Below are 72,089 nucleotides of genomic sequence, written 5' to 3'. Positions count from 1 at the left end.
TGTCCCCTTCTCATTATCTGAACGTTCCCATGTAGAAAATAGTTTAGGATCGTATACTGCCAATTCTTCCACTTTTTATTCAAGAATTCCAGTACATTACCCAATCCTATGACCTTACCTTTCATGATGTTTATATGATCCTTACCAACAATCTTCTCCCAGAAGAGTGTAGGTGAGTCTGAGATCAGGCTATGGTCCATGCAGATGAGCTCCATCAAACAGATAACATCTACTCAGTAGGGGCTAGGGCAGTCTCCGATCAGGACTCTGGATGGGATTACAATACCCCAGGAGACATCCTAGCTAGGAATAGATTTATAACTTACCTCCTAGCTGGTCTCCACAGGGTTGCCCTTAAGGCAGTAAATTATGAAAAAGTCCAAGAGGTCATCCAGGAAAAAAAAATGAAAACCTGTCTCAATTCCTCAATTGCCTTACAAAGGCCCTCTTACAACATACCAATCTGGATCCTGAGACTCCGGATGGAAAGCAAGTCTTTATGACCTGTTTCTTTTCCCAGATATTAAAGCTAAACTTACATGTCTAGAGAAAGGACCCCTGAGTCCACAAACAAAAGCCTTAGCAGTAGCCTTTAAAACGTGTCATTGAAGAAATGAAAAGGCCTGTAAACAAAATTACCTGAAAATGGCTAAAGCCTCTCAGTGGATAAAAGCAGAAGTCCAAGCTCCCTGACCTCCCAAAACCCAAGAACCTCCATGTCCTTGTTACAGGTGTGTCAGGAGGGTCACTGGGCCTGGGCCTGTCCAAACCCTCATAAACCACCTGGATCATGTCCAAGGTGCCATCAAGAAGGACTGGAGTATTGACTATCCCCATGTTAGGAGGAACACGGGGATATCAAGCCCAGACCACCCTCCAGCCAACCTCCTAGGTCTGCCAATGGATGACTGGCTCCCTTGGCCAGACCACTGCCATTTCTGAGAGGGAGACTCGGGTAGTCATCACAGCATCAGGGAGATCCATCTCCTTCCTCCTAGATACCAGGACCACTTTTTCAGTCCTGACAAAATTTTGGGGGCCCACCTTACCACCTTACCCTTTTATTCCTCTATTGTTGTAGTAGGGGGACAAACTTACCAAGTTCATCAAACCCTACCCCTTAGCTGCATTTTAAAGGTATCCCTCTCACTCATTCTTTCCTAGTGATGCCAACCTATCCTGTCCCCTTGCTAGGAAGAGACCTTCTAACCTAAATGGGAGCCTCTATTTCCTTTGTTCCCTCCATCCAATTAACCCCCAGGCTCACCAGCCATTCCCCTCCTTCTTCTCCTTCAAACCACACATTCTGACACTCCTTTTCCTCTACCAACCTCTCAAGTAGATCTCCAGGTGTAGGACATCCAAAACCATTCTGTAGTCAAACATCAACCCCCTGTCATCATCCAGCTACAAAGTCCAACCAAATATATAACAAGAGCCCAGTACTTACTCTCTCTCCAAAGCCTTAGGGGACTTAACCCTCTTATCTCTGATGTCTTAAGAAAGAATCTTCTGTGTCCCACCTCCTCTCCCTTTAACATTTCTATACTAGCAACTTAAAAAAAAAGTGGAGCCTACCACTTCGTTCAGGACCTCTGACTTATTAACTCAGCAGTAGTTCCCCTTTACCCCATAGTACCCAATCCCTATACACTCCTCTCCACTATCCCCTCAGAAACCTCCTATCTTTCTTAGGAATGGCAGGCTTCCTACTCTCTTGTATTCCTTCTTTCTCTCTTCTTGCTCATCCCCTACATAAAGCAGCCCTTTGCCCCTCACATGAACCTCTTCTAGCCCTTATTACCAAGCCATTTCCTAAGCTTCAACAAGCCCTTCTCCATGCTCCAGCTCTACACCTTTCAGATTTCACTCTCCCCTTCTCTCTCTGTTACTGAAAAGGAGGGATATGCCCTTGAGGTCCTGAGTCACCAACACCTGGGACATTCCTTCGCACCTGTTGTATACTTGTCCAAAAAAAAAACTAGACCAGACTATCCAAGTTGGGCACATTGTCTATGAGCTCTGGCTACAGATGAAATTCTTATATGTGAATCAAGGAAGTCAACTTTTGTGTCACCCATTACTGCCCTTTCTCCTCACCACCTGCCACATCTTTTAACATACAAGGGCCTTCAAATATTACCTCCCTCTTGAGTTCTCTCTCTTCGGGTAACATAGGTAGAGAATACAACACTGGACTTTCAGCCATGTCCACCTCTTTACATTTCAAATCTTCTCCCCCAACCAGTCCTGGAATACTCCCCATCACACTCACGCATCGAGACCCTAGCAGAGTTATTAACTCATCCTATACATATACAGGAAGGAGCACTACCTCAGGCCACTTTTACATGGTACACAGACAGCAGCTCCTTCCTATATGAAGGAGTATGTAAAGCAAGATATGCAATCATCTCAGACACCATAGTGACTGAAGCACAAGCTCTTCCAGCCCACACCACAAATCAGCAGACCAAATTAATAGCTCTAACCTGTGCCTGTAAATTAGGAAAGGGACAATCCCTAAACCTATATACAGAATCCAAGTATACTTTCCATATTCCCTTGTCACATGTAGCTATCTGGAAAGAGTGGGGGGTGATTAACAACAAAAGGAGGATCCATAAACAATTCAGACCAAATCATGGCTCTACTAGGGGCCTCTCATCTTCCCACAGCCACAGAGAGTACCACTGTCCATCACACCAAACGAACAATTCCATTATTTCCAAGGGAAATAACCAAGCTGATGAGACTGATAGCACTGCAGCTCTTGGAAACCTGGATCCCTCTCACACACACACCTGGATGGATTCATGGATTCCTCTTACCCACCATGAGATACCCTCATCTTACAACCCACCTCTTCATTATCATCCCCAGATACTCCACAATTTTTCCCCTATTTACACCAGATCTTTCGCCGCAACAGCCAGGCTTTTGTCTTACTTTATCAAACTTATCTATAGCCTACCTCTGAGGACCTGTCCTTCCTAAAGACTATCACGGCTTCATGTCAAATTTACCAAACCTCTAATTCCACCTCTGGGCACCGGTGTCCCCTTTTCCCCACTCACCAAGCCAGGAGATCCCTCCCTGGATCAAATTGGTGGTTCAGTTTTACTTACATGCCCACAGTTAGATATTTCAGATATCTTTTAGTCTAGTAGACACACTCTCAGAAGCTTTCCCCTACTACTAATAAAAGATCACAGACAATTTCTAATCTCCTTTTCAGGAAAATCATTCCCCATTTTGGAGTTGCAACCTCCCTTCAATCAGGTAATGGCCCTGAATTCACTTCTCAAGTCTCTCAAACTCTAGCCAAAGCCCTTAACATCCCATGATGTTTCCATATTCCCTACCTATCATCCTCAGTCTTCAGGCAAGGTCAAATGACTAATCAGTCCCTCAAAACTCTCCCAAGAACTCCATACTGACTGGATAAAACTCCTACCATTGGCTCTCCTGCGATTAAGAGACTCACCCTCAAAACAAAACAAAACAAAAACACCTCCTTATCTCCCCTTTTGAGTTCATTTATGGATGGATATCATGCCTTCTGGTCTCATCATCTCTCCCTGATCATCTCCTTATCCACTTGTTACACTATCTTCACACTCTTCTTTGGATAATCACTCATCATCATTTGCCTCAGCCCCTCCGAGGTCCTCTTCCCTCTCTAGTTAACACTGGGGACTTAGTTCTCCTCTCTCCTCCAGGAGGACACAATTCCCCTCCTCCTGCTCCAAAATGAACAGGCCACTTCAGGGTAATCCTTACTACCCCAACTGCTGCTAAGCTTAAGGGTATCCCTCACCTGTCATATACTATTACCTCTCCCTTGAAAAATTCTCCCCTCCAATGGACCCTTATTATATTCTTGTGTGGTATTCCAAATGGACTATACACATCTGAAGATTCAAAGCTAACATCCAGAATGAGAGAAAACACATTGATAATTGTCTTTCTGTGTATGTATCACCTCACTCACAATGGCCATTTCCAGCTCCATCCAATTACTGATAATTTAAATTTTTCATTTTTCTTAAGAGCTGAATAATATTTCATTGTGTTAATGTACTACATTTTCATTATATATTCATTAGTTGATGGGCATCTAGGCTGTTTCCATGTCCTGGCTATTATGAATTCATCAACAATGACCAAGAATGGGCAAGTATCTCTGTGATAAGCTATAAAATGTTTTGAGTATATGCCCAAGAATGGTATAGCTTACTCATGTGGTAGGTCTATTTTCAATTTTTTGAGGAACTCCTATATTTAATTCCAAAATGGTAGTACCAGTTTGTACTCCCAACAATAGTACATAAGTGTTCCCTTTTCCACAGATGACACCATCCATTGTCTTTTTTTTAAATCTTGGCCACTACGATTATAATAAGGTGAAAGCAATATAAATTTTCATTTCCCCAATAGCTAAAGATGTACATATTTTAGGACACATCTACAGTTTGCATATGGCTTTTTCAAAAGGCCTTTTGCACTAGCTGAGCAAAAGACCCAAAGTAAGAAAGTATAAGAGCATATTAATAAAGTGTTATATAAAATGCCATGTCATTATATTTTTGCAGACCACAAAGGCTACAGCTCCAAAATAACACAAAAAGTGGTGACTCTAGCTAGGGGCACACCTGTCATCCCATACTCAGGAAGTAGGCCAAAACAGGAGAGTCACAATGTTAAGGCCAGCCTGGGCTACACAGTGAATTCCAAGCCAATTTGGGCCACATACAGGGAATGAAGGAAGAAAGGGAGGCAAGACATGAGGAGATAGGGAAATCAGTCATTTCCAGAAAGATAATCAAATCATAAAGTAATACATTCCCAACTATAGACTTGTGAAGCTTCCTAAGATGTGCAGTAAGTAAAGACAATTTTTTTTTCTAGCCCATGGTTGTTAGTCCCTTAAGGTTGCCTGTCAGTCTGAAACCACACCTACAAACTAGAAACAAGTAACATCACAATACTCTAGTCACAAGCAACAACAAGTAGGATAACTTTTGTCAGTTTCTCAGAAAGGGTATTTGAGGAATCATGGCATAGTTCAGAAGAATCAACCAAGGCACTCCAGTGCCTCAAATGAGCTGGGAGGTCAGTGCAATGCTTCTTAAGCAAAGGAAAGCCCACCCAGTGTGCATCATGGACCAGATTCTCACATTGTCCTCTAATGATATCACTAGGAAAGAATGAGCTAGTAAAGCCCGAGCAATCCACAAACAAGCACCAAAGGTCAAGCTGCTGGTAGATATTTGACTATTTTGGTGTGTGTGTGTGTGTGTGTGTGTGTGTGTGTGTGTGTGTGTGTGTGTGTAGACCAAGGTTAACATTGCATATCTTCTTCAATTACTTCTCCACTTTATTTTTTTGGGTCAAGGTCTCTCGCTGATCTTAGAGTTTATTAACTAGTCATTAAGTCACAAGGATCCTTGTGTCTCTATCTCTCCATGACTGTAATTGGGATTACAGATTCACATCACATAGCCAGATTTTTCATTTTATGTGTGTACTTGGAATAAGACTCAGGTCCCTGTGCTCATTTGGCAAACACTTTATCAGCTGAGCCATGTCTCTAGAACTCTATCAAATGTTTTATGAAAAGAATAGAGCAGAACTCACCCATGGTTGCATATGCAATTCCAGGCCTGAACCCTCCCTGTTCCTCAACGTTAAAATAAAGACAAACACAGTGAGAGAACATTGTTGCGAGAGAAACAGCTTCAAAAGCTGCTTCATCAACACAGTGCTGGAAAAGTAGATGTCACATGAACACAAAATAATACCTAAGTGATGGCTGGTTCAATGAGCAGTTTAAGGATCACTGATATTGTCATCATCAAATGATCAGCCATAGTTAGCCTGAAGATGAACATCTCCAAGTGTGGGGGATGTCAGCCTGCCCCTTCCCCCATTGTGTTCTTCTACTGATAGTATCATTCTAAACAGGAAGCTGACTCAATACCTGGGGATGAGTCTCATAGAGATCCCAGGAAGAAAAGGTCATACAAATAAAATGAAGTGACTTGGCACCATGGATGACTTAAATTACATACGATAGGAGGAAGCTGCAAAGATCTCTGAATATCAGAATTCAGGCTTTATGGAAAATACCAGGATATATTGATGCTGTGGGGTAGGGGGGACTTAGACACAAAGCCAGTGCTCTAAATATTTGCCTTCAGCTGTCACACCAGCTTCTTGGAAGATCGTAACTGTTGAGTTTTAACATCTGATGGGATCCTGAGCTGGGAGGCAGTTTCTAGAGCAGGTAAATGTTTTTTGGTTAAAGAGTAAATCAGAGAGAAGTACATTTGGAGCAGCACATGGGTTAAACATACAGGACAGAAAGTAAAAGCATCCAGGTGGAAGCTTTGGAAGCAAATGTAGGTTTCAAGATATTTGTTAGAATCTGCTGCCAGAAATATATGTTTTCAAATATACTTACCTTAAAATATCAAATTGGGGATGGAGAGATGGCTCATCAGTTAAGAATACTTACTACCCTCCAAAGATAACAAAATTTAAGAGGGAAAATGAAAATCATTAAAAGGGAAAAGGGAAAAATTTTAAAGTCTCATCACGGAAGCTGCAGTGTGACACAGTGAGTCACGCTGTAAACCCCTTTGTCTGATGTGAAGGGACAGGACAATGAACGGGATCAAAACACACAGAATAAATAAATAAATAAATAAATAAATAAATAAATAAATAAATAAATAAATAAGGGAATATTTAGTTACTCTTCTAGAGGACCCAGGTTTCCAGAACCCACATGGTAGCTCACAACCATCTGTAGCTCCAGTTTCTGGGGATCCAGTTCCCTCTTCTGAACTCTGCAGGTACCAAGCACACATGTAATTCATAGACACACATGCAGGCTGAATACACACACACACACACACACACGCACACGCACACGCACACGCACACGCACAATCTAAAAGACAAATGTAATAGCTTTCAGATGTTGATAATCTCTCTATGAGAACATGCCTCTAGCAATGGATGTCCATCATCTCTTTCAAGAAGAGAAGAGGAAGCAGAAGAAAAAAGTGCCTGGTGCAGAATCCCAAGTCTTACTTCATGGTTGTGAAACACCCAAGATGCTATCAGCATAGTCTTTAGCTACACACAAATGCTAATGTTGTATGTTGGCTGCTCCACTGTTCTCCGTCAGCCTACAGTGGGAAAAGCGAGGCTTTGGATGGGAGATTGTTCCTTCAAGAAGCAACGCTAAAAGCACCTGTTTCAAGATGAGTGGGAACCATTTAATGTCCAAAATAAAGACATTTTGAACATTAAAACACAATGACAAGAAAAACCAAACCATATGAACTTTCGCATCCTTTGGTGCGTTTATTTAATGGTAAAACATTGGGCAAAACAGAGTACCTGGAAAGAAAGCACACAAGGACATGAAAACTCCAGTCTTTCTAGTCTCATCATGGAAAAACTCTGCTACATTTCAATGGTTAATACTGACTCAGTCTTAAACCACTGACTTTAGAATTTGATTTTTTAATGTTCTAGTTAGCTTAAAGACACCATCAAAATACTGCTAATTTTATATTGTCCTATAGAGTAGAAAAGCAATGAGAGAGACAAACAATTCACCACATCTTGTGGTGATGTCTGCTGGAATTAATGATCTTACACAGTGCTTGACTGTTTTTAATTAAAGTAGGATGGTGGGCATAGCTCTGCAGTAGAGTGTCTGCCTGACAAGCACAGGACACTGAGTTCAAACCCTAGGAGGGTAACATTAATATGAAGTTCTATGAAATACTTGAGCCATTGAGTTCATTTTTTAAACTTTTGGTGGATTTTATTTTCATCTAATGTGAACTTAAAGATACACAGATTTGAAATTAAAGGACATACTGGCTTCATAAATCAATCTGTTTTTTACATTCTGATTTTGTGATTTAAGTTTTTTGTCTATGAAAATATTTCTTAGACAGCTTTCTTTTTTCCAGTTAAGCAGTTTGTAAGTAAAGTTGTGGTTGTTTTGGTTACCACGCATATCTCTAATCTTAGAATTTGTGTCATATACATCAAAATAATGGTCATTTTCCATTTTTAAATGTATGACTTACATCCCATATTTTATTAGTTGCTTAATAAGAGGAATGCCACTTATTAGAGTCCAGGTGATTCTCTAGAAAACTATGCTGCCTTAACAAAATCAGAATTATTGGGGCTGGACAGATGGCTCAGTGCTTAAGAGCACTGACTGCTCCTCCAAGGGACCTAGGTTCAGTTCCCAGCACCCACATGGTTCTATTTATATGACATTATTGAAATGACAAACTTACAGAAGGATGAATAGGTTAGTGACTGGCTGGGTCAGGGTGAGGAGGTGTCATGACGGAAGTTCATATGATGTAAATTGACAAAATAAAGGGATTCCTGTGATTGTCAACACCATAGTCTGAGGTAACAGTGTTAAGTTTGTAAGATGTTACCATTTCAGAAGAGCTAAGTCATCATTATTTGTACCTCTTTATACTATTTCTTGCAATCATGCAATCCTACCATTATTTCACAACTAATAGTTCATAAAAAATGAAGTGGGTGGATGAGCCTGTTTTCTGGATCAACACCACCTGCAGTGAAATGATTGTGAGGAGATTGCAACCATTTTCTCTCATGCTCTTAGTCATCATGATTGGATTGCCAACATTGCTTTTTACTCCGGGAATCTAGGATTCTTCTTTGGCTCTACTTTCTTCTCTCCAGATTAGCAGAAGAGACAGACACCCTAAGCAGGTGTCTCTTAAGACCCTGAGCTCTTTCTTCCTGCAGCAGCACTGGGGCCATATTCCTGACCACCTTCATGCCCTCACTTAGACAATTTCAATTCTTCTACAAAGAGGGCTGTGGATTTGAGATGGGTCAAGGTCAGGTCACACTTGCACCAGATATGGCCCTTTAAAATGCCACAGTGTCAATAGTATAACAAGAAGCATAGGACAGAACACCATTGTGCTCTGAGGATCACACACCATTTCCTGAGTGCAGGACTTGCCTTCCATAGTAGCTAGGACATTGTAACCATCCATCAATGCTAGATCCTCTACGTTAGTTAGTTCTCTCTTCCCAGATGTCCTGATTTGGCAGTGGATTCTATTATTTCATGTAGAGTTGGCTTTGTATTTTAGTCTGTCAGAGTCCCTAGAATTTATCACAATCTGTTTTCCTTGCTCTTATTTTGTTTTGTTTTGTTTATCTTTCTGCAGCTGGTGTGCCTGGGAGGAATACATCTCTTCTATTTACATAACAAACCCAAGGTATATAAAGGCACAAGAAACAGGTGCTGCCATCCCAGAATATAACTATCACATTCATGAACATACTGACTCTCTTTGGGAAGCATGCTCATGTGCCTCAGTTTACCACAGTACATGGACTTCCCTACGGTAATCACCTCTACTGATCTCTTTGCTTCAAGTTTCAGCCTTACTGCCTTCAATACCTGTGGATCTCGATACTAAAATATGTAGCCAATCACCCTGTGTACCTCACTCTTTATTTTGAATGAATTATGTCATGTATTTTCACAACTTTAAACCTTGGTGCATATTTTACTTTCAGCTGGGACTACCCTTCCTTACTACCTTTTCCAATATTCAAACTATTTACCACTTAAAACTCATTTTGCTTTTCCTTATACTCAAAGCCAGGCACTCTCTTACATATTAGTAGTGGAAGTTCTATTGTACACTGTTTTGTCTCCCTTGTACCTGCTTTTCTGTGTCCTCTAATATTTAGTGAAGTCTTCAGGAAAAAGAAGATGGGAGAAACTTAGAGAATACTGTGATGGACAGAAGTGGTATTTTTGGTTGGATAGACATAAGGAGTAGGACTTTGGTCCTACTATATTCAGGGGTCTAAGCTACTTAAATTAATTTAGTGAGGCTCTCTAATTTATTTTGCTGTTGCACTAAAAATGTAATCCTGTTCTTTCCCATGTTTTAAAGAGAAACAAAATATTTACTTCCTTCTCAGATATATAAAAGAGTTAATTAGAGGATTCTTAAAGATCCCCTCAGAGAAAGGCAAAGCTGCAAATTGATATGAAATAGCAAGCAGGGCTAATCAAGTTGGAAAAAATGAAATATTTAGCATCAGAATAATCTGAGTTTATTGAAAATTGAAGTCTAGCGATCGGGGACTTGGGGCTCAACTGTTTTGAACAGATTTCTAGATACTCCCTCAGATTCATCTCGTTGGTACTGAAAATCCCACCGCGTGTGTATTAACAAGGAAGTGAGGAACCATAGATTTCACTCAGCTCTTACATTTAAAACTTTACATTTAAAATGCAGAAATACTAGCTAACATTCTAGACCCCCTGCTCCAAGAAGTGAAGTGCCCTGCTGAGTTACAGGCATAGAAACTTGGGAAAACAAATGTAGGCATTTAGGGAAATAATGGTTGTAAAGAACATTAAAATACAACAAACCCTGCAGATGATGTCTCAGAATCCTAGCACATCACACTGAAACTCCCAATAACCATAGGAGATGATATGTAGTCCTATAAAATAACAATAACAACTAAACTATTACAGAAGAAAGGCAAGACACAAACTCACTAGAGTCAAGAAACAGACCACATACAAAAAAGAAATCTAACCCAAATTTAACTCCATATCCATTCTCATTTTACAGACCTGCTATTTCAATACAGAAAGGCTATGAGGCTGTTGTTATCATGCAGTCATTTTGCTAAGTTTTTAGCTACATTAGGAATTTGAATGTTTGGAACTAAACACTGTAAATACTGTTCCTTCTCTTAAGAAGTATGGAGGAGGAGCAGGTAGCCTCTGAGGTGCATCAATGTGAGCAATGTCAACAAGATAACACAGGTGTTCATCCCTGAAGCAGACCCCATAGGATCAGTGCCCGCTGCACAGAAACTATGATAGGTTGAATAAAGGACCCAAACAACTCAATATGATGAAAGCACAAAACTCAAACTTTCAACATCAACAGATAGTCTCCAAAAGAAAACAGACTAATGGCCACAGATACATAAAAATATTCTCAATATCATTAATAATCCGGAAATTTTAAATTAGCACACAATTGGATGTTTCCTTGAAGGAAAATTTCAAAAAGCACAGGAAGTGTTAGCTTAAATATTGGTAGGAATTTAAGTTAGTTCAACCATTATAGCAAACATCATGAAGAATCCTCCAAAAAATTTAAAAATGGGACCATCAGATTCAGTAATCCTACTTGTAGGTATATCCAAAAGAAATGCTATCTGTATGTCAATGAGATCAGCACTTCTTATTCTATATCACATTGGTCACAATGACAAAGAAGCCTGGACGAATCCATGAAATTTGTTGTCTGTGTGTGTGCATGCACAACATACTGTTCAGCTTTTCAAAGGAATTGTCATTGACAGAAGAACCAGTAAACCTGGAGAACACAACGATAAGCATAATCCAGGCACAGATGACTAATGATGTGTGACCTTATGTGTGGTGCGGAATCGCAGAAGCAGAGAGAGAGGGATGGCTACTAGAAGCTGTGGGAGCAGGTGGGGACCTGGAAGCTACAAGTTAAATGGCATAAAGCTCTGGTGGACAAGACAAATAAGTTCTAGAAGTCTCTATAATACAGCATTTATAATCAGCAGTAACACATTATGCGCTTGACACTTGCTGAGAAGCCAAATCATACAGGTTGTTCCAACAATTGTAGGTGAGGTTGCAGATGTATTAACATATTAGAGTAGAAATCTGTATCGAAACATCACCATTGACAGTGATACTATAGAAGGAAGGGAGGGAGGAAGGACTCACTACTTCTTTTTATCCTCAAATTGCATCTTCACATTTTCAATTCTAAGAGACAAAGCACATTATCAAAGAAAATGATAAAAAATATACACAGATAAATTCAAGAGTTAAAAATGTCCAGAGGAAATTTACATCACTCTGTAGATACATCACTGGACTGATTTTCTCTGACACATAGTTGTCCAGGCGCTATCTGAATGGTCTCCACTACATCAGCTCACCTCATGACACACTTCTAGAAACACCATTTGTCCTGGTTTGAGCTATACTGCTGTGATAAAACACTCCGAACAAAAATAAATTCGAAGTGGAAAGATTTATTTGGTTTATATTTCCAAGTCCCAGTAGGAACAGGAACTCAAGTAGGAGCTTGAAGCAGCAACCACAGAGGAATACTGATTGCTGGCTCTCTACCAGACTCAAGCATAGCTAGTTTTGTTGTATAGTCCAAGACCCCCTGCCTAGGGATGGTTCTGTCTATTGGTGGTCTAGGCCTTCCTACATCAATTAAAAAGAAAAGGCCCTGCAGACATTCCCATAGTCCAACTGGATGTAGGTAACCTCCTCAAAATAAAAGGCTTTCTTCTCAAATAGCACTAGGCAGTGTCAAGTTAACTAATAAAGCTAAGTATGGCATTGTGGTTGTTTGAATGAGAAATGTCCCCCATGGGCTCATGGATTTGAACATTTGGTCCCTGGTTGGTGGCAGTGTTTGGAGAAGTTATGGAAACTTTAGGAGGCAGAGCCTTGTAAGAGAAATTCTCTCTCTCTCTCTCTCTCTCTCTCTCTCTCTCTCTCTCTCTCTCTCTCTCTCTCCTCTCTTCTCCTGCACTCCCTCTCTCCCTCCCTCCTTCTCTATCTCTCTCTCTGCTCTCTGCCTACAGAGGAAATGTTGTCAGCCAGCCTTCTGCTCCTGCCACCATGCCATGGCTTTCACCACCATAATGGACTCCATCTCTTAGGAACCATAAGCCAAGTAAACTTTCTCTTCGGTAAGTGGCTTCTAATCACAGTACTTTATCACAGCAACAGAGAAACATTCTAGGATAGACATTTTGTTCTTTGAAGGTACACATTCCTGCTTGATTTACATGAAATCTTCCAGGCCTTGATGGAGTTGGGTCTAAAATATCTACTCCAATTCTAAACATGCACTAAACACAAGGGCACCTAAGTTCATAAAACAAACACTACTACAGATAAAATCACATATGACCTTCACACAGTGATAGTAAGTGACTTCAATACCCCACTCTCACCAATAAACAGATCATCCAGACAAAAACTAAGCAGAGAAATGCTGGAGTATAACCATGTCATAAAGCAAATGGACCTAACTGATATTTACAAAACATTTCACCCAAACACACAAGAATATACCTTCTCAGCACTTCATGGAACTGTCTCCCAGGTTGACCATATACTCTGACACAAAGCAAATCTCATCAGACACAAGAAAATTGAAATAACAGCCTACATCCTTTTTTACCACCATGGATTAAAACTGGATATCAACAACAGAAACAACAAAAAGCTTAGAAACTTATGAAAACTGAATGAGTTGCTACTGAATGAAAAACAAATTAGGAAAGAAATTATAAACTTTTTAGAATTGAATGAAAATTAAAATAACACACTCAACTTATGGGACATAATGCAGGTGGTTTATAGCACTAAGTGCCTATGTTACTACATAAAAAAAGAAGAATGGAGGGATCTCATGTTGGGGATTTCACGGTCCACCTGAAAACACTAGGGAAAAAAAGAAGAGATAATGCCCCAAAAGAGTAGACAGCCAGAAATAATCAACCTCAGAGCTGAAATCAATAAAATATAGACACACAAAAAATATAAGAATCAATGAAACAAAGAGTTTATTCTTTGAAAAAACAAATACGACTGACAAAACCTTAGCCAAATTAACTAAAGTTGGTGAGAAAAGACGCAAATTATAAAAAATAGGGACAAAAAGAGGGACATAACAACAGATACCAAGGAAATCCGGAGAATCATAAGGATATAATTAAAATAAAGCTGTACTCATGAATAATAATAAAAAAAAACTGCTGGAGATATCACCATCCCCAACCTCAAATTGTACTACAGAGATCTAGTAACTAAAACATCATGGTTTGGTACAAAACAAACACATTGATCAATGGAATAGAATTAAAGACCCAAGCATAAATCCACACATCCACAAACAGTTGATTTTTGATAAAGATGCCAAAAATACACACCGGGGGGGAAAAACAGCATTTTCAACAAGTGGTCCTGGTCAAATTAAATGGCTGCATATAAAAAGTCCGAATGGTCACCCTGTTGGGGGAGGGGAAGAATTATCATTGAAGAGAAGACTTATGGATATGATGGTGGGAAAATCTTCACTAAATCTACCTTAAAATTTACAAACAAGTGAGAAAATGGAAATATTCTACAATTATAAGAAATGTAGGTTCTGGTCTTCCATTCATAACTATTTGGGTACAAATATGAAGCAAGTCTCTATGATTTAAACAACAATGTGACATATCTTCAATTATTCTTGATATTTTGCTAAGCATTATATATTATACATTTTGTGGATTCATTGGAGAGAAACCATATATAATGGCTAGTTTTAAAAGCCAACTTGCCTGGATTAAGGAATATATAAAGAATTGATAAAACATCACTCCTGGGTATATCTGTGTTTCTGGAAGAAATGAAAAATTTGAACCATTAGTCCGGATAGGGAAGACCCACTCTCACTCAAGGGGAACTCGTACCAGCTGTCTTCTGCATCTGGAACACCAACTTTCTCCTGCCTGTGAATAACAAAACTCCAGTGTTTGGACTCGAGGACTTTCAAAAGCCAGTTCACATAGTCTCAGGCTTTTGGATTAGAACTGAGCTTTACTACTAATTTAACTGGTTTTCTAGATCGCATGTAGCACATTGTGGGGCTTCTCAATGTCCATATATCATGTGAAATAAATAAATCCTCTTTCTTCAAAAAAAAAACCCTCAATTCCAAATGGATCAAAGACTTCAATATAAAGCCAGATACATTGACTCTGATAGAAGAAAAAGTAGGGAATAGTCTTGAACTCATTGGCACAGGAAATGACTTTCTGAACAGAATACCATTAGCACAGGAACTGAAAAAACAATTATGAAACTGAAAGGTTTCTGCATAGCAAAGGACACCATCACTCAAACAAAGTGACAACTTACAGAATAAGAAGAAATTTTAAGCAAAAACACATCTAATAGAGGGCTAACATCTAAAATATATAAAGAACTCAAGAAACTAGATACCAAGTGAACAAACACCCAATTTAAAAATGAGGTAAAGTTCTAAACAGAGAATTCTCAAAAGAGGAAACACAAATGGCTGAAAAGCACTTAAAGAAAAGTTCAACATCCTTGATCATCAGGGAAATGCAAATCAAAACTACTCTGAGATTTCATCTTATGTAAGCCAGAAGGGCTATAATCAATTAAAAACAAATGACAGCTCATGCTGGTGTGAATGTGGGGTAAAGAGAACATTCCTCTATTGTTGGTGGGAGTGCAAACTTGTACAGCCACTGTGGAAATCAGCATGGAGGTTCCTCAAGAATCAGGGAATAGATCTAGCCCAAGATCAAGCTATATCAGTCTTTGGCATATACTCAAAGACTCTAGCTCCCACAACAGAGACATTTGCTCAACCATGTTCGATGCTGCTCTGTTTAATAGTCAGATATTAGAAACAGACTAGATATTCATTAATAGATGAATGGATAAAGAAAAGTGTACATTTACATAATGGAATAGTATTCATTTTTGTTTAAAAGATGAAATTTGCAGATAAATAGATGGAGGTAGAAAAAAAACTAATCCCAAATGAGGAAACCCAGAGCCAAGAAGACAAAGTATGTATTCACTTATATGCTGATGTTAGTTGTCAAATCTTCAATAATCAAGCTATAATCCATATAAACACAGAGGATAAGAACATAGTAAGGGGCTTGGAGAGAGTTGATCACCTTAGAATAGATAGTTATGAATTGATGGGGGCTTGGAATGGGAGAATCAAATGAAGAAGAGAAAGAGGGGGGGATGAAGGAGAGAATATGACAGAGACAGCTAAAACTAAGGACCATTTGAGCAGTTGTATGGAAACCCAATAGAGTAGATGCTTTCTAATATATACACATATATGAAGATGACCTAAACAGAATCACCAACTAACAGGGTAGATGGAGCCCCAGCTGGATGTCTCTCATCACCAAATGAAACTTCCAGTCCCAGGAATGTATTACATGTAAACAAATTATATGTCAAAGGGGCCGCTTGGGAAAACCCAAACAATCCAGACTATTGCCAAGACTATAGGTTGCTCTCCACAGACTGATGGTAAGGCTCTAGTACTGAAAAAAACACCTACATAACTCATTGAACATGGTCAAACTGGTACCTACCAATAGCCTTTGCCCTTACAGACTAGTGCTCATGGTGTTTGAATGTACTCTACATGCTTCCGGGGGAGAAATGTAAACACCAACATAGCCACAAACCCTTTGATCTACAATGGTGACCTGCCTGCGAGATGCACTGGTGGAATATTGGCACAAAGCTCGTGGGAGTAACCAATCTATAGCTGGTTGAATTTTAGGCCCACTCCATGAGGTGGAATCCACTCCCCAACACTGCTCTGGTGACCAATAACCTGAGAATACATAATCTAGGGACCTAGGGGAAAACCAAATACTACTGTTACTCTAAAGGGACATAGCAATAAATGGACAATTGTAGCTAGAGTTTTCCTGCCTTGCCCACAGTCAGGACAAATCTTTGTCACCCACCAGTTCCACAGCCGCTCAGACCCAACCAAGGAAACACAGAGACTTATATTGCTTACAAACTGTATGGCCATGGCAGGCTTCTTGTTATCTACTTCTTCTATCTTGAATTAACCCATTTCTATTAATCTGTAAGTTGCCACGTGGCTCGTGGCTTACTGGCATCTTCACATGCTGTTTGTCATCTTGGCGGCTGGCAGTGTCTCTGACTCAGCCTTCCACTTCCCAGCTTTATTCTCCTCCTTGTCCCGCCTATACTTCCTGCCTGGCCACTGGCCAATCAGTGATTTATTTATTGACCAATCAGCAACACACTTGACATACAGACCATCCCACAGCAGACAATTTATAACATTTTGCTATACCCATGCCTCAATGTCTTGCTCAGACACCATCAGAGAAGCTTCTTCCTACTGTAGACAGAAATGAGTACAAAGAGCCACCGCTGTACAATGTGCAGAGAGGGAAAGACCTGGGAACACTCAGTCCTAAAAGTAATGTCCCCATCAATTCCATCCTCTTAGGGCTCAAAGAGCCCTGTGGAAGAAGAGGTGGAAAAACTATAAGAGCCAGAGGGGATGGAGGACCCAAAGACACAGAGCCTTCTAAACACTCCAGGACTGATGCACATGGGACCTCACAGAGACTGTAGCAGTGTGCTGAGGCCTGCACATATCTGGGCCAGATGGAATCCCAGTACCGAAAGAAAAGATGGACACAAAACCCCCATCCTTGACCCAAAAGCTATCTCCAACTGATAACCATTCACAGATGAGTCTCACTAAGGATGCTAACCACTCTTAAGTCGGCCCCATGCCCAGCAATAGATGACCAACACAGAATGAATTTATTGGCATCTTTGGAGGTTCATTATCTCATAATGCTTTGCCAGCACTGTTTTATTTTATTTATCTTATAATATATATATATATATACTATATTACATATATAATTATATATAGTATATATAATACATAATTATAGTATATTTATATATTATGGTTTCTGGCTTTGTGTTTTTATGGGATTTCTGTGTGTGTAAATGTGTGTGTGTGTGTGTGTGTGTGTGTGTGTAAACGTGTGTTTTTGAGACTTTTCTTCTGTTTGCTTCGTCCTATTCTATTTAATTCTCTCTATTATTATTAATTACTATTACTATTATTACAGGTGCCTGTTTATATCCCAAAGACAGAATGTAAGAGTATGGAATTGTGCCTGGCGGTGGTGACGCACGCCTTTAATCCCAGCACTCGGGAGGCAGAGCCAGGCGGATCTCTGTGAGTTCGAGGCCAGCCTGGGCTACCAAGTGAGTTCCAGGAAAGGCGCAAAGCTACACAGAGAAACCCTGTCTCAAAAAACCAAAAAAAAAGAGTATGGAATTGTGTGGGTGAGGAAGCAGGGAGGTTCTAAGAGGAGCTATGGGAGCTATAATCAGAATGTATAGTATTTTTAAAAAAATCTGTTTTCAATCTAAAAACAAAAAAACTGCTCTATCCCCAAGTAACAACTAGAAATGTGTATAAAGAAGACATTGAGACACCTCTACCTTCCCCAACTGTTTAAATATCCCCCTTCCTAACATTTTTAGTGAAAAAGTCTTCAAAGCCCTGTCATTAGCCACAGTGAATGCACATCAGTCCCTTTTCCCCCAGGAGAGGGGACCTATCCCATTGATGGGCATGGGGCCCAGCCAACCCCCTCCTCACCCCACTTTCCTTGACCCATTTTTTTTTACTATCCCCATCTGTTTTGTTATGGCATGCCATTGACTGCTCTCATGGCCAAACTTCCACAGGTGCCATATGAGCATCTGCTTTCCCACCTTCTCATGCACCTCATTCAAGGACTACAACTAATTTTGGCTAAAGGAATATGAAGTGAAGAAACATGTATCATGTGCCTCTTCCTGGCTTGAGCCATTGAGAACTTCTGGGTCATCCTGTTCTCTTTCCTTCAGTCCTGCATATACTCTACAGGTCTATAGCATGGATAAGGCACCCTAATTTGCTTGAGGAGGCCAATTAGCTTATTCTTAAATTCCTGATACCTGAGGGGGTGACTTATTTACTTTTAAAATTATTCATTGCTTTTTCTGTGGAACCTATTTATCTTGACTCTGATCAGCAAATGTGCATATGATTTTTCAGATGACTTCATTATAAGCTAGGTTTTCCTCCCTTGGTTAAGATCCTATATTACTTTCTGAGACAACAGCTAAGGTGTAAACATTTCCTTTGTAAAGTAAAAATTGGATCTGTTAGAAGCTCTTTGCCAATGTTCATTAAGGTATTGCTATATCCTCTCACTCTGCTAAATTGTGATGGATCAGGAATCAAATCTAAATACTGCATTGACGCTTTCAAAAATTCTGACTCTTGCCAGGTTTTTCGTTGCTGGGAAATTACTGTTTAAGCAAGCAATAATTCTAACTTCTGTATCAACTCTACATTTTTATACCCTGGTTGTACATTAGACAATTTTCACAGACATTCCACAAACTGCTGAGAAAACAATTTATTCCTTGCCTTTCGGTTTTATTTCTACCTCTTTCAATCATAGTATAGTCATACTCCTTATCTACAGAGTCAAATACAGTAAAGGAAAAAACAATTCTAGAAATAAACAATTCATAGGTTCTTAACTGCACATTGTTCTAAGGAGTGTGAAGGAATATTACAATGACTCTAGCCCCACCAAAGAAGAGGAATCATCTATGTGCCCCATATATCCATGCTAAATGCACTACCTGCCTGGAAGTCACTCCATAGCTGGCTTGGATTTCTGATTTTGATGACTGCAGTATCATAGAAATATGTTCAAGTGACATCGACACAGTAGCCTGATGCTATATTCCAATGTCATTTACCTCACTTTAGCTTCTCATTTATGCATTTCATCATCTCACATTGACCCGAGAATGGTGAGTGTGGCAAAAGGAAGTATTTTGAGAGGGCAATACCATGTTCACATGATGTTTTATTATTTTTATGAAATGTTGGTGTCCTGTGTTGCTTCTTGTTGTGGTAAACATAAAGCAACTTGGGGAGGAAAGAGTTTATTTAGCTTACATGTCCCAGGTCACAGTCCATCATGAAGGAAAATCAGGGTAGGAATTTGAGCAGGACTCTGGGGGCAGGAACTGAGCAGAAACCCTGGAATAGCACTACTTACTAGCTTGCTCATAACAGTATGTTCATCTTGCTTTCTTATACAATCCAGTACCACCTGCCCGGGGTGGCACCACCCACAGTGGTCTGGGCCCTCCAACATCAATCATTAATCATGAAAATGATATACAGATATGCCCACAGGGTAGGGTTAGATACTACCCATGATTTCAGTCATCTATTGGGAGTCCTGGATGCATCCCCCACATATGAAGAAAAACTACTTTTTCATAACTGAACAATTCCAGAATGTACACCTACTAAGAAAACAATACTATGCCATATTTTTTCTAGCCTTTTTTGTACCTAGAACAGTGCCATGAAAATCCTTTTTTCTTGGTGATAAAAGCACTGAGGGAGAGAGCTGAGATTTCTATTGGTCTTGATGTTATTACCTGGTGGCCATGTGGCCAACACAAGAATCATAACAAACCTGGGTTCAATTCCTCATCTCTGTGTTTAAGGAGAATATTTCCTGCTTCCTCCCTAGCTCACACCTGCTAAGAGTCAGAATTCATAGGCAATTCTTCATTTGACACCTCACCTCTCATGGTGGCATGTCTAAACTCTCAAAGTTCTTGCTGAGCCAGAAACCTGTCATTGTACAGGTTCATTCCTGCCCACTTGTCCACATTTATTCCATGAGTCCTGTTTATTCTAGCTCTCCAAACAAGACCTCAGCCCCTGTGCATCTTGTTCACACATCATCACCCACCTCACACCCCTCACTAATGGATCTCCCTGTTCTCATGCCCACTTCTTCCTAATCTCTGTTTCATTTTGTTTTTCCAAAGTCACTGCAATAATACCCCAGACTCACAGAGAGTTCAACACTCAGAGCTCAGGTCCTTGCTTTTGAGCTTTGGGAGCTATGCAGTGGGGATGGAAGTAGAGATGATGCTTCTGAGACCATGAGCCATTAGAGCCATTATAAAAAGGAACAAAGACACAATGTGCCCTTAGTCTGAGTATTAGTGTGTGCAATGGGCCAGCACAGCAGCAGGTCAAAGCATTTAGCCTGCCTTCAGCCCAGTGTGGTACTGAGGTTGCATCCTTTGTGATGCTCTGCACCCCAACGATCTCCAATTCCTAGAGGACAGCCTTTGGCTCATACCGGCCCTGCTCCTCTTGTGCTTCTTACTCTATCATTCAAGGACTTTGACCAATCACTAATCACTATTCCCAACCAATTTTCTAACTCTGCTTCTAAGAATGAACAGTTTGTGTGAGTTCTTCCTAAATTCATACTACAAAGAATCTGGCTGAGTGTGTGTTCTTCTTAGACTTCCTGTGACCATGTGATCTATGTTGACTGTCTGAGCATATTCTATTCATTTACCAAAGTAGTCAATAAATGTCATGGATGATGTCAGTTGATTGTATATGTGGGCAGAAGCATGTATGTACACCCAAACAACACAAGTGGCTAGACTTTCAGATGCTCCACACATCAAAGCAAACTCAAAGGGAATGAACTGCTAATATTTTTTAAAATTTGAAGTAAATAAATGTGAATTTTAGGTAATAGATTTTGGAAAAACAGTTGTGATACAGTGTCAGAATGGAAACCAAAAAAGGTAAACTATAGAGAAACACAAAATATGATGCAGGAAAAAAATCATTGTAGAGAATGAAAGATGAAAACTATTGTGCTCTTTGGTATCATAGGCATTGTATTAAATGGTTTTAAATATAGATTCCCGTGCTCTTTCATTTAATGATTTCATCTTTGAGAATCCACTTATAAGGAATCATTAGCCATGAGTTACATGTAGAAATTTTTGTTGGTGCATGGCTTAAGATAGAATAGAAAATAAGCTAAATATCCATCGATATACAGCTTGGTTATTGACATTAGTTAGTAAAAAGCAATAAAATTAGTTTCTAGGAAACATTCTTTAAATTTTCTATGAGAGAATGTAGCACTGTTGCACACTATTCACTTCCACATGCTCTCCTTTGTAATGTTCATAAATGTTTCCTTTCCCAGAGAAAGTGTTTTTCCTTTGAAGCCCTATAACATAGCTTGTCTATAAAACATTTATGAAACCCCAGAAGGGCTGTAAGTTTTGTTACCATCAACATTGTCTTCTGTGTCTACTCATCTTCCCCAGTGGACCATAAGCTTCTAAAATCCCAGAGGGTGGCATCTGCACTTTGTACTCTCTGTAAAGTAGTACACAATATCTTCACATGGGCTTTCTAAAATACTGTATGGAAAATAACCCTGCAAACTCAAGCAAGGAGGTGGTGATATAGCCTTTCTCCCTTGGAGGGAAGGGAATCTGCAGGCACAAAGATGCATCTGGTTTATGTGAGAGGCAGGCAGAACCCAGCTTTGTAAGCCTGTACATCTCACCATCCCCCAGTTTAGCAGCAATAGCAACTGTATTGCTTTCTGTGTGAGTTGTTACTGAAAGGTACTAATAGCCAGATGTCCTGTGCCTTGGTGTAAGCCCCTCCCACACTGACTCTGTGTCAAGATATGTCTTGCTAATCTGATTACAGCAAAGACCTGTAAGTGCTTGTGGGATACACTTGTGAGACGCTGACAACCCTTAAAAATAAGGACCAGACTATTTGGCTGAAGAGGGCACAGGAGGAGAGCCAAACAGCTCCAGCAGACAGCCTTGGTTAACTTCCAGGCACAGGAGCAGAGGCCCTCTTAAATCATATAGCCTCAGGCAAGACACCAATTGAAATCAATTGATCAAGGAATCCCTAAGCCAAGACAGAAGCTGCCCAGCTAACCCCAATTCAAAATACAGAACCACAGCCAATAGGTAGCTGTGCTTGGAAGCTGCTAGCTTCGGAGTGGCCCACTATGGGTAACACAGATACCTATGTGCAGCTTTGCCCACCTGTTGCTCTGCTGTCCTCCAGGATTCCCTGAGTATGCCCAAGGACACCAGCATTGCTCCCCATTGTCTTTGTCCACCTGGACCTGGCCATCCCCTGCCAGTAATAAGAGCCAGCAGATAAATTATTGTGGTGACTACTAATGTGATTCCTTTTCTGATCTGTTGTGCCAAATGGAGATAACCACTTCAATCCTGGGTCTGAGTAAAATTCTGTTTGGGGATTAACGGAGCATGTTGCTGATGGTCGCTCCATTGAATCATAATACACTAGAAGGTAGGAGGCAAGGTGCAGAAATTTTGCCTCCATAGGATGGCTGACCTGGTAAAAGCTGACCAATTCTATGTATTTCTGAAGTAAGGGGAAAAGGTATCAGTCAAGTGAGTCAAGTGACAATGACCATTTACCATGTATTCTGTACATACACCCTCCCACTCAAGCGAAGACTTCAACATCAACGTCATAGACGCCAGCATGGTAGCCCAACTTCTCCGTAGGTAAGGGTGGCCATCTGCACCTCACTTTCTTCATCAGTAAATTGAAGGCTGTTACACCTGTCCCTCACAGCAACATTACAGTAACAGATGAGATAGCAACCACGAAAACATAGTCTTTTGAGGAAAGTAGCTATAATTATCATAATTTAAGAGAACATGGGAATCAACTCGTGTTTACGAAAATGAGACACACATTTCAATTGTTTGTCAATCGAATTCCTCCTAGGTATGTGAATTTAGAGTTTTGTTTACACTGATTTCACTGAAACCCTAATTTAGCTGTGCTAATATGAGTCCAGCTGTTTCAGCATCAGTAAAACTCCAGTTTAGGTAGAGTTCTATTCTGATGTAGTGTATGTATATTGGAAACTACTAGCTCTAGCAAAAATAACTTTATAGGAAGAAAGATCTTTAAAGTATATGCTATCTTTAAGACAAAATATTTATCAATGAAATTTTGTCAGTAAATTTGGCACACTTAAAACCATGGCAGGTGTATTTTTAGCCATTAAAACATTAGCTGGTCTGTTGGGTGAATGCTACAGCTGGGTGTGACTCGAAAGAAACTTCTTCTTAAACAGAACACTCAGTGTAAAATGAATTTCTGTTCATTAACAAGTCTCTTGCTTGTGCTTGCTAATCTTTCCCACAATACCAAGAGCTTTTGAAAGTCCAGAATGTGATCAGTAGAAAATCCTCAAGGCTTTGGTTACAAAAGACCTAACAGTTGTTTTAGATTCTCCGTTTTCAACTCAAATAATAGTAAATAACAACATTTTTAAAAGACCACTTCAATGTCATTTATCATCTTAAATGTCTAGTTTAATTCATAAATGAAACAAAATAGAAACTAATGGAAGTATAATGTAAATAGTTCAGGCCTCTTTTTTCCTTTACTTGTGGCTGGCGACTTGTGTCCATCATGTGCTCATAAACTCTCATGTCAGGTCCTGGGATGAAGCTTAGTGGCTGAGCACTTATCTGGCCTGTGGAAGGCCCTAGATTCCACCCCCAGCAATGGGAAAAAAAAACCCTCATCTTAACTGAACTTGAGCTCTACTTTCTATTTATTTGTGTGTGTGTGTGTGTGTGTGTGTGTGTGTGTAGCTGTTTTTTGTTTGTTTGTTTATTTGTTCATTTACTCTTTTGGGACCTGCCACCCAGCTCCCAAATAAATACATGGATACTTATTTTTATTTATGAATGCCTGGCCTTAGCTTGGCTTGTTTCTAGCCGGCTTTTCTAACTTAAATTATCTTATTGCTCTTTAACTACATTTTGCTTCTGGGCTTTGTATCTTTCTTTATTCTATACATCTTTCTTTCCTTCTGACTCTGGTTGGCTGGCTGGCCCTTGGCATCCTCCTCTCCTTCTCCTTTTCTTGCTCCTCACTCTTCTTCCCTAGATTTCTCCTCCTATTTATTCTCTCTGCCCATCAGCCCTGCCTGTTTCTCTCTCCTGCCTAGCTATTGGCCATTCAGCTCTTTGTTTTAGACCAATCAGGTGTTTTAGGCAGGCAAAGTAACACAGCTGTATAGAGTTAAATAAATGTAACCTACTAGAGTGCAACACATTTTTGCATCATTAAACGAATAGTCCACAGCATAAATGAATGTAACACATCTTAAACTAATATTGCACACTGTGTGTGTGTGTGTGTGTGTGTGTGTGTGTGTGTGTATGCAGGCAAGCACACAGTTGCACATGTGCACGCATACAAGTGGAGGACAGAGGATAGCTTTGGATGTCACTCTGAAATACAATCTACCTCTTATGGAACAGGGTTTCTCATTGACCTGGAACTAACTCACCAATTAGGCTAGTTGGCTGGTCAATGAGCCCAGGGATGACCTGGTCCTGGTCCCTTCTTCCTCAATGCTGGGATTAGAGGTGCTTGCTACCACACCAATAATTTTTACATTCATTTCAAGCTCAGGTCTCCATGCTTGTGAGGCAAGCATTTTAATAGATAAGCCAATTGTGCAGCCCCTTCTGCCTTTTTCTTTTGTACAAATATAGATTCTAGAACACAGCTTTCAAAATATGACTGAGTGGTTTTTTTAATACTTTATTTATTTATTTTTACTTATCTGTGTGTGTACACTTTCATGAGTTTATGTGCACTGTGTGTGTTCAGATTGAGGAGGCCAGAGAGTATGTATACCTTGGCACTGCAGGTAAAGGCAGGTGCTTATGAATCACCTGATGTAGGTGCTGGGAATGGAACCTGGGTCCTCTGCAAGACCAGTAAACCCTCTTACTGCTGAGCCATCTCTCCTGCAGCCTGAGAGCAGTTTCCTTGCAGCCTTGTACAATAACACATTCAATCCCCCTCCCCTTGTATTCTTTAGTTCTGCCCCCAGACCAAGGAGAGCAGGTGGACTGGTTATCAGTGTTGTCCACAGTGTAAGAATGAAGCATTCTGAGCCTGTAGAGATTACTGAGTTTCCATGAAAATCAACACAAAACCATCTGTTTGGGCTTCTACCTAGACACGGTCTACCATTTTAAGCCTTCAGAAACAGTAGAGGTAATAGAAACATGCAGAGACTTCTTTGCAGAAAGAAGTGATTAGCCTGTGACTAGTAGACCTGGCTGGCATGGTAGTGGGCAGTATTAGTCTAGTCACAAACCAGCTCTCTCATGGACCCATCAACAGCCTGCCCCAGGAACCATTGCCCACATGAAATCTCTTTCCCCAGACATATTGTTTCAAAACTTTCAGATCACCCACCTATTTTTATTTCTTAGGAGTTATTGCCAAGACTGCTCTTGCCTCCACACTCCTATCTGACTTGCACATCAGAACTGCTGAGGCATTTGCTAGACTTGTGTGTTCCTATCCCCAATTCCAGAAGCTCTCTGGTGATAGTTCATGGTCATATGGGACATAGTTCTTGATGAACTAAGTCTAACACCTGCCCTGGGGATAGGTGGTGTTTCTACCCTTTCTAAGGTAAGAGGTACTTTCCTGAGCAATAGACTATCTTGGAGCAACTAAAGCCTTGGCAGGGAAGTAGAAATCATTTTGTACTGGACTGGATGCTGCATATGGCCCTAGATTTGGAATGACACAATGACAGGTCCTAACTGAAGGAAGGAAGATGAAGCAAGAGAAAGGAAATTCCATCTTGGAAGCAAATTTAACAGTGTGTTTTAACGAAGATGTGGGTAGGACAATGAACAGGAGGCCTGTCCTGTACCCTGTGTCCCATGTAATGAAGACAGAAGGCACAATTCTGTTGGCCACACCATGGCTTGGCCACATCCTCCTGCTGCTCCTGATCAGAGTTATGGTGATCAAGGTCTTCTGAGACTCTGAACACCAGCTGATAGTTTCCAAAAACTATGCCTGGTGCCTGAGCCCTTTTTATATTATTTCCTCCCATTGGAGGATGATTCATTTCCAAGTAAAACCAGGTTATGAGCTTTGAGTCAGGGAGAGTGGTTCTCACTGCATTTCAACCCTGGAACAGGGCTGGAGTCCCACTGTGAGTAGAAAGCAGTGCTGTCAAATGAAGGAGTGTGTTCTTGGAAATCTATTGATCAACAAAGCATGCTGAGTGGGGCTCTGAGCTCATTGCTTAGTCCCCAGTGCTCTGTTGAAAGCATACAGGGAACCAGGAGAAAGGAACCATATAATTACCAATTATCATACCCAAAATACAATGGTTCTTTTCTTACGTGGAAATTATTCTGTGGGTGAGGTAGGAGGAGATGAATACAGAAGAGTTAGTCAACCAAAACGAGTAACTGAGATAATAGGGTTTTTAATGGAAAATAATTACAGTTAAGTACAAATTTTCACCCCAAAATAGGTCATTCTCTAAGGTCTTGATTGTAACAATCACCATGGCACAAGCCAGTGCTGAAAATGAAATTTTCTGATGCAGTTCTTATCTTCCTGGACATTGGTCTGAGCATGATGAGTGGGATGGGGCAGGACATTAATGGTGAGGAGCCTGGCGCTAGGGTGGGAGGACACCTAGGGGACCTGATCAATAGACCAGAATTCAGTGCATGAAGTTCATTGCAAACTCAATATCAAACTTGAGCCTTATTTTCTTTTTCCTCTAAATATTTTTTTCATTTTAATTGTGTGCATGTGGGGGAAGGATATGTGTGAGTATATGCACATGTGTGCAGATGCCCAGTGAGGTCAGAGACACCAGATCACCTGGAGCAGGAGTTACAGGAAGTTGTGAGCTTCTAGGAATCCATCTTGAGTCTTCTGGGAGCATAGCAATATCTGCTCTTACCAACTTAGCCATCTCACCACCACCTCAGTACATAATTTCTAATATCAATCACTGTTGTGGAGAAAATATGAGAAAGTGTAGTCCAAAATGTAATTCTGCATCAAGAACTACCCTGGGTGGCCCAAGTTCAACAAAGAGTTCCTCTGCTCTTTGATAAGGAGAACTCTGACTTCTTTCATCTTAGAAAAAGTGACTACTCTAATAAACTCTCATCATATCAAAGCTTCAGAGAGATGTCAGAGGGAACTGGAAATCATGTCATTTTGATTCATTTTCATCAGGAAAAGACCAATAAATCAAATCGGAGGATTGCTCAACCCTTAGCTCAACTTTATACTCTCTTGTGTATTAATAGAACCTATCACGGGTTTTCTGCTCTTTCAACCTTCCTGTATAATCCCATCTACAAGAACGATCAATATTCTCCAGAGAGAGACAATACTTCTCAACTCCACCAATTGCCCCAAGTGTTGAGAATCCCAGATTCTAGGGCTAAAAGCCACCAGTTGCCTCTAAGTGTTACCACCTTAGCCTAAGCTCACCACACAGAAATTTAGCATCCTGTGGTTTCCCCTGAGTACACAGCAGGCAAGTTGGCAGGCAAGTACACAGCAAGCACAGTTGGCAGAAATATGCAGAATGTATTATGGTTCTTTCAGAGTCTCAATTCATTGGGTCAGAAACAATAAATGATTGTGTGATTGTCAACTGCTTCAGAAGTATTCTCCCAAGCTTGTGCCTTCTTGTTTTATAACTTGCTTCTCTTTAAATATCAGACTCTTGTTCCAATCCAGCACAGCTCTAAAATCTGAATAAATATGCCATGGAGTTCACAGCATTCTGTTCCCATGTCCTTAGAAGTCTAGGCTTAAAGTTCTAGGATTATGAAATTGATATGGGAGCAGTCCCTCTCCTCTTTCTACATCTGAATATATCCTTCTCCTGCATTGGCCTTGAAAGACAATGAGGAAAGTCTTCTTGGCCAATCTGAGTATCTAGGGAAATAAAGTCATAAAGACTCAAATGCAAGAAATGTCACTTTGATGGACCCACACCACACCTTGCTTCATGTGTAAGAACACTGTGCTTGTATGGCCATGACCCTGTCATCAAGGAGCAAGACAACTGCCAGCTTCCCAGGGGATAGGAAGAAGTAAGTGGAAGATAAAAAAAGGTAAAGACTGGATTCTTATAATTTTTATTTTCCAGTGCTATAAGAAGCATATTTCTCTCATAAAATACAAAGTGAGGGAAAAAAGGAGAATTATAAGCATGTGATGGTTGTTCTTGATGGTCAATTTGACTACATCTGGAAATAACTAAAAACACAAAATGGCAGGGCATACCTGTGAGGGATTTTTGCTTAACTTGAAATGGAAAGATCCACTTCTAATCTAGATCTTTGAGGTGAGAAGATACACCTTTAATCCAGATCTTTTAAGGTGGAAAGACCCACTGGTCCAACATTCTCCCAGAATCCTCTATAAGGACAGGAAAAAAGGAAATTTTTGCTCTTAGCCTGTTTGCTCTCACCTCACTAGCAGGTCCATTCCTTCACTGACATCAGATCCTACTTCTTTGGGAATCCAGTATACTGATGACCAGGTGAGATACCCAGGCTCACGGACTGAACAATTACTGGATTCTTGGATCTTCTATTCATAGGCAGCTATTTTTGGATTAGCTGAACCACAGCCTATAAGTCCTCTCTCTCTCTCTCTCTCTCTCTCTCTCTCTCTCTCTCTCTCTCTCTCTCTCTCTCTCTCTCTCTCTCTCTCTCTGTGTGTGTGTGTGTGTGTATGGATATGTGTATATGGATATGGATATGGATATGGATAGATTCACTCTGTAAGTTCTCTTACTCTAGAGAACCCTGACTAATACAGAGCACTCAGATAAAATCAAGTGTGTACCCTGCAGTCTCACCAATACTTCCATACTGACTTAGATCTCACCATGCTTACATGCTTTTGTTTCTGTGATACTTTCAAAATTCTTCGCAGCCTGATGCACATAACTCTGTACTCCCCTCAACCTTGATGAGTGTCTTAGCCCTGACTGTCGGAAGCTCATTTTTTCTACTTTTAGTGTTCATAACTTTTTTCTCCAACAAAAGTAAATGCTGACATAGTTATCCATAAAAATGTCTAACGGTTCAAGAGGAAAATCAAAGTTTGGCCCTAATCAAAGTAATATATAAAGCACAGAATATTTTTATCATATTAACAGATGGGACGTATAAAAGAATTAAAGAAGGAAGCATGTACAAACCAAAGGTTTGTGTGTGACTGGAATTGTGATAATACTCATCAATTTTCTTAAAAAGCCGAGGAAATTGAACTTTGAAGCAAAAATATAAAGTAAGGTGAGTCCAAGATTTCAAAGGATATCTGACTTTTGAAGATTGGTTTGCAGTGTTATAAAGATTCCGAGAGCTAGCTCCATGTAAACTACCCATCTAACAGAACCACACCTGGAGAGAAGAGCTGCCTACAGTATGAGGACTTTCCAACTATAAAACAGCTCAGAAGTTTTCAGAAAGCATTGGAAGTAAAATATACTTGAAAAAAATATTTGGGGACTGGTGCTAATTTTTTTACAATGTAATTATAGCTGACAAATTTTTATCTGTTAGATTAAGTTAAATTCAGATAAGCAGACTTTCCTTTAAATTGATCATTGAGATGTTTCATTTCATAGAAGACAGAATGTATTATTTAGAAGCTTTGGTGAGATATTTTGTCTGGGTTGAAAGGAAGGTTTGTCCATTGCCAAAAATCTCTCTGTGAAAATTGAAGAAGAAAAAGTATGTGTAAGTTCCCCATCAATTTCATATAAAAAGTGTAAAAGCTCACTTTTATTTATTTGGGCTTATTTGGACAATAGCAGTTTTTAAATCTCAGGATGTTATGAATGAGTTCAGCTTGGGCAATATACTGTCTGAGAGGACTAAAAGACCATCAAAGACTGCTTTAATTAAAGACTAACAAGTTGTAGAATGCTGAAGGTGTAACTGTCAGTATCTTGTACAGCATAGTAAACAGTACGCAGCTTAGGTACTGAAATCAAGATTAGTAGCAATAACATTGTGGCCAGGTGTATGTTAGCATAGACTGAGTAGAAACTTCAACAGGTTCTAATAAGTAATAAACACAAAGTACCAAAGCATCAATACTTGCTTAATTTTCATTACTATAATGAAACCCCCAAGGCAGGTTGATTTTATAAGTAAAAATGTCTGGCTCATAATTCTGGAGATTCAGGTGCATGACACAGGCTTCAGTTCAGCTCTGATGAGGATTTCATGACATATGATGGTGTCATAACAGAGAGAGAACACTCAGGAGGGAGATCTCACATCAGCTGGGTCAGAATGACTGAAGGGCCAGGCTGCCTCTCTTAGTCAACCCTTTCGTCAGGCTGGGGAGAAGTCTCAGATATTTGTTTGCCACACACCTGATATCAGATCTGCAGCATCCACATAAAAAGTAGGGCATGAAGGGACATATCCACAATCCCATAACTGGGGAGTCTGATCCTTGGACCTCACTGACCAACCAAATTCACAGAATCCATGAGCTGTACATCACATCAGAGTGTCTATCTGAAAATTCAATCTGGAAAGTGCATCATCTATTTTATGTTAACCTCTGTGTCCTCCACACTTCAAAACACACACACACACACACACACACACACACACACACACACACACACACACTTTCCCAAGAGTTCAGGGGCTACTTTATCCCTCTGTAGAAATGCTCATGCCTTTATCTAATGATTTCCCACTATGCCCAACCCCTTAAAGATTCCCACCATCTCCATACCGAGGACCAAGGGGGGTACTCTCAAACTCACTATAGGTGACTTAGTGGTGTTCATTGCTTTCAGTACATACTTTACATTTAACAGTAGAGACAGCTTCCAAAGGGGAAGCACACTCAAACACTCTCTGTTCTAGATTGGTTGAGCTATCATGTGTATGTGTACCGGGGAGGCAATGGTGAATGTTTTCAAGGAAAAGATTGTTGCTCTCTATTTCTCCACACACCACAGCAGGCAGCCCATCATTAGGAGTCATTAGCCTTATTAATTTAATTAACATAGCAGATTGCCATGCATCCTAACTATTCCACACTCTGTGGACAGGCATTTTGTTTCTTTTCCTTTTTTTTTAATTCAAAATGAGAAAACAATATACCTTTGTCTGTCATCCAACAAGAATAATCAAGATGACAAAATTGTTTTAAGTAGAATTTTTAAAAAAAAAATATATAATGCCTGAACTTATAAACAGTTACCTTTGAGAGTTTAGAGGTGAAATGATCCCACCAGAAGAAAAAATTTCAACACAAAACTGCATCATGGTCATTAGGTAATGTGAATATTTCTTCTTATGGTAGGTATTAGGAAAGTAGCAACAGATAGAAAAACTTTTACCAAACACCAGTGAATAATTACTAAATTGTAATATATGTGTTTTGGAAAATAAAACAAAGAAACAAAGCTTATGATTACATTTTTTAGAAAATAGAGTAAAACAAATTGAGCAATGACCAACTCAACCAAGAACTATAAAATTTAATACAAATTTCAGAACTCTGATTGTTTCTGTGCTGATGAAAAGTACACTCTCTGTAATTGCTGGTTTGATTGGTTATGGCCATTTGTTTATTATACTCTCTCTTCACTTACATGTACATATACTCCCCCAGCAGACATTGCTTTGGATTGCCCAACTAAAATAAACCATTTTCTATGTCATATGTCTCAAAAAATTTTCTTAGTAAGTCACAGAAGTGAGGCGGCAGAGTTGTTTGCACAAGTGTTCAAGTACACACACACACACACACACACACACACACACACACACACACACGTTAAATCTATGAGAACCCTCAAGACTGTGAAGGAATTGCCAGTGTCCCTTGCAGAACTGTGGAAGGGAAAGACACAGCTTCACAGACTATACCTTGCCCAGAGTGCTATTGTGTTTTAAATTTCAAACTTTTAAATTTCAAGGCTTCAAAATAGTTAGAGCTGACCATGAGATTTGCAATTTTGTTGGCAGGACTAGATGAGTAATCACATGACATTTGTGACAGTGTCCTTGTATTGTTCCTGAAGAGCTGCCATGTACAATGTGTCAGCTGACTCTAGTTATAAAACCCACTTGCTTAATAAATTTGTTCAGATAGAAATCCCAGTGCCCATGGCTGGCTAATTATGTATGCTTCTCACAACCTTGGTTGTACTCTGCTTAGGAATGTGGTAAGATGGGGAAAAAAATGCAAAGCTGGCATGTGAACCAGGATACAGTCTTGAGTTTCTGTTTTTATAAAAATAGGGAAGTGCTGTGGCCATGCAAAATTCATATATATATATATATATATATATATATATATATATATATATATATATAATCATAAGGTGAAGCTGAGTTGAAGATGCAAAGGGCAAGATCAGTAACTAGTAGACATGAAAGCACCAAAGTTTATCTAAGACCAGCTCCTTTATCTAACCATCCATCATAGGCAGAGTACATGGTATATTTACATGACATGTCCCAAGTACATGGTGAATAAGTAACTGGATTCCCATATCATTTCAACTTGGCAATGACCTTATTTCCCCTCTCCATTACATTCCTAGCAGCCAGAGTATGATGTGTCACATTTAAGGTCTCATTGCCTTCATGCTGAATGACTGCCTGGAACAGATAACTAATCAGTGAAATGGTTAAACTGAACACAATTAGTTCACTGTAAACTGATTTGTTTTTCCAGGACAAGGTGACACTTCAGCAGTCAGGGTGAAGTTTGACTGGCAAGAAAGGAAGTTGAGAAAGGTTAGAAATTATAAATGTGAACAGAGAAGTGGTTGCCTAGGGATGAAAAATCTTATGAATAAACTAGAAAAACAGAGACCACTTGGGAAGATTAGAGAATGGTGGGGCTAGTGAGACCCAAGGTACAAGAAAGCAATTTCAATTTGACTTCAAAGCAACCCAAATGTGTGAACTCAAGAAAAGGCACAAACTTGGTTGAATTTGCATTGCGAAAGTGAGTTCCTTTGGCATAGAACTAGTTTGGGAAATGAATGTCTAGATCAGGTATTGAAGATGGCTTTACGAGTCCAAGAGTGGAGACGCTCGAGGAGTGGACAGGAGATTCATTCTGAAGAGTTTATGCAGAAAGAAAGTCAGCTACGGTCATTGTTTGGATGGATTTGAAAGGCACGAGGGACAGCTGAAGGATGCCCACTCTGCCTGCTCCAGAACTCACTAGATGCCTGCGGTGGAGTGCAGCAGAGGTAAAATGGAAAAGTGGCTCTTTATTTCTTTATTCTTTATGTTCTTTAGAATAGAAAGAAAAAGTAATAAATAAAGAGCACTAAGTTGCCTCTGTGGATAAAGATACATGATGCCAAGCAAGAGACACCCTGAGTTCAGTCTCCTCCCAGGGACCTCATGGTGGAAGGACTCCTGAAAGCTGCACTCTGGTTTTCACACATGCAGCATCACATGCAATGCCCCACCCCCAGCAAATAAAATAAATATAAGTTTTTAATAAAATAAAATTCATAATGCAGAAAGAGGTATGTGGAGTTATAGGCAGATCTAACCTGCAACCCACAGTCTGCCTGAAGCCAAGGACTGCTGTAAACCATGGCCCAACACAAACCATACATTTATTTAAAATATTCTGAGATTTTCCTTTTAACTTGATCGCATGATTCTCAGGGGTGAACACTGAAAATGACCATGACATTGTAATACAGTATCAGAAAGTTGGACATAACTGGTAGAGAGTTATGTGCATGGAAAGAAAGAAATGAAGTACGATGCTAGGGTTATATTCAGTGGTGAAGCACAAGGCTGGCATGCACAGGCCCTGGAGTTCAATCTGGAGAAACACACAGAAAAGAAGGAGAAGGAGGAGGAGGAGGAGGAGGAGGAGGAGGAGGAGGAGGAGATGAAGAAGAAAAAGAAGAAGAAGAAGAAGAAGAAGAAGAAGAAGAAGAAGAAGAAGAAGAAGAAGAAGAAGAAGAAGAGGGAGAGACAGATGGTGGAGAGATGTGGAAGAAAGGAGAAGAGAGGAGAGGGGAGAAGAAGGGACAGGAAGGGAGGGAAGGGTTGGATAGGAGAAGAGAGGGAGCATAGAGAAGGAAGGGTCAAGGGGAGGGGTGCAGGAGAAGAAAAGAAAATAGAGAAGTGAAGGGAGTGGGAAAGCGAAGAAAAGGAGAAACAAGGAAAAAGCACAAAGTATGGATAGGGTGGAAGGAGCTCAGTGGATGAGGGTGTTGTGTTTTCTCACAGGAGGACAGGTTTGTTTTGTTTTGTTTTTTGTTTTCAAGATCTCACTTAAAGCTAAAGGAGGCTGTGAAATTAATTACATTCTAGAAGGGAAGAGATACTATCATATGAACAGAGAAAGCAAAGGGCATGAAGGCTCAGGGACAAGGCAGGCAGTTGGGATGCACGCCTCTAACCCCTGTCCCTGAAAGGTAGAAGCCCAGGATCAAGTGTTTAAGGCCATTGTCTGATACAGAGGGAGATTCAGGCCAGCCAGGGTGTAGATATGACTCTGTTTCAAAAACCAAAACAAATGTCACTAGGAACAAATGCATTTCATGATGTTTCTTTTAAAACGTGAGCTTTTCTTCATAAAATTCAGTAACTCATTAAAAAATGTCTGGTGCATGCCTTTAATCCCAGCACTAGGGAGGCAGAGCCAGGTGGATCTCTGTGAGGTCAAGGCCAGCCTGGGCTACCGAGCAAGATCCAGGACAGGCACCAAAACTACACAGAGAAACCCTGTCTCGGGAAAAAAAAAAATTACTGGGAAGTTTGTTTTGTCATTTTTCTTTTTCATTTATTTTTTTATTAAGGAATTTTTTATTCATTTTACATACCAACCATGAGTTCCCTACAATGTTTTGGGAAGACTATTTCTTATTGCAAAAGTAGAATTGTAAGAAGTAGTCTTCCAAAAACATTGTAGGGAATTCCAGAGGCCAAGACAGGATTCTACCATTGGCTTGTGTGTTGCTTGTTTTGACACAAGCTCTTGCTACATGCCCTGGGCTAGCTTAGGCCTCCCTATACTCCCTGTCTTGGCCTCTGGAGTTCCCTACAATGTTTTTGGAAGACTGCTTCTTACAATATATTGATTCAATTAATCAATGGGCCACTGAGTGACTATTGTGCCTTCTGAGAGTTATAATTGTGAGTGAATTTCAAACCCTGAGCCTCCAGAAGAAGGACCCATAGAACAGAGAAAGGATTGAACAATTTGAATGGAATATTAATGCAAAATTCTCAAACAGCAAGTCACAGACCTAGGACTCCCACACTGTCTCCCACACTTAGAATCCAGGAGGGCTGAGATAGCGTCCTTCAGAGAAAGAAGGAATAAAGAAAGCTAAGGAAAGTCCAAGTTTATGTGGGATCTACTATGGCTAGACCCTGAAGAACACTGCCAAAGGAAACATACAGAACCTATCTCTATCCCTTACTAATAAATAAAGGCCATCAGTTTGTTCTTCAGCTAGGCTTCCTCATCCACTTCTACCACTCCCTACATCCAGTTCTACCCCTAGTAACTCTGGGACCAAACAACCTCCAGTTCCTTCACTGCATAGCTTGAGGCCTGGGGTTTGGTGAAGCCCCTTAGCTGCCCACATTCTGTAGTGACCCTGTCTCTGGCAACACATGTTGTACAGTTTTATAAATGACACATCATCATTACTCCAATCACTCCCTTACAATCTGCTATTTTATACTTTCTGAGACCTGGTTTATTGTCTTCCTACTTTACACTGGCCACAGCTTGAACTTCCTACAGTGCTTTTGTGGGTATCCCTGGCTATGTACAGAAGGTCCTCTGTGTTCTTATAGAATCCATTCTTCCATCCTTCTCTTGAGTGGATTTCATTTTTATGATTACTTGAGAATTGCATGTATGTATGTAATGAAATACCATACTCAATAAAAGTTTGTGATTTCACTTTTCTTTGCAGCTGAATAGTATTCCAACTTTACTATCCATTTGTCAGTTGAAAGACATTTAGATTGTTTTTATTTCACAGTTATTATAGAGCAACAATAAATATGGCTGATCAAGTATTTATAGCACAAATCTTGAAAAGTCTTATTAATAAAAACAAACCTGGAGCCAGGTACTGGGGTGAACGCTGGAAGATTAGAGAAGCAGAACAAGCCACAGTTTCCTCACCTCGCCAATTCCTCAGCTGATCCTGCTTCCTCAGACTTGAAGCCTCTGAGTTCTCATCCAAATGGATCTCAGCTGAACTGCTGCTAAAAGCCTAAAAGATTAACCAGGCTCTAATTCCTTGTCCTCATGCCTTAAATACCTTTCTGCTTCCTGCCATCACTTCCTGAGATTAAGGGCTCTTGTTACTATGCCTAGCTGTTTCCAGTGTGGCTTTGAACTCACAGAGATCCAGATGGATCTCTTTCTCTGGAATCCTAGGATTAAAGGTATATGTGCCACCATTTTCTGCCCTCTATATCTAGTGGCTGTTCTGTTCTCTGACCCCAGATAAGTTTACTAGGGTGCACAATATTTTGGGGAACACAATATCACCACAAGTATCTGTGGAGTCCTTTGGGCACATACTAGTATAGCTGGTATAGCCATATACCAGCTGGTTATATAGCTGGGTGATGTAGCTGGGTCATGTGGTTGATCTATTTTTAGTTTTTTAAGAATTCTCCACACTGATTTCCAGAGTGGCTATAGCAGTTTTCAATCCCAGCAATAGTGAACAGGGGATAACTTTTTGGCCACATCCCCTGTGGCATTTGTTCTCAGTAGTTTTTGGTGATCTTTGCCATTCTGAAAGTTGTTTTGATTTGCACTTCTCTAATTGCTAGAGACAATGAAATATATATATACACCTTAGCCATGTGGGGGTTTTTTGCTTGTTTTCTTGCTTGTTTATTTCTCTCTTCAGGGACCAGACCCATTTTTTGAATAGGTTGTTGGCTTCTGCTTGTTTGTTTATGAATCTTTCAGATTCATTTTTAGTTTTTTATATATTCTAGATCTCTCATTCTGGGGGCTTCCTCTTCAGGTGATCGAGTCTTTCTTTAGGAGTGCAGAAGCTTTTTAGTTTCATGAACCCCAGTTGTCAGTTTGGGCCTTAATTCTTGGCAAATAGGATCTTACTCAGAAAGTCCTGTTCTACATCCATATCCTGTGGAGTGTTGCCTGTGTTTGCTTCTAGCAGTTTCAGTGTTTCAGGTTTCATATTTAGACCTCTGCTCTACTTGAGGTCAGTGATCTACTTGTGCAAGATGATAGATATAAGTCTAATTTCATTCTTCCATATGTGGACATTCAGTTTTCTCAACACCATTTTTTGAAAAATGCCATCTTTTCTGCAGTGTATGCTTTTGGCATCATTGTCAAATATTAAATGGTTGTAGCTATTGGAACTTATGTTTGGGTCCTGTTTTGTTCCATTGGTCTATATGTCTGTTGTGAGGCCTATACTATATTGTGTTTATTATTATGGCTCTGTAATATATCTTAACATCTGGAATAGTAATTCCTCCAGCGCTGTGCTTTTTGCTCAGGATTGTTTTGGCTATCTGGTGCCTTTGTGGTTCCATATGAATTTTAGCATAGTTTTTCTATTTCTGTAAAGAATGAGATGGGAATTTTGATTGGTTTTGTACTGCATGTGTAAATGGCTTTTGGCAAAATGGTCATTTCTACAATATTAATTCTACCTATCCATGGACATATAATGTCTTTCCATTTTCTTTCCTTGGAGGTTGGAAATTTTCATTGTGAAGATCTTCAGCTCCCTGGTTAGATTTATTTATACATATATTTTATTTTTCTTTGAGGCTATTGTAGATGGCAGTGTGTCCATTACCTCTTTCTCTGTAGGCTTGTTGGTGGTACAGCTTTATTTATCTGTCAATCAGAGCAACACATATACAGAGTGTACACATATACAGAGTGTACAGAAAGACATCCCACAGCACTTCCCCTTTTCTGTCTAATCAAATAGGAAAGTTTTAACTTTAACATAGTAAAATTACATATAATAGAACAGTTATCAAGCAAGAATTACAGTTAGAATATCTAGTCTATTTGTATTTGGCAACTCTAAAAAATATTCTATCATCTATCCTATATTTGTAAGTCTGAAGTTTCATATTTAATTTATCTTTTATCATAACCAATGAAAATTATAACTATCTAGTCTTCAATTACATCAAAGACCCCCCCAGTAGGATACAATATTACCTGAGTAAAGAGGAAGAATATTACAAGCAACATCCATAATTTTAGAAATGACAGAAACAGCTGGCTGCCTGGACTGTCACCCAAAGTTCCTCTGCAATGTTGGGGCATCCATCTTCAGCCTATAGGCATAGAGTCTCTCAGTTGCTTCCCCCTGTATCCTATAGAACGTCTGGCAGTCTCCTCTGTGAAGCACAAAATTGAAGGACCATTTTGCCTTGTTTTGGCAAAATTCAGTGGTCACTTTTCTATGGGTCCTGTATGTCCAGTTTATACAACACATTATCAAGCAGTCCAGGGAAGAGCAGTTTCTTGCCCAAATGGCTATTTTTGCCATTAAAGAAAGGAAACTCCATATGGAGTTTCTTTAATGCCCATCATCCTCTTTGAAGTTGGTGCTTCCAGGAGCGGACATGTCTCATTGTCCAGAAAAGTCTAAGTTTATAAACATTTTAAATGCCATATTCTGTAGGTCTTTGAAGTGTTTGAAGATTATCTACCTAATTAAAATATATCTATGTATATTTAGAAAACTAAACTAACATGACCATAAGTTTGATTATCATAAATGACTAATTAGTCTGTATTTTCTAATTATATATTACAATTTTAAATGAGTTACATAAATACAATATCTTAAACAAGAGGAGAAATATATATATATAGTATAACAAATTAACTTTAAATTTGTATCAATAAATCAAAATTCATAACAATGTAAAACATTTCAAATAAGTTGTTGCTCTTTAAAAATAGATTGAATAATCTACTCTTTCATCCTATCATATCTATATCCCCTTTAATTCTTCCAAAAGAGATTGCATCTATAATTTAACCCCCTTTAAATAAAAATAAACATTCATAAACAATATTTTGGTTATTTGGGCATAGCTTTTCATACTACTTCCTGCTTATTGGGGGCACTGGCAATCTTATGGGGATCCTGAGAAAATTAAGAATTATAGTTAAATCTTGGCTGTAGTAGTCTGTGAGGCTGTATTATCTCAGCCAGTTGCCTTGAAATTGTTTTGGATGTTGGATCATCTGGGCCATGGCTGTCACTGGAAACCTTTCAGGGGGTCTTGGTTGATCAAACCATATTAACCTGGAAGCAATCCATAGGTTCTCATCTTCTGTGGAAACAAAACCACAACCTCTTTCCAAAGCAATATATCCTTAAAGTTTGAAGTCAAGATACCTTTAAAATACGCATATTGGTTTAACTTAGTAACCTCTACAATTAAATGTCTCTCTGCAGTTAAAAAATCTCAAAGACAACATAATTCAGACTCTCTGTGTAATTTCCATCTTTATGTGGTTTATTATATTTTTGTATATTATTTTTAAGACTTCATTTTATTTTTATGACTATATCTTTTTTTCTCTATCTCAAGCCTATTTATATTTTATAGACATTGTAAACCATTTAGAGTTTTATTCCATCTGAATCTGTCTTAATGTGCATTTATAATCCTTTTTTGGCCAGGAGAGATTTTAAGCTGCTAAGCTGTGCAGTGACTTTGGCTGTTGACTCCACCCCATTTGGCTTTTCAATATGGCGCAGGTACCATGAGTCATGCTTACCTCCCCAATTCTAGGAAGCAGTATTAAGTAGTGTGCCTGTGTTTTTAAGCTCATGGCCATGCTCCCAAGCCTGCCATTAGGCCAATGCAGCTTTATTCATCAACCAATCAGAGCAACAAATATCACAGCATACAGAAAGACATCCCACAGCAGTGTATAGAAAAGTTATTGATTTGTACATGTTGATGATTCTGTATCCTGCTGCATTCTGAAATTTGTTGATCATTTCTAATTTTTCTGGTACAATTTTTGGGATTTTGTCAGAATTTCTGCTAGGATATTATCTAATGTATACATACTATCATGTCCTTTGCAAATAGGGATAATTTGACTTCTTTTCCTATTTGTTTTCCTTTAATTTCCTTTTCTTGACTTGTTGCTCCAGCTAGTGTTTTGAGAATAACATTGAAAAACAGTAGGGAAAGTAGATATCCTGCTTCAGTCCTGACTTCAATGGGATTACTTAAAGCTTTTCGTCATTAGGATGATGTTAGCTACTAGTTTCTCATATGTAGCATTTTTTTTTTTTTATGTTGAGGTATGTTCCCTCTAGTCCTACTTTCTCTAGGACTTTTACCATGCAGGCATGTTGGTATCAAAGGGTTTTCTTGCATCTATTGAGATGGTCATGTAGTTTTTGTCTTCAAGTACACTGATGTTATTCATTACATTTACTGGCGTGTGTATTTTGAACCAGTCCTGCATCTCTGTGATAAATCCAACATGGTCATTGTGGTTAATATTTTTGATGTATGCCTGTATTCTTTTTTGCAAGTATTTTGTTGAGCGTTATTGGTTCTATGTTCATATGGCTATTGGACCAGTGCATATGTTGTGTCTTTACCTTGTTTGGGTGTTATAGTGACCCTGACTCTGAGTGCTCTATTTCCTTCCTTTCCTTTTTCTTTTTCTAAAATAGTTTATGAAGAATTGTCTACAGATATTCTTTGAAATTCTGGTAGATTCCTGCTGTGAATACATCTGGTCCTGGACTTTCCTTAGCTGGAATGCTTTTCATTGCTATTTGAGTCTCATTGTTTGCTAGGGTCTGTTTAGTTTTTTTTTACCTTCTTTGTATAATCTTGGTGGTTTGGAATCTGTTCACTATCCTCACTCCTTTTCAATCTAGATTGAATCTATAAATTTATCTGTTTCTTTTGGTATTCCAGATTAATGTAATACAGGGTTTTTAAATATTCCGTTCTAATATTCTGAATTTAATTTGTGTCTGTGATAATGTTTCCCTGTTCAATTCTGTTTCTTGTTAATTTGTGTCCTTTCTTTCTTTTGGTTAGTTAGGTCAAGTGTATCTCAATCTTGTCTTCTAAAAGAACTAACTCTTAGATTTGTTAATTTTTTGTATTCTTTGTTTCCATTTCATTAATTTCTGCTCTGAGTTTTATTACTTATTACTATCAAGCAGTTTTGGATTTGGTTTGCTCTTGTTTTTCTTTTTCAAGTTGTTTAGTTATATCATTAAATCATTTATTTGTGCTCTTTCTAGTGTTTCCTTTATATTTGATTTTTGTTTTGTCTCTTGCAGCTTTTCATAAACTTTTTTTTTGTTCTGTACTTAGTGTTTAAACGATGCTATGACCTAAGGATTTTCTTGTCTTGTCTTGTCTTGTCTATGTGTTGATCTGTGTGTTTTTTGTGTCTGTATGAATATGTCTTTCTTTAGTTTGGAGAAGTTTTCATCTATGATCTTGGTGTGAATCTGGTCCATTCCATTGATATGGTATTTCTTTCCCTCATCGATGCCTGTACTCTGAAGGTTTGGCTGTTTCATGATGTTCCTACATAACTTGTGTGTGTGTGTGTGTGTGTGTGTGTGTGTGTGTGTGTGTGTTTTGTTGTTGTTGTTTTTAACACATTCCTTGCTTATTTACTCTAGATCCTCTACTGTATCTTCAAGATGGAATGTATTATTCCATCTTCCGCTTGGTTCATTCTACTTGTAAGGATTTCCTTTGAATTGTCTATATGGGTTACTGGGTTTTTCAATTCCATCTTCATTTCAGCTTGAGTTCTCCTCTATCTCCTCATTAAATTTCATTTTCAAGTCCTAGATTTCCTTCATCATTCATATCAGTCTTATGTTTCTGCTTTCTTAGGCATCAGTTGGATGTTTATTGTCTTTAAGTTCTTTCTCCCTAATTTCATTGAGCTGTTTCTATAACTTCCTTGAATTCTTTGATAAAGTTTATGAGTATCTTTTAAATTCTATGTTCTGGAATTCATATAGATACTTACCATTGGCAAAGGTTTCTATAGGACTGGCAGGTTTTAGAGAAAATATATTGGTTTCTTCTTTCATATTGTTCTTATTTTTAATGAGATCTAAGCATGGGAACTTCTTTTGTTAGTTCTGTGTCTGACATGGAGAAAGCAGGGTGAGGCAGAAGAAGATAAACATGTAGATTAGTCCTAAGAAATTAGCCCACCTCACTGGGCTGTGTGTGCAGGATGTGAATCCTGGTCCAAGTCTGGAGTGTGGGAATAGATCTGAGTGTTAAGAAGGGTGAGTGAAGGGAAAGATCAGGCTAGACTCAGAGGAAGATATGAAGGATCTGACTGGGAGGAGAGGTGGGATGTGCTGTGGGAGGGTCCTATGGATCAGGGGCAGGCAGAGTGGGCCTTAGTGGAAGCCTAGATGTTGGTTTTAGCACAGGGAATGGTTGAGAGACTAAGCTAGATCACTGGATATGGGACTCATCCTAGATATGGGGTAGTATCAGATTGACTCATAGGGCTATACTATGGAAAAAGATCTACTGTAATTAAAACACACACACACACACACACACACACACACACACACACACACACACATCTTGTGAAAAACTAAAACAGAATAACATTCAACAATTCCATTTGTGAGCCTGGATTCAAAAAAAAATTGAAGACAATGTCTTGAAGAGCCAAGAGTTGTGCCTATGTCCATGTCAATGATAGCATCATTCATAATTGACAAAAGTTAGAAGTTTACTTGTAATGTGGATAGACATGCATACAACACAGTGCCTTGGACTTCAATTTGGCAGGACATTTTGACATGAGCTACAACATGCAAGAAATTTGAGGACACTGTGTTAACTGAAGTAAATCAGCCAGAAAGAACAACTGCTGAGTGATTCCACTTATGTGAGGCACCTGAAAAGTCCAGTTTACAGAACAGAAGATAGATCGCTAATCACCAGCGACCAGGGCAGGAGGAGTGGGGAGTTGGTATTTAACAGAGTTTTAGTTTTACAAGATAAAAATGTTCTAGAAAGAGATTGGTGGTAAGCACTGTATCCATGAGGATACAACAAAAGCTTCAAAGTATACGCTTAAAAATGGCTACAACTGCAAATTCATGTTGTACATACTTTCACAGTATAAAACGTCAGAATAAACATGCTACACATCTTCCGAAAAGATAGAGCTTGTGACCTGCCAAACCCTTCCCTTCCTATGCCATAGTGTAGTTGCTCCACGGTGGAAAATACAGAGACCAGGTAACTATTTGCTGGATAGCAGTAAGACACATGTCAGGTGAAGCACTCCACTCCCATGTCTGGCTGCTGAGAAGCCTATCAGGATGTTTTGACTTATTACCCTAAGCCTTCATCAGCTGATGAAACTAATTTTTTTTCATCAGCTGATTAAGATTCAAGATAATGAGTCAAAACATGCCAGTAGTAATTCCCAACAGCACTGAAGACAGGATGTTATCTTTTCCAGGCACATGCAGGAAGACAGGAAGTGAACCATCTCTGCCTCCTTTCAGAAAGCAAAGTTCTTGTTGCTAAAGCAAGGGACAATTACTACATGTGTATAAGGAAGACTTATATAAAGTTAGTTGGCCCAGTGAATGGAATTGATGGCTAATAATTATTTTTAAAAAAGCAAAGGGCTGAAATTAATTCATGAACAAATACAAGCAGATGCAAGAAGGTTAAAAAAAATCACACGGGGAATTGCCATGCACAAATCTGAGCAGATTCTAGGAAAATAAAAGTTCCAAATACTCTGTGAGCTTCCTCTTAAATCAACAATGTGCCTCAGAATGTTTTTGATGGCAGCTGTAGCTAAGCTGAAAGTTCCAGAAATTTTCCACAACTATTCTGCATTCTCTAGGCTTCTTGTCTGATGGTGGAATATTGAGTTTTACCAACAAAACCATTTGATTGAATACTCTACCCCTTAAAATCAGATATATATGTATTTTAAATTCCATCAGGCCTCCATCGGGAAAGTACCTAATATTTGGAATGTATTGCTTAATGTGCTAACTGATCTTATTTGGGTGTGGGGCTCACTGTCAGGGAGACCAAAAGCAGAGTGACAGTTATTGCTACTGAAAGCATTCTGTGGTGTGTGAGCAGAATGGCTGATGCACCTGGAGACAGGGGAGTTAAATATTTCCTCAATCAGCACTCCAAAGCCTGAGGAAGATTGGACATAAAATCGTCTACATATCTGCCTCCGTTTATCTCCTTCCGTAGTTTGAAGTAAATCAACTTATAAGATCTGCTATGAAAAGTGTCCCTCTAAAAATACAATCGATGCTAAAACATGGCAAGAGATGGTCTCCGTGGCAGATGGGAAGCTTAGAGTTTGCACCCCCACAAACAATAGCTGTGATCTTATTGTCTTTGAATTGCCACAACTGATCATGCAATGCTTTTGAATACAAGAAGACAATAGAAAAGATTCCTCCCATCTACCTATAGCCCTGTTGATCACCAAGGGCTGTGAAAGCTGAAGCAGTGGTGGAGCCTTTGTCTGAAGTTTTAGGAAAGGGGAAAAGCTGGTACTAAAGAAATGAAAATAGTCTCTTCTCATCCTTGCTAGATTTTCCTTTCTTCCCCTGACTGCTGTGTCTCCACCATTCAGTGCCTGCCCGTCACTCTTGGAAATTACCGTCACCAACTAATTAGAAAAACATCACCACTAAGATTCCATTTGTAACATGCTACTTAGAGATACTACTTCTTAGAGAGCAACACACGTGCATGCACACACACATACACGCATGCACAAACTCACATGCATGTGCACACACATGTACACTGGTAGAGAGGGTCTTAATTGATGCAAGGTTTACTGTGTAAAGCAAAATTTCCTTTGGATGCGCTGCCATCCTATGCTAAGGAGGAGGCCTTTAGAGTTTTATGGGCTCTTCTACTCATTGGGAGCATACATTTACTAACTGTATAATTGGTGGCACAGTTCTTCCATCCTAAGTATTGTTATCAGTTAATTAAACTTGAAATGCAGCTTTGTTCCATGACATGTTTTGTCAGATTGTTTGCCTTATTTATTTATCATCATAAAATTCTACTTGGTGAGTGGCAGCTTCTCAGCCCTCCAATAATAATATAAATCAAAACATAAGATTTTAGTCTTCATGCAATTTCCTTTTGGTCTGAAAATATGAAACCAGATGTTTTTGGCATGCTAAAGATGCTTTTCATCTTTTTTTAGATTCTTTCAGTGCAGTCAAAGTAAATGCATTTTTAAAACCAACTTATGAAAGTTAAATTCCCTTTGTTCATCTGCGTGTAGTCTGGTTTGCATTGAGGCAGTGGCGTTGAGAGACCTTTCAGATAACATATTGAATATTCTGGAGGAATTACACATGCGGGGCTAAAAGCTCAAAGGGCAACAGAAATTATATTAATAGCAGATCAGCAGCCCATGAACCGTGATTCACTAGAGGGTCTTCCCAAGCAGCATTCCTGAAAGTGGAGATTCAAGTTAGACAGCAGCCAACATGATCTTGACTATCTAGCCATTATCTGGGTGGTGTGCCTAATTTGTTCACATAGTTATCACATACTTGAACCAGTTTGAAGACCAGGGGCCCAGGAAAACACAGCCATTGGAATTTCCTGCGACAGTGAATCTCATTTCGGTAGATATTACCATCTATCTCAGCCTAAGGCTATCGCTAAAACGTCTAAACACTCCCAGATGGAACCTTCTCCACTGATATTAAAGGGATTTGATGTTACTGGAGAGACCTGGGGTCAGTGAATAGAGTGGCACAGGGGATAATCTCATTTGTATACAGCCTCAGATGGCCATGACGTCCTTGGGCTATTTTGTGGTTTGGGTATGGAACTCTTTGGACAGCCTGAAATACTTTGGGATCTTGGTGGGGTGGTGGATGGAATTATTTATAATGAAGTTCGCTATCTCAGCTTTGATGTGGTTGCCCCATCCTTAGCCTTCAACTTCACTGCATAAATTCCACAGCCAGCACACGAGACACATCTACCTGCTCACCACTAACAGACCTGACAGTCTCTGCTCAGCAAGAGTGGACTTCCCTCAGCTCTTGCTCTGATTCCAAGCAAGCGATCCCAGAGGCGTCTTCCAAATACGCAGTCTTCATGAATTTCCTTGTCACTGATTTTCAATTGACTTTGTGTCCCTGCCATTCCACCAAACATTCTGCATGTAAATCTCCAGTGGCCCCTCCCAGACAAAAACAATACATTCTTCAGTCTTTATCACGGCTGATGATTTGGCCTCTTCCTCCCTCTGCTCTCAGTAAAATGACTGGTTTTTTTGTTTGTTTGTTTGTTTTTACTCCTATTAAGTAGTTGTGCTTTTCTCTTTTCTTTTCTTTTTTTTAAATTTTTCTGTCACCTTGCCCTTCTTTCCCAGTTTTTCCTGTCCCCAAACCTCTTCTTCTGCCTGATGGTAAATGTTGTACTCTGCAAGCCTTCACTTTTGAGAGCTCCCATTTTCATTGTCCATAATTTTCTAGGTGTGACCGAGACTGTCCATCTTTTGATGTTATACATAATTCTACTTTACTCCTCTGCAGAAGAATCCAGCACCTATCAACCTAGTAGGAACCGCCACTGAAAAGTCCGAGACACCTCAAAGCATGTGAAAATAAACAGACTTCCCCCCCCCCATTATCATTTTCCTAAAGAGTCAAAACTAATTAATATCACTCAGATGTCTAAGCCGGCAATCTTTCGGCTGTCTATGATTGCATCAAAGATTACTCCCACATGCATCTGCCCCGAGCCCTCCAATTCTACCTTTGAACTACATTTAATATCCTAAAAAGAAAATTCAGTGTCTGAAGATATAGAGAATATTTGCTTCCCTGGATTTGATTGCCAATTACATTTGGATGGAGATCCTCATCATCCCAGTCACATAACACAAACCACCAGTGTCTCCCATGTCTGATTTTGAGGGATGTGAGAAAATAGGAGAGACGAGGTGGAAAAAAAAAATGGAGGAGGGGAAATTACAAAGGGAAAAAACGCTGGGCACAAAGAAAAGTGGCCTTCCTCCAAGCCAACTTCCTGTCTTCTTACATAAATGGATGGTGCTAAAATTCATCTGGTGTCTCGAGTTCGAAATTCAGTTTGGGGTTTTTAAGGGGTTTTTTTTGTTTTGTTTTGTTTTAATTTTAGCTCCATTTCTAGGTTCTCAGATCCAATAAGATCAAATAAATAAATAAATAAATAAATAAATAAATAAATAAGTAAATATGCTGTGGTTTCCACTCCTGTAGACATCCACATCACAATCAACCCCCTGCAGGGTCTTCTTTATCACAGCCACTGCTTGTCCTTCCAGTGCTCCTGGTTCCTGCACCGCTCCTTACTGTAACAATAATGTCTGCTTCTCGCCAAGATGGGCAGAGTCCCAGCATGCCTTGCTACTTACCCCACCTGTGTTCCCAAAGCACTGCCTACTGTCCCTTCTTCCCTCCGCAGACACTTCTTCCTCCCTCCCTCCTTCCATTCCTTTCCTTCTTCCATCTTCCTGTCTTCTTTTCCTTATTCTCTCCCTTTTCTCCTCCTTTCTCCCTCCTTCCCTTCTTCCCTTCCTCTTCCATTTTTCTCTCCTTCCCTCCTTCCCTTTCCTCTTTCTTTCTCTCTCCCCTTCCTTTCCCTCTTGTTTCTTTTTCTCTTCTTTCTTTGTTCTTTTTCTTCTATCTTTCCTTGCTTCCTTCTTTCTCTTTCTTTCTGTGCTCAGGACTGAACTCAGAGGCCCTAACCCTCAGCTGTACTCCTACACAGCTAATGCTTTCCTGATGCCCTCCTTCCTGTCACACTCCACCACCTGCTGGTGAGCAAAGCTTGGGAACTCAGCTACAGCACGTATCTCCCACTTCCCAGGTAGGACTGGTCAACTCTTGCCATCCTTTTTTACCCCTTCGGTGATTTAGCCATCTTCTTGCCTCATGTGGCTATGTATAATGTATTTGTATACAATCTCAAAAACTAGACTTGAACTTCTAAAATTCCAGAATTGTTTCTGGCTGTGCTCCCTGCTCTTACTTTTGGTACAACTTTAAGACAACTTAGGAGGTTGATGTATACAGTTGAGGTTCTGCTCCTGAGCCTGGCACTCTGAATGGCAGGCCCATAAAGCACGGTCACCGGGCATCTATTAGCAATTGCAGGGAAGGACCCCTACTGCAGAGTAGATGACAAGGCTCTCATCTGTCCAACCACTAGGTGCTGTGGGATGTTCTGTATGGCAAATGTGTTGCTAATTAGTCAATAAATAAAACACTGATTGGCCATTGGCTAGGCAGGAAGTGTAGGCGGGACAAGGAGGAGAATAAAGCTGGGAAATGGAAGGCTGAGTCAGAGAGACACTGCCAGCCGCCATGATGAGAAACAGCATGTGAAGATGCCGGTAAGCCATGAGCCACGTGGCAAGGTATAGATTTATAGAAATGGATTAATTTAAGCTGTAAGAACAGTTAGCAAGAAGCCTGCCACGGCCATATAGTTTGTAACCAATATAAGTCTCTGTGTTTACTTGGTTGGGTCTGAGTGGCTATGGGACTGGCGGGTGTCAGAAATTTGTCCTGACTGTGGGCCAGGCAGGAAAACTCTAGCTACAACTAGGAAAGAAGTTCAAAGGCTTTGACCCACTTCATCTTCAGATTCAACTTCTACAATTTTCTTGAGTCAGGTGAGACTGGATGCTCTCATAGCAAAGCAACTGAATCAATTTTATTCATCACAGATAGAAGTAAAAAAAAAAAAAACAGCAGAAACCTGGGGTTCCTGTCAAGCCACACACCCAGAATTCAGGAAGCTACTTGGAGCTAGTAAATTCTTGTCTGTGCATGTCCATGATACACATTAGCTGAGGGTCCTCCAATGCACTCCACTTTGGGTTTCTCACTCCGGAGTAAGTGATAATGCTGGACAAAAGTGTAACATATTGATCCAGGAGGAACGGGAACAGAACTTAGATAATTATACAGTCCCTTCATTTATCGGGGCTTTGCCATGCCCAGCACACTTTCCAGAAGTTCTAAGGACCATACATAAGTGCATGCACCTACTATCCCAGATACCCACCAGGCTAAGGTCAGAGGATGGTGAGTTAGGGATCAGCCTAGGTGGCATAGTGAGGGGAAGAAAGAAAGAAAGAAAGAAAGAAAGAAAGAAAGAAAGAAAGAAAGAAAGAAAGAGGAAGCAGAAAAAATTGTTACAGAGAGACAAAGGGAAAAAGAGGGAAAGAGAGAAGAGAAGGGAAGGGAGGAGAGGAAAGGAGACAAGAGGGGAGGGGAGAGGAGAGGAAAGGAGACAAGAGGGGAGGCGAGAGAGGAGGGGAGGGGAGAGAAGAGGAGGGGAGGGGAGGGGAGGGGAGGGAGGGGAGGGGAAGAAGAGATAGAGGTCAAGATGGAATCTACACTGTGGAGTATTTCCATCCACCACTATTAACCAGTAGACCTTTGTTTCTATTGTACATTTTGCAAAATGATAAAGAAATACGGCATCTCTAGAAGCAATGGTGAAAAGAAAAATGGAGAACAGTAGCATTGCATGTTTAGTAGTGCCTAATATAGGCTGGGGGGTGGCTCAGGAGGTTTTAGATTGCAGAAGACCCAAGTTCAATTCACAGCACCACCAATATTAGGTGGCTCACAACTGCCAGTAACTGAGGTCAAGGGGATCCAGCACCTCCAGTGTCTGTAGGTACCTGCACTTATAAGCACATACCCCCAGAGAGAAGCACACGCATGCACACACGTACAATTAAAAGTAACATAAAACACTGCCTTATGTACAACAAGTACTTAAATATGGGTGTCTTACACTCAACTCATCAATAAAATGCTTATTAAATGGATACATGATTAGAAAAGTTCAGGAAGATATCAAGATTGACCAGCTCCATGAAGGTGAGGACACTTCCAGATTATTTGCAATTTTTGCTTTCTCCATTCACTAGGCCTAGCGTCAAACTCAAAAGAATTCCACATACACAGTGGAACATTAAATCAGAAAGATAAGATACCTACAGACTCACATCCAAAGAGGGAAGAACATAAATAAACATGAAGGGAAAGAATCATTCAAGGTAGAGAGAACCAGGGACCAGTCGGGGAAGAAGTAGACCGGGGAAGAGCTGGAGGGTTGGAAAGTAGATGTGAGCTTGAAAGGCCGATGACGGGGCTGCCGAGCCACTAATCATGGTTTTTGTGAAGTATAAGATAGAGGCAGTGGACTAATGCAAGAGCTAAAGTGAGACAGCCATGTTCTCCCCATCATTTTGTTTGCCCCTTTCCTTGTCTGCCATTGTTTGGGTCATGCCGCCTCTCTGAAGGTTCCACTGTGCATCAATGATCCTAACACAGAACTCAGGGATGATCGTACCTCTTGGTAGATATACTCAGTTTTCTGCTTCCTTGAATCCCCCCTAAGCTCCCACTCCTCCAAGACTGAATCTTTCCCCAGTGATGAGGTCAACTCTGAGAGCAGCAAAGGCAGTTTAAGAACTAATTTAAAAAAGTAACTAAAGGAACTTTTCCTTCCAGTAAAACTTCACTGTCCACCTACTATGTGTGGGCAAACAGAAGTGTAGTTCCTATTGAATGAACTATGTAGTATGTTTTGAGCTGAATTTATAAATTTGTATCATGATAGTGGGCACTCAGGAAATCTTTGGTCCTCATCTTACCTCTATGGGATGTCATGTTTTCTTTTCTTGGGAAGCAGATGAATGAGCAGGCTTGGGAGCTCTTTGTTAACCTGAGGAAACAGGAGCCCAAGACCAGTCTTTCCTTTGGGCTCCTATTCCTCCCTCAAGAGGCCTTGCTCTGATCTGTAGAAAGCTTGACTGACAACCGAAATTAGGCTTCCCAGAGTTCCTTGCTTGTCACTTTCTGGTAGGCTCAGCCAGTATCATCACTGGTGGTTGGTTTAAGGGAGTGGAAAAGGGGAGAATCGACATAATTTCCACCACGTTGTGTTTTCACATTGATGGCCGTGGGGTTGTTTGTTTATTTGTTTGTTTAAGTCTATTCCAACAAAGCAGACCTTTCCCAAAGACTCCAGCTCTGGAGACCTAATACATATGTATCCCTGCACTTTCCCCTCCAGACTCTAGACAGCTGCAGTTAATATGTGGGTCACTTCAATACCCATTTCCCCATGACTTGCCGCTGTATTGACTTGATAAACCATGAAGCTGTGAGCTCCTTTCCTGCCTGACCCCTGCTGACACAGTCAGACCATCTATACACAGTCATGGAGATAGGTAACCATCTGATGACCTTGTTGGTACTGTAAAGGGTCACCAGTTTTGCTACAAGCTTCTCAGAAGCTGTTTTTATTCTGGGTAGGCTAAAGCTTAAAGTTGGCTTCACTCTTCAGCCTCCTCTCTGCTTGATGATCTCTTTGCCAGAGTTCTGCTGGGGTGTGCCACAAAGTGAGGCTGAGCAAGAGCCCAGTGTAAGCAGCCTTCCTAGAGCCTTGACTGGTGAGGGCCCCTTCTGGAAGTAGTTTCTTTGTGACAACATACAATGTTGGATCTGATCATCTTTTGACAAAACAATGCCATCTGCTGATCACGCAGTGTTTCCCTAGAGGGTTGGTGAGGGCAGGCTCGTGTTCTGTCATACGCCACACAACTTCCAGCAAAAACACAAACATCCAAAAAGACGTTGGGCCTGTGGAACCCCTAGATATCAAAATCCAGATTCCTGAAGGAAGCAGGTCTGTGTTGGTTATTATTTATGAATCATACAGTCTTTTCAAGTAGTTCAATGACTGGTGTTCAGTTTTTCCTAAACCCCATCAATTTTCAGTTCAGCTCAGACTTAATTTCTCTAAATCTAAATTTGACCGTTTCCCATCTTTAAAATCCTTATTGGATTTTGATTGCTTTAAGGATGAAGACTAAATATTTTAGTATGATGTCATACCTGGTATGTGATTCAGATGCGTCCCTCTCTCCATTCCCATAGTCTCTTGCCTGCCACTTGGGCCTACCACAATTCTACCTGGCTGCTTGCCATTCCCTAAATCTACAGCACTCTCTTAAGTGCTATCATTTTGCATTTGTATATAATAATCTCCTCTCTTCTCTTTTTCCCTGATTCATTCTTTTCAATCTTCTGGGACTCAACAGAAATCTCATGTGAAATCTGTTCTACTATCTTCTGTCCTTTGCTTTGTCTGATTTCTCAGTACCTGCTGGGTACCCTTCACTTTACATAGCCATGTAATCTGTCAGTATTACTTCAGCTCACTGGCTTCCCCAGCACATCAGCCTCTCACATACTGGAATATCCTTCCCTCTAATGTTTCTTCACCCATATCAGCATCTCATACTGAGCTCCAAATAGATCAGATACTCAATAGCTTCTCTCACCATGGCTGAGTAAGTGTGCCATAAGCACTCTACATTCTTATCAACTCCCAGTGTTTTCAGCCATTTTAAATTGTAACTATATGAATGCTACATTATATTTATCATGGTTTTGACCCTCACTTTTCTGGAAACTAAGATGTTAAATATCTTTCACATATAGTTTCCACTTACATAGCCTGTTTGGTTGAGAGTTTATTCAGATCTTATGTCTATTTTAATTTTTAAATTATCATTGATTTGTAAGAGTTTAATTAGCTTAACTTGGATAATCTGCTGAGATGGTTACTGGTGTATGGTGAGCTGACTTAAACAACTCTGGGCACATTGTCTCTGGAAATGGCTTTTACTCTCTTTACACTGAGAAAATAAATCACTATTTTGAGTTATATAAACCATTGACTTTCCTATATTGTATAGAAGAGAAATTTCAAATAATAACTGACCAGAAATATCATTTGCATGTGGTGCACATTTATAATATGCCTTTGATAAACACGTGGGTTTGTTCTTCAAGAAGGATCAAAGTGTAAAGAACACAGAATAGCACAACTTCATAAAAAGGAATTCATTTTAACAAGAAATGTTTCTCTCCCATTTTAGTAAAATACACAGTGGGAACAGACTTGACTGACACTAACCATTTTCAGCTAAAGAAATTTGGATCTAAGTTATTTTTTATAGGAAATAGGTTTGTTTATCACAGGTCCTGAACATCCCATCCAGATAACAGAATTGCTTCTTAATGTTTGATCATTGCCAGAACAAGCACATTTCCGGATTTATTTATTTTTTTCCCAAAAGGTTGAGTAAGACATAACAAACACTTCCTGCCACAGGCAGGGCTTAGTGGTAGGTCGGATACCTGGCTTATATAAATCTTAGTGCTGAGTGTTTATGACATTTCAACTTAGAGGTTCACTCAGTTTGATGATTGAGGCAGCAGGCAATTATGACATTAAACAGCTCACAGACCTTCACCCAGGCCCCAAATGGTTTAATTTTTTTTCCCCATGGCTAACTCTGCCTCTCCCAATGTGCACAGACTAGCATAGAATTTAAAGCCCTCACCCATACTAATTGCCCCTGCTCTGTGGCAAGCACCACTGACCATCTTGTAGAGTGCCAAATGTCTTCAGTTATTAAAAATTACCAATATAAAGTAATGGAAAGTATTCCAGATTTAAGCTGGTGGTACATTCAGCCACACATGCCCTAGTGGAGCATAAAATAAGGAATATCACTACTGTTAGTACTGAACTATTGTATGGAAGGCTACACTTGGAAAGAAATCACATTGTACCATTCACTCAGTTATTTCTACTTGTAAAGACAAGGCTTTCCCCAAAGACACCTTTCCTCTTTCAGATGTAGACACTACCTTGTATTTCAATATGTACCACTCATTAGAATGATTAAAAGAGAAAAAGTAAATATAATAGAAGCCACATAGAATTTTACTTAGTGATACATGTATTTGTATTCAACCAGTTTCTGAAGCCTTGACTCCCTTACAATAGAATCATTTTTTAAGACATCGAATACTTACATTGAGTATGGTAGCACACAGTTATAATCCCAGAACTAAGAAAGCTGAGCTGAGGCAGGAGGATCTTGAATGAGAGACTAGCATGTGCTACACAGCAGGTTTTAAGTCAACTTAAACTACGTAGTGATGGATACCTGTTTCCTAGAAAGGAATAGGAAAGAGAAAGAAAAGAAGAGGGAGAAAGAAGGAGTGATGGAGGGGACTAGGAAAAGGAGGGAGAGAAAACATATTGCTCTTTCTATAGGTGTGCTTTCTTTAAAGAATTCGATGGTTGGTCTGCCAGTGCACTAACGTACAACTAGGTTGGCCTTTTTCCAGGTCCTATTCAGTTTTATCCCTGCTAAGAAAAAGTGATCTACCTATAACAATGTAGCACGAATCTTAACAGGTCTTATTAATAAAATCAAACCCAGGAGCCAGGTATTGGGATGAATGCTGGAAGATCAGAGACAGAACAAGCCACAGCTACCTCACCTTGCCAATTCCTCAGCTGATCCTATTTCCTCAGACTGGAAGCCTCTGAGTCCTCATCCAGAATAGATCTCAGCTGAACTGTGCTCAAAAGCCTAAAAGCTTAACTAGGTTCTAGTTCCTCGTCCTCATGCCTTAAATACCTTTCTGCTTTCTGACATCACTTCCTGGGATTAAAAACTCATATTGCCATGCCTGACTGTTTCCAGTGTGGCTTTAAACTCACAGAGATCCAGATGGATTTCTGCCTCTGGAATGCTAGGATTGAAGGCCTGTGTGCCACCATTTTCTGGCCTCTATAGCTAGTGCTGTTCTGTTCTCTGACCCCAAATAAGTTTATTAGGGTGCACAATTTTTTGGTGAAGACAATACCACAACATAACTCATTTTGCACTGCTATCTTTGTTTAATCCTTTGAGTAAAACATAGCAGTCCATGTGACTCTGCTAGCAGAAGCCACTTTATCTTCTTGGAAAGTGTCTTAACACCACCATATCTTTCTCATCACTCAGGATAGGTATTTCTTCCATCTGTCATAATGATGGCCAGTGGTAATTCAGTGATGCTTGAAAATATCCTCTCCCAACTCCCCTTCTACACCCTTCCTTGATGTTGGTTATTTCTTGAGCCTGTATTATGTACTGGGCCCACAATGACAGAACCATAATCAAGCAAGGTAAAAATTCACAATTGCCAGTCTTACATAGAGATTAAATATCTAGTAATTTGCTCATTTTATTCCAAACTTTATGATAGCTATTTTCCATTTAAGAATTTAATCAGGCTAGGGCTGATGCTTGTGTCTATAACCCTGGCACTTGGAGACTGAAGCAAGAAATCTGCTAAGAATTTGAGATCACCCTGGTCTACATAGTGAGTTCTAGGCCAGTCTTGAGTACACTGAGGTCCTGTCCCAAGTAACTTCATCTGCTGTGACCCGAAGCCTATTCAGTGTTCCCTGGGCACTCACAGAGTGTGTGGTGCCCTAGCACCCAAGTGTAAGATGGTATCATCTGATAACAGAATAGCTGGGGTATGAGTCAGATCAATGCCACTGGTCAAACAAGGACCTCTACCGGGTTCCTAACCCAGTGACCTCAGTCTCATCTCTCATCCATGTTCCCGTGAAAGTTCGCTCTTCTCCTTTCTCATTAAATGCCCCCACTGTCTTGGTCTGATTCTTTCCTTTCTGTTTATCTGAGTGCCTCTGTGTACTCCAACGATACTTCTCAATTTGTAGAAGAAAGAAAAGGGACAATAAATGCCCAAGAAGTGAATGAGTAAGTGGCCAGGTGGCTGGGTGTCTGGGAGTCAGGAGTTGAGATGACACAGACAGCTCACGTTTCATGATGATCAGAAACTGGAATTTAAGCCAATGACAAAAGGAAAAGAAATACAAGGTTAAACTTGAAAGCCATGTGTTTCATGGAAGGGTGGGTGTAGGGATCAATATGATTATGGAAGCTGATCCATTACTCTATTTGGGCTTCTAATTTACTCAAAGTGCCACATTTCCTGCACAGCTGTATCCTCCTTTGATGTCATGAAGCACAGACCTGCCATTTTTGACTTGGCCCTCCACTGTCACTGTACCTACCATATCTCAGCAATCCCTGTTCTCACAGAAGTTTGTCAATGCCATCCTCCATCAGGAACCACGCTATTTCATCTGCTCAGGCCTTCTCCCTTCGTAGACATCCTTGGTTCTGCTGGTCACTGGCTACATAATATGGTAGTAATGGCACCACCAAAGGGGGACATGGTGGAGCTCCGTTGCTGAATCTCCCAGTCAACAAGCTAAGGGCTTTCACCAACCACTGCACTTAATTTTAAAATTTGAAATTTCTAAAGGTTCATAGTTGTGCATTTCTTTCCCTATTCTTGATTGAACTGTGCTGACACTTCCTATAGGAAGATTCTTCTGACTTGGGAGGCCCTGAGAAGTGTGTGTTTCACTGTCTGACTTGCTTCTGTCTATCTTGGGATTTCCAACAACACTCTAGGCTCCATGAGAATGGGACTCTGTGTTACTAACTATTATAATCCTACACTCAAGAGCAGTGTGTGAGGTGTCATAGAGATTTGATAGATGAAAGTTTTGTTTTGGTATGTGTATTGGGATGGCAACTGTTTCTTTACATTACAACTCTTGGCTCTTCACTCACTGTCTCCTTCTCTACGTGGAATCTATCTGGACAAAATACCTAGCACAAAGGTCTCACCCTGGAGGTGCCTCTCACTTGTTTCCATGCAACCTACTCAAAGCCAGAGTTAAACCACCAACTCAATGTTTCTGCTTGTGCTTCCAGATGACAGATGGCGCTGATGAAATGCCCTCCTTAAGCCACCTTCTTGATCCAGACCTTCACACAGCAGCTGCATGGCAGAGTGACTAACTGCAAAGCTTGAGAGCCACACTGTTCCAGCACATACCCCAGCCCTGCAACTTAGGCTCTGTGGGACTGGGAAACTCATTCACCCCTCAGAACTTCCAAATCATCGATACAGTGGGTATCCCAAAAGAACCCTCCACTCATGGAAGATAGGAAGACTAGTTGAGCTGTTGCATGCCAAATATACATAGGCCCTCTATAATAACATGTAGTGTACTCATGGCAATAATATATCTCATTATATGCACTATCAGTGTCCCAAAATGTCACTAAATATACTGAATCAGTAAATACTGAAGCATTGTCCATGAGCAAACACATGGTTATGTATCTGCCACATCTTTACATAGCTCCAGGGATTGATTTAACTGGGGAGGCAAAGGGCTGAAGGAAGGACAGATACATGGATACAAGTACAGAAAAGCTGGGGTCGGGTGAGCTAAGCCCTCAGATGGAGAAGCCTCAACACCCCAGAAGTTCAGCATGTTTATTATATAGAGTAGAACAGGAAGTGGGGTTATTGCATACAGCTGAACAAGGAGGCAGGTTTGGCTAATTTTATTTGGAACAGTCTCTGTAGGGAAGCAGTCTTGGGGCCTTAAACAAAGCAGGAAGCTTCAGTGGACATTTTCTGTGTACACTGTCAACATTCACACTTGTACCTAGGGAGGCTTTGCCATCCCTCTGAGCCTTGCCCAGGCATGGTTTTGCCACTCCTGTGGAAGTGAGGCATTAGTCCATGTCAAGAAGCAATGCACAGTCATTCAGGACATCAGTTACCTGAGAGACTCTGGTTGCATTTTCATGAATCAATCAGTGCTAACTTGGTTTTGTGTGACTCTGAAGAGACAGCATATTTAGTATATATTGTTGGCTCCTTTACTTTGAACTCATAGCCAACATCATGACCTATGCTAAAAAGTCTCACTTATGCATGCATTTACCACATCACAGCCTCTTGTGCCTGGGGACACCAGCCAGTACTTTAGCCTAGCTCTTGAGGATCACTGTAAACAATGATACCACCAACTAAATTCTACCAAATTAGAAAAACTTGTCACTGAACAGACTATGGGAAGAGCACTTGTTGACAGTCTGAAAGCTGAAACAAGAAGTGTGCCCAGCCTCAACTGAGCACTAACACATTATTTGAATGGTTCAAAATTTTTGCCACTCTGTGTATGTCTAACAAGTGGCCACAGATGCTCGGGGAGTATTGACTTAGGAGTTACAAATCAATTTTAGCAAATAAAACAATTCACAAATATGGAATTTCCAAATAATGATTGTTGGTTCATTCACTTGCACAGATACATATATACTCTTGCACACAGCAGGCATACATACACACACACACACACACACACACACACACACACACAGTGGCATCCACTGCCCCCAGAAAAGGAGTCTTGTGTATGAGTCATTTCCTCCATTATTGCCTTCATCACTTCTTGTAGCAATGGTTCTACCAAATAGTCTTTTTTCTCAATCACCACACACTTCCATTGGTGAGCATTCTCAATCCTTTAACATGTAATGAAACAAAAATGAGAGAGAGAAACTATGCTTGTGAAAGCTCTTGACCCTGTATCACTCCCAGCAGAGAGCTGGTCACTCTCTTCCCCTAGGTACTGAAATTCACCATCAGACCACTGTCCTCTCACTAACCCTGACCCTTCACCTCCCATAGTGCTCCAAACCATCACCGAATGGATTGTATGGCCACCACACTACCAACACTTCTCTTCTTAACACCACTTCCTCACTGCCAATTTCACTTGACACCTCCTCAGAGTGACCTTTCTTGCCACATCCTCCATTTGACTGCACCAAATTAGAGCCCTGTGGCTTCCCTCAGATTTCACCCAGGTTTCTACTTTTCCCCTTGCCTTTTAGAAGTCCTAAATTGATGTTGGCCCATTACCTCATGGCATAAACATTCCCCATTGCCTCTGAGAACAGGTGATGCCCCCTGTGGTGCAATCCCAGTTCAGTCCCACACTGATAGCTCACCACAACCTCATTTGGAGTCTTCTTCTTGCCTGCATAATTTTTTTCCCTTCTCCAATCCCTCACCACTGGCCCAATATCTAAGTATGATTCGGTTCAGTGCCTTATATAATGCAAAGTCTATTTTGATGGTGAGACAGCACATTTCAGTAGATGATATTAATAATTCTGCTACTTATACCTTTAGTCCAAATCAAGCAGGAAGACACAGATCATAGAACACAAGGACAGGGTATCAGTGATATGGGGGTCATCAAGAACAGTGTGGCAAAAGGGGTGCAGCTGGCATTCTAGGTTGCTGGTGGACTCTGAATATTCAATGTCCCAGTATATGCTGGCTTCATACCCACAGAGTCAATCAGTCAAGGACTAGAATACTTTTAAATGCATCTGTGATGAAAATATACAAACTTTTTTTTAATCTCATTATTCCAGAAATAATACAACCTGAGAATGACTTACAAAGCATTAATGCAGTCTTGGGTATTGTAAGTGATGTGAAGATAATTGAGGCAGATGAGACAATGTTCACTGTGGTACAACACAGACAAGGATATCCTTGGATTTAGAAACAGTCTTCTAGTGGTCATAATAAGGGACAAGCGCATTTTCTCAGCCTCCTGGGATTGGCATTGTCTCTAGCTGATTGGAACTGTGAGTTTGAGAGATTAAAGAGGCTGCATAATGGTTAAGGAGAATGAGAGACCAACAGGCTATTACCATGAATGGTGGACTTTGTCAGCTGCCCAAGAACACAAAGTAACCTGCCTCCATTAGCCTGCCCTCAAAACTGGTGAAGTGGCATTTCAAAAACTATTAGCTATTAGCACCACCAGCTTCATCAGTGAAACCAAGAACTACCTAAGATTCACCATCCTCTACTTAGACAGTCTTGACACTTACCCCCTTAGGTGCTTAGGAGTTGTTTGGTTGACAGATGAAATGGCAAGGACGATGTTAGGTTCTTTGTAAGATGAAACCCAGCACACAAAAAAAAGTGCTTAAGAAAGGTTTTGTTCTTTTATCAAATTCAGAAAAAAAAATGAGAATTTATAGTTTATCACCTGGATTTCAAAAAAGCAGCACCTATGTTTGAAATCATGCTCCTTTAAAAAAAAAAAGTCAAAGTACAGAAAATATAAAAAGTGAGCCATCTCAAGCAAAATGGAGCTCCTAAATGAAGGGAGTATTAAGTTACTATGGGAAAAAATTAATTCATTTGAGGAAAAATGAGATGAGTATAACAGAGATTAATTAAAATTTAGTTTATCAGATTTTTCTCGGGAGATCGACAATTTAGTCAAAGGGAAATCTTATTTAAGTGCATAAGTACATTTCAGCTTATACGTGTGGTGCACAATAAAGTGGAAACAGAGAATACCAGTGTTTCCTGAGTAATTAACCACATCCAAATTTGATGTGCTTGAAAATTCTAAACTGAGTCAACAGCTTTCTCCAGATGATGCGTTTTTTCAGAAACCACAGACAGGAGGCCATTGTTGGCTTTCCTCTCCACAAAACTGACAGACACTCCCTGGTAGTCATCTGTCAAGGCACATAGGAGTACCCATCTGGGACCTTTCCCCTTCTTTTGGCTTCCACAGATCTTTCTCCCCTGTGCTTCCTCCTGTTCTATGGAGAGCCCTTTCCTGGTTCCCTTTTGGCTCCTCTTCTACTGCCCATTCCTCAGAACTCACCCAGGTCCTCCTGGTCTCCTCAGTCCATAGCCACCCTCAGATAGCTCACCCTGCCCTGGCTTTAATACAAATGCCTGCATTAGCATCTCTTTGTTTCACCCCTGTGTTTCCAGTTCAAAGGATGCCAAAGGCGGTGAATAGAAGTCCACTATCTCAGCTGATTGCCAACTTTCAACCTCTTCCTTTCTCTTTTGCCTCAATGTGCACATCTGTTATATGGAGGTAATCAACACAGAGCTCTTGTGAGTGACAACACTTCATTAAAGTCAACCATAAGGTCAACACCCTTATTGCTTCATGCCTGTGGCCAGCATCGCATCATGGTGTAAGCACAGGGCAGAAGAAAACCATTTATACCATGGCCATGAATCAGAAAGGAGGAAGATAAAAGATTATAGGGTCCCAGACTCCCCTCTAAAAGTCCTCCCCTGACCATCTCCACATCTCTCATAGTCCTCCCAATAGCACCTAAGACTAAGCCTTTAGTATGTGGGCTTTTGAGGGACAGTCCAAATCCAACTTAGGACATTCCAAAAATCCAAATCCAAACTTGAAGATGTCTTTTCCTGTGGAGATTAATGCAGTCTTTCCCACAGCTACATCCTCTTCTCTCCCCTCTACCCTCCTTCTGTCCTCAGTTTCCCTTCCTTTCTCTTCCCTGGGTGTATTTTGTACAAGCACGGGTTGGGGTTCACATGCACTAGAGTCCCCAGGGGCCATTCCCATCTCTATGACCTAACCCATCTCTATGACAGCCTCCACTCAGCTGACCTCCTCCCTCTCCACCCCCACCCCAGATCCCCTGCCGTTTTTGCAACTTTGTGAACAACAGTCAGCCCACTCCTCACGTCTATGGAAATCTTCACATGGCTGCTTTCTGTGTCTGGTCCCTCAGATCTCAGCTAGCTTGTCCCCACCTCACAGAGCTATTCAGACATCTCATATGAAGCTAGTTCCTCCTGTACTTGTGTTTCACTCCAACAATGTTCCATGGACTGGCAGTCAGTAGGGAGGGTAACAACTCTATCACTCATAGCCCTACAGCTCCTAGGAGAAATGAAGAAATCACTTTTAAACACATATCCACCAATACATCCATAGTCAAGCAGTAATAAATTAAAGATGTTTTATGTGATTAACTTGTGTATCCTAGTTTAGTTTATATTTGGACTAAGGAAGATTCCACGAGGAAGATGACTTGGTCAATTTCTGGTTGCTGTGACAAAATACGCACATCTACAAACTTTATAAACAAAAGAGGTTTGTTTAGATCATAATTGTGAAAGATGTAACTCTAGGAATAGCCAGTCTCATACATTTGAATTCTTATAAGAGCCCTTTGCAAAGAACATCACACTGTCACTATGATAGAATCACACAGGGAAAGAGGTCGGTCATATTATGACACAAAAAGCCAAAATGATTTGGAAGCCAAGATCACTTCTCATAGAAATCCTCTATGAATCCCATTTAACTAATCAGAATCTCATTCAAAGGTGATCACCTCCTGCTAGCTCCCATTTCTTTAAAGCCCCACCACCTTCCTGCATTGCCACACTGAAGGGCAACCTTCCACACACAAACCTGGATGACAGGGCCAAGGGATAGCAGGGAATATTTGGAGTTGAGACCTGAGAGGTAGGCTGGAGTTGGCCAGGGAATCCTGGCAGTTTTCAGAGCTTCCGGCTTGGGCTGGATATAGACTTTGCCTCTAGAGATGAAACTGGATTGTTGTGGAAAAAAGGTGATAAAATTTGGGCAGAAGAAGAAAAACAACTCAGGAATCAGCAAGGGGAACAACCGCACTAAAGCCCTGCTCCTGTCATCCTAACAACCCAGATCAAATGTGGACTTGTTAGTGTGCTTCTAAAATCAAAGCTCAAAACACGCAACAGAGCAGAACCAAATCATCAGATGAAGTAGCTTCTGCTCATCACAAACAACAGTCAACATCGTGAAAAACAACAGAGAATGGGGGAAACAATGGAAAACCAAAATCTGAGAAGGGATTAATATCCAAAATATATGAGGAATTTAAACAACTCAAAAGGTAGAAAACATCCCAGTTGTGGCACACGCATCTGAATAGGCATTGATTTTTTGGGTTTTTTTTTTTAATGTACCTTTTTTTAAAATTAAAATAGAATTACATCATCTCTCTCTTTTTCCTTCCCATCTCCCCCTCCCACTCTCTCAAATTCATGGCTTCTATGCCTTTGACTGTTGGTGGATGTGTGTGTAATATATATTTCCAAATTCCTAAATGTATACATATAACATACTACTCAGACAGTCTAATGTTACTTGTACATATGATCTTCAGGCTGGGCATTTGGTGTAGGATAACCAATTTGTGTGCTCTTCCCTGGGGAAGACCATTTCTCCTGCTCACAGCATCCCTTGGATGACTTCAGATCTTTATCTAGGATTGAGAAATTGTAAGCTTTTCCCCTCCCATGTTAGCATAGCTATGGTGTCAATCTTCTTTAGGTCATGTGTAGGTAGTCGTGTCAGTGAGACTTCAGAGATATAGCTTCTCTGACATTTCTAGGAGACACAGTCTCACAGGAAACTTTCTGTCCCTCCAGCTCTTACAATCTTTCTGCCTCTTCTTCCATGGTGGCACCCAAGCCTCAGGTGCAGGAGTTATGTTGGAGATGTATCCTTTTGGACTGAGCACCACACACTCATTTATTCTCTGCATTTTGAATGGTTGTTGTTTTCTGTAATGATCTTCATCTGTTTCAAGGAGATAATTATTTGATAAGGGATGAGACCTATACTTATCTGTGGGAATAAGGATAAATAATTAGAATGTAGTTAGGAACTATACTGGATTAGTAAAATGGTGACTATTGGTTTTCCTTTTAGATCTAAGATTTCAGTAGCCCTAGGGAGTTTGTGAGTTTCCAGTCCCAGGTATGGTTTCCCTCTTGTCAAGCAATAGGTAAATGGAAAATAATAAATGTTACGATTTGTCTGTGAAAAGCAAATCAAAACTACCAAGAGAGAAGAGGTGGTGAGTGCTGGCACAGATGTGGGGACCAGAAAACCCTAACACATTGGGAAAATGTAAATTGGTGCAGCCGTTAGGGAAACAGTAGAGAGTTTCCTCAAAAAGTCCCAATATAGCCATCACATATCAAACTAACTACAGATGGACATACAGATCAGAGAAAGTGAAGTCAGGATGTGACAGAGCACTCCCCCACAGCACTCTTCTTGGTTGCCAAGATGTGGAAGCGCCCTCAGTGCCGCACTGAAGGAATGGTACAGAACAGTGAAAGGAGACAGCCACAGTGATATGCTGTTTCTTGCCTTCAAAACAGGCCATGTCCAGAATTTCCAACAAGGCACTGTGCTAAGCAAAGTATACCAGGCACAAAATGCTCTGACTTACCCTAAATCTAAAATGTTAAATACATAGAGGATGAAAATGGAACAGTGTTCATAAAGGGTGGAAGTGGAGAGAGCTACAGAAAGGCTGGTCGAGGATGGAGATTTAAAGATAGAAGGAGGAATAAAATCGTATGATCTGGTACACAGTATGGCTACCTGTCATTAATAACAATGCCTATTCTTAAAACTGTAATTAAAAATAACATATGTAAAGTTCTATGTTCAAAATATTGTCATACACCATAAATCTCTCTCTCTCTCTCTCTCTCTCTCTCTCTCTCTCTCTCTCTCTCTCTCTCTCTCTCTCTCTCTCTCTCTCTCTGTGTATGTGTGTGTGTGTGTGTGTGTGTGTGTGTGTGTGTGTGTGTTAAAAATAAATGAAATTTTTTTTTAATCTCTGGTGAAATAAGAATAAAGAGACAGTATATTATGGAAGGAATGATGTGGGCAATTCCTCATGACCTGGGATCCCTGTCTCACCATAAAACAAGATCACAAACACCTCATAAAATTTTGAAGTTTAGTATTAGGTGTCAATAAATAGTACAAAGGTATGAATTAGCTAACTGCTTCCCCTGATAACCCTTCTTTCTCTGTTCTCTCGTAGGCATTACCAGTGTCGAACCTTGGCAGAAATTTGAAGCTCACTTTTGATGAAGGAAGAGTGTGTTTGTTCAGTGATGTAATTAAGACATGTTTGACAACGTCAGCTTTTGACGTGGTGATACTAAGTGCTGCATCCTAAACTGGCAACCATGAGGCACCAATTCTAGTGTCTTGAGGGAAAAAAAGACACGAAGCTGGTGGTAACGCAAAAGGTCTTAAGTCTTAAATAGTCATTGGGCACTGCTGGGTTGACCAGCGTGGCTAGTTGTTAACCATGTGCCTTTGCTGTATTCATCAAACCATATTCAGTTCAAACCACTGTGTCACCTGTACCTCCATCCGCATACTGACTGTGAAGCCTGCTAGAAAGTAGGGCAACCTGACAGCAAATATTTCATTCTAACTGTCCTCAGGTCTCTGTGATGCTGAGTGGAAACGTCATACCTTCTTTTACCTCCAGTATTCATTGTATCAAAGACTGAACAATGACAAGCTTCCTGAAGAAATAACTTGAAAATGTCAGGGCACATTAACACGCCTGAACCCTAAAGGGGCATAGGATACCCTCTAGTAGCAGGGTAAGTGGCTAGAGTCTCCTGTGGTTTTAAGCTGAATTCTTGATTCCTCTGAAGAGTCTTTGAAACAAAAAAAATTGCGTTGTTACATTAGAAATTCAATTTTTTGAGCCATTGTCACCCAATGTTTTTGATACAAGTTCCCAAATGCTAAAAGCACATGCTTAGTCCTATGTGAAAGTCCACTCAGCAGTGTGAGGTTTTTGTATGTCTTCACCATCTACAATCACCCAGACAATCACACATGAATGGCTGCACTGCTGACTTCTTTTGCTGGTCCATCTTCTAGTCAGGAAGCATTTATTGAGTATAAAACATTACATCTGACATAAACAATCTCCAGCAATCCTAGGCTCCCAAGCATTTGACTGGCTGGATATTCAAGAGTGAATTATTTGCTTTAGCTTGAAGCTAAAGAGGAGATCCCAGTTGGAATTTTATAGTTCCCTTAGGACCTCTAAAATAATATTATGAACACCACGTGTAAAGGACCACAAACTTATTAATGCAATGGTGGATGACTTTTCTTCCACATTAATTTACACTACAAATGCCCTATCTTATGACCATCAAGCATATTTGAAAGTTAATAACAATGTCCACTTCTTACTAATTAAAAGCCAAGTAGAGATGAATTATGTTTGATTCTATACTATGTTTTAAAATAATTCCATCTACTGTATTCTCTTCAATTTTAATGGAAAGATAGGAGTTTTGTTTACATTCACATTTTTATAGACTCAGAAGATCTTTATTGAGTGACTGTTTTGTGGAAAGCCCGGAGCTGGACATCAGAGGAGCAATAAAGACCTGCCACTCAATGGCACTCCTCGCACAGAGGGTGTGGAAACAGTTGCTTGTTTAACTGTCTGATCTATTTATTCTGTGAGAAGATGGTTCTACACAGTAACTTTTAATACAATGTGTGGCAGGATAAAAAGCAGCATGCAATTATCCAATTTTCATCTACTTAGATTTTAATGACCATACTTACTTGCCCATTCAATTTGGTAACTTTTAGCCCAGAGGCACTTAAGTAGCAGTTTGAAACCTGAGATTCCCCAGATTTATTTCCATGTGGCCATTGCTTGTTAGATCACTATGTTATAATAGGTTAGTTTTTGCTCAAAATAATGTTTCTTTTAAACTGCTAGTATTCTGAATAGGTAGCAAGCCTGTGCTCTGTTGTTCTGTTTTTAGAGAGTAGCACCCATGTAAAGGTGATAAATAGAAGCATCACCATCCTCAGTTCATTAAGAAAAAGCAAAACAGTCTTGCTTCCTCTGTTTTGATCATGGCCTCCCAAGTGAGCACTGCCTCCCCTCCATCTACATTAGAAGACTGTGCAGTGCAGAAGGGTAGAGGAACTGAAGGAGGTCAGCCTATATGTTGGAAGTGCTAAAAGGGGAGAGATGTGTGCCTCTTATCTGAAGTCAACTAAATGAACTGTGAGAGGCAATGTTTGGTTAGGAGTGTCTGCAAGGGCATTATTGTCCTTAATTTGCCTTCTGAAATTGTGAGATTTTTGGATGTATGCCGAAATTGCAGTCAAAGTATAGGGGTAAGATCAGGGCTGGAGGCTAAACAGCCATAAGTCTGGCAGCTTCTGAGGTAAGAGACATAGAATTGCCTTTGGTAGTGTAATAGGTTTCTAATGTAGCCTTACCTCATTTCCCAATCCCTTAAAATCAAGAAAGGGGGAATTTAGCAATGATTATGACTATTGAAAGAGTACAGAAACATTAGAAAATGATGAAGCATGGTCCCAAGGAACTGCATCCCTTGAAACAAGCCCTCAGATTCCTAAAGAAAATTCCACACTGAATACGGAGGGCTGTGCATAGAAAGAAGATGATTAACATCAAAAAGACCAGAGCCATGTTCCTAGTGCCAAGAGACAATCACACATAGAAGAGTGTCTATGACATTCTTGTCCTCATCTGTACTTTGGGCTTGACCCACCCTCAGAGGGCCTAGGCCTACCCAGAAAATTAATGGAAACAGAAACAGGGCAGCATGGAGCTAATCTCTTGGAACTAGAGTGTCCAGAGAAGATGATCAATGCCACAATTACCTTCTGTTTGTCTGGAGATTTAAAGGTGTATTATACCTGCATGTATGCCCGCACACCAGAAGAGGGCATCAGAAAACATTTAGATGGTTGTGAGCTGCCATGTGGTTGCTGGGAATTGAACTCAGAACCTCTAGAAGAACAGCCAGTGCTCTTAACCTCTGAGCCATCTCTCGAGCCCCCTGTCTGGAGATTTAAAAAGAAAAAAACAAACAAAACAAACATGAGAGCATTAAACACTAGGACGAATCCTCAACATCATCCACACCCTGCTCCAGGTTCTCAACACCAGCCATGGCACCAAAATGTCCACCCATGTATCTCATTACTGTACACATAGCTAAATTTTGTCTTAGTCGAATTAATTCCTATCACATTGCATGAGCTCAAAGTTACAGTAGTATTCTCAAAATGATTGTAAACACAGACTTTGATTAATCTTCAAAGGGGCAAGTTCAACTATCTTACATAGAACAAAGAGGTGAAGAAGAAAAAGCACTGTAGTGTTCCTATTCGTTAAAATGAATGCTTCTCCAGAATGCCACCCTGCTTCCCCTGCCCCCCCACACCCCAGTAATAGAGCTCAACACAGCACTTATTCACACCACACAATGTGTATCAGTCATATCCAGGTTTTCTCCACATTTCTATAAAATTTGGAAAAGGTATTCGATTTTGGATCTCAGTTGCAGACCTTGAAGATTTATTTGGGAATCGTACAATCATACACATGTCATATTAGATTATTTTTCTCAGAAAATTCAGTAGCTAAGCCAATGCTGAAACTCTCCAAACGTTTTAGCAAATGTCCAGGTGCTGGCATCCCATTCGGGATTCTACATAATTGGTTTTTGTTTGTTTGTTTGTTTGTTTTTTGTTTCTTCATTGAAGACATCTTGCTGTGTCAGGATGGGAAATGGGTCCAGATGTGAATTGTTGACCAGGTTAAAGCTTTACAATATTCACAGTACCGTTGAAATCTCCCTGTGGATTGAATTCTGTTCTCATCATTCCTTGTCTCCTAGCTCCTATATCATCATGTTAGATCTTCATTCATACATTCAGTAAGTCAAACACATTGTCTGTGTGTGCACATGTATGTCTCTGTGTGTAGTAGGAAGCTGTTCCAGCTTTGACCTGGAAGTACTACCCCTAATGAGGCTTCTGGTAACTGCCACATCTACCTATGATATGCTCCTGGGGCGGGGCCGAGATGGGAGCCCTTAAGACCCGAGATCCAGATGTGCCAGCCCTCTTGGTTCCTGGTGATCCAGGATGCTGGAAACAGATCAAGTCAGAGTTCTCCAGAGAACCCTGCTGGACTGCACCTCACCTCTCCCGGATCCTGTAACCAACCCCTTTATTGGCTGTAAGTTACCCCAAATTAAGCCTCCTTTTTAACTACATGGAGTTGCCTTGATAAATCCCCACATTATCTCTGTACATGTGTGTGCATGCTTATATATTGGCACATGTATGTGTATGTGTGTGTCTCTGTGTGTGTGTTTGTAGAATCAAAATAGATTTCTTTAAAACACATGAAAAATGAAAAGAAACAAAAGGTTTGTAGAGTTAAATTTTAGTTTGGGCCTGTGGCCTGAGCTCTCTAGGGCAATGTTCTCCAATAGATACAAAGGTCAAGAAGTTGAGCCTAATAACACAGGCCTGTCTTCCCAGCTGCTCAAGAGTCTGAGGCAGGAGATTACAAGGTCTGCCTGAGTCACAAAGAAAATTTAAGGCAAAACCTGGGCAAATTAGCCAGAACTTGTATAAAAGATATAAAACATAAAAATAGGATTGAGGGTATAACTCAGTGGTAGATCACCTGTCTGAGCCAGGTCTTACCTTTCACATACACACACACACACACACACACACACACACACACACACATACACACACACACACACACATACACACACACATACACACACACACACACATACACACACACACACACACACACACACAAACACGAGGGGATACAAAACAGGCCATAAGCATGAGTCACATGTAATCTTTATTTCTAATAATCCCTTCAAAAGAAACATAAATAATTTCAAAAATAAGTGAGCAAAATTTTCAAATTCACATAACTTAGCATGCCATTTAAATTCTAATTTCAACACTCATAATTCAAATTCCAGAGTGTTCATTCTATATACTCAGCAAGAAATGTTGCAAGCGCCAACTAAGTTCAGAGGCTATCCACTGCCTGTGGCCACATAGCCCTCAAGAGTGTCATGAAACACAAAGATGTAGGTCATCACACAATCACCTCTGTATCTGTGGTGATGAAATACCAGTGTCTGGATTAATGACAGACCTAGAATCATCTCCCTTGTTCTGCTACAACTAGAGTTCTGTGGCTTCTTCTCACTCTAACCGGGATTCTAAGGGACCGCTCTCATAATGAGAGGACTAGTAGGTGTCATCTTTCTGTTCCAATTACGAATCCTTGAACCAAAGCTTCATTTCGGCTCACAGTTTCATGGCCCATACATAGGCCTCTTTGCTGTGGGCAGGCAGTGACGCACCACGGCAGAAGTAGATCCTGAGGCAGACCTGCTTGCTGCATGGCCAGGAAGCTACAGAGATGAAGAGGTGGAGGCAAAGTGACCAAAAGACGACTCAAAAGGCCCTATTCCTTAATGGTCCAATACTTCCTCATAGCATCATACTGGGGACCACACCTTTAACTGTAGAAATTTTTGGGTAGCATTTAAAAGTGAGGTGTGGAGTTTGCCATATGTTGCTGAGCTGAGAAAACTACTTATATTCAACTCAGGTCCAACCTGTAGCCCTGTGCTTCCCAATATATCCCAGTGATCTCCACCCAAGGACATGACCCTGAACAATGCTAAGAGGTGGCTAGCGTCAGCCACCAGAACACATAAACACATTGAGTTAGGCTTTGAGCAAACCTAGGGTGGCTTGTGTTTTCTGTGAACATTCAAATTAGGGTTGCCTGATTTAGCAAACACAAATAACACATACCCAGGTACAGGTAAATTTCAGACAAACAATGAAGAGTGTTAGTGTAAATACAGCCCACACAACTTGCTACTGGATACACTACTCACAAAATTTTAAATTCAACCAAGCGGTGTATATGGTATATATTTTATCTATAAAGTGTAATCTGACCAAACACTATTGTGTACACAAAATATGAGTTTCCTATGGTTCATTGTGATGATCAGATGGCAAGAGATCACAGCAGTTGCAAGGTCAGACCAGAGGCAAAACCCAAGTCTGAAAGCAGCTCTGCCTCTTCCTGGACATGAGCCTTCTTCATAGGCCCCGCATCTGGAGATTCAAAGCACAGACCATAGCACTTCTTAATCTGTATCTATACTGAACATGTACAGACATCTATTACTTTGTTATTTTTTAATTGACATTTGTGTGTGTGTGTGTGTGTGTGTGTGTACTGTTACCATAGCACCTGCACTGCCATCTGCAGATGGTTTCAGGAAGGCTGGCTCAGATAGATGTAAAAACTTAAGGGGCTTGGGCAGCTTCAGATTTGGTGATCCTTGTGTGTGCTGCAACCAAATCCCCCAAGAGAAAATTGCAAAAGGAAACAGAGCTAACGAGATACCTCCATGGCAAGAATGCTTGCCACTCACTCGAGCATGGAGACTTAAGTTCAGGTTCCCAACACTTCACATAAAAAGCTAGGCACGGCTCTGCATACCTATCTATAATCCCAGCGCTGGGAAGTTGAGGGCACAAGACAATCACTGGGATTTGCTGGCTAGCCTGCCTAGCAAAACCAGCAAGTGACCTCTTCCTAAGGGACTACAACATAGAGTGATAGAAGAGGGTACACATGTCTGGCCTCTGCACTTGTGATCACAGATGCACATGTACCCACACCCACAAACATATCACATACAGCACACACACAAGTATATACACACACTCATATTATGCATACATACATACAAAGGACGTACTTATATGCATACAAATATGCACACAAATATGCACACTTACTTATGTATAAATACATACACACATATGGACATACACCACACACACACACACACACACACACACACACACACATATACACACACAAGCAAATGCTTACATGTGGCCCAGCCAGGTGAGGTCCTTTCTCTGTCATCATCTTTATAATAGAATGCTCGATCTCTGTCCAGCTATTATCACAATCAAATGAAATGATAAGCATTTGGTAATCAAAGGATACAATTAATTATTCCAGAAAATAATCTTATTATAATATAGAAAATAATCGGGATTGATTATTGTGCCTATACTCTGTTCACTGCCTTTAGTTTAAGTGCTATGGGCCCCCTGTAGCGTCTGGGAATTTCAATGGCAAATA

The 72,089-nt window shown here is 40.2% G+C and overlaps 1 long non-coding RNA gene across 1 annotated transcript; it reads left to right on the top strand.

Moving 5' to 3' along the window:
- Nucleotides 1–52,183: 52,183 nt before the first annotated feature.
- Nucleotides 52,184–65,297, top strand: LOC131893869 (uncharacterized). The gene is made up of 3 exons (XR_009374756.1): nt 52,184–52,303; nt 57,288–57,485; nt 65,088–65,297. It is a non-coding gene; the product is annotated as an uncharacterized LOC131893869 (long non-coding RNA).
- The last annotated feature ends 6,792 nt before the right edge of the window (nt 65,298–72,089 follow it).

This window comes from Peromyscus eremicus, chromosome 16_21 (assembly GCF_949786415.1).
Source record: "Peromyscus eremicus chromosome 16_21, PerEre_H2_v1, whole genome shotgun sequence".
NCBI lineage: Eukaryota > Metazoa > Chordata > Mammalia > Rodentia > Cricetidae > Peromyscus > Peromyscus eremicus.
Note: the sequence above shows the minus strand (reverse complement) of the source record. Positions and strands in the feature narration are given on the sequence as shown.